Source organism: Protobothrops mucrosquamatus, unplaced genomic scaffold (assembly GCF_001527695.2).
Source record: "Protobothrops mucrosquamatus isolate PMUCROS unplaced genomic scaffold, P.Mucros_1.0 scaffold_123, whole genome shotgun sequence".
In the NCBI taxonomy this organism is placed as follows: Eukaryota; Metazoa; Chordata; class Lepidosauria; order Squamata; family Viperidae; genus Protobothrops; species Protobothrops mucrosquamatus.
In genome coordinates this window covers 38,699-110,787 of record NW_015386199.1, presented here as the reverse complement: position 1 = coordinate 110,787, position 72,089 = coordinate 38,699, and the positions used below count along the sequence as shown (strand labels likewise).

Below are 72,089 nucleotides of genomic sequence, written 5' to 3'. Positions count from 1 at the left end.
TGTTCAGTCTCTTCTTAAAAACCTCCAGTGTTGGAGCATTCACCGCTTCTGGAGGCAGGTTGTTCCACTGGTTAATTGTTCTCACTGTCAGGAAGTTTCTCCTTAGTTCTAGGTTGCTTCTCTCTTTGGTTATTTTCCACCCATTGCTTCTTGTCCTATCTTCAGGCACTTTGGAGAATAGCCTGACTCCCTCTTCTTTGTGGCAGCCCCTGAGATATTGGAACACTGCTATCATGTCCCCCCTCGTCGCATCTCACACAAATAGAGTGAGCGCAAATGTGCCTGCCTCCCACCTGGTTTGTAGAAAATGGGTCAACCGTTCCATCAAGCCACGCTGGTTGGCTAATTTGTGGCTTCCTCTTGGTTGTGAGATTGGATTTTTCCTTTTTTTTTATCATTAGTGTGAATACTTTTATTCAAAATTCCTGGTTCCACAGGAACACTTTGTAGTTATTGTTTTTTTAAACTGATTGCAGGGTTTCAATCCCAACTATAACCTCTATCAACCCTGTAAGAAATAAAATAAAGAAGGGTGGAAGGTTTTACCCTCTTGCTAGCGTTCCTCGGCAGGCAAGATTCTTTTGAAACAAGATAACACAGGCCAATCATTATTTTTAGCTCCTTGTTTAAAAAAAAACCCAGGCCTTGTTCCTCCCTGCCCAACTGTCCGTCCTCCAATTTAGTGAGGACGGGCAAGGCATTTTCGCCTCCTTTATCAAGGAATAGGAAGCATTCAACAGGGCTACGGAGCCCTTAATATAATCTCTGAGGAAAACCAGCCAAGAAACATAACAGGAAGGGATATGGAAATTTGTGGGGCAAAAGAGCATGGTGAAAGGCTGGGGGGAGGTGGGGCGATGGAGACATTTCAAAAGATAAAAGAGAATAAAACACAACTCTTATCAAGTTCAACCCAGTAACATAAGTGTGTTGGCTTACAAGGCCAGCTTCAAAACCAATATTTTCTCTCTCTCTCCTCTTCTAACTGTGCTCTGTTTCACAATCTTTTCTTCCCACTCTCTCTGTTATAAGTGATGGTGGGGGAGGGGAGGGGATGAACATGGATATTTTAAAAAGTGTTTTCTTAAATACAGGCAGATTTTAAAATGGTGGCGGTGGTTTATCAACGATTTCTCTTAGAGGCGAAAGGAGACATTGGTGACAAGACAAAGATGCTAGCCCAAAGTTCATGAAAGCTGGATATAAACATAGGGCGAACCCTTATGCTCATTTCCGAGGGTGTAACCCCATGGCATTTACATGTATTTGTTTCTAGATAAACAATGGCTCAATGGTTAAAGACGCTGAGCTTGTCAGCTGGAGAGCTAACAGCCCGGGTGCAAGACCTGAGCTCCGCACAACAGGGTGAGCTCTGGTTACTTGCCCCAGCTCCTGCACATCTAGTAGTTCAAAAGCATGCAAATGCAAGTAGATTAATAGGTACCACTTCAGTGGGAAGGTAACAGCATTTCATGCACCTCGGCATATAGTCATGCCAGCCTCATGATTGTGGAAACGCTTTTCTGGCAATGCTGATTCCCTCAGCCAAGAAATGGAGTTGAGCACTATGCCCTAGAGCAGGGGTAGTCAACCTTGGCTCTTTTATGACTCGTGGACTTCAACTCCCAGAATTCCTGAGCCAGCCATGCTGGCTCAGGAATTCTGGGAGTTGAAGTCCACGAGTCATAAAAGAGCCAAGGTTGACTACCCCTGCCCTAGAGTGAGACACAACGGACACGGAAACCTTTACCTTAAAACATATGTAAGAAAGCATAAATCCTATTGAAATCATGACAGACTTAACTAACGTGTTCCACTAGAAGATCAAAGACTCATATGGACCTGGCCCAAGGTCCTAGATTCTGTGTTATATAGTGGCAAGTTAGGAGCATTCAAAAAGCTTATAAACAGAAACAGGAAAGAACAATCTCCTACTGCTCCTTAGCAGCTAATGTTTATGACATGTCATCTTGCGTTCTGGAATTGGTGTGTACTCGTCATGATGCTCAACCATGAGTAGCTTGGTCCTCCATGAACTGTTTTCAGACTTCTAACTGATAGCTGTTACTACCTATGAGAACAGCAGCTTTCATCCTTTGCTTACTGTATTCATTCAGTTAATGGCTCATTTTTCCTTCAAGAGGTGAAGACTAGCCTAAAATTATTCCATGTCCCCTGGTCAGTAGCCCGATCTTTGACCAGTAGCAAAAACAAACAAACAAAAAAAACCTTTTCTCCATAGCTGGTGCTGTGCAATGACTGCTTTTCCATTCCTAAGTGACAACAAGACGGATAAAGAAATATATCTGCAGTGGGTAGCTTGGACCTTGGGAATGTGAAGGTAAACTACCCAACTGGCAGAAACCCTCAGCAAAGCAAGTGACAATAGAGGATTTGGGCATCCAGATGCCAGACAAAGACTTTCATTCTTATGCAGAAATTTTAGCAGTTCTAGTTTGCATGCCTAAAATTCCTCCCACTGTGCAGCTATTTAAAATGCAGGAGCCTTGTCCTCTTTTGCATCTGGCTGCTCTCCAGAAGATAAGGCAAAGAGTGGCCTAGTCCAATCTGCTCCCTCTCCCTTCCCTGAGATGCCCACCTTTCCAGCTACAGCTGCAGATGAGCTACCCAGACACACCTGCCTCTAGGAAATTTCCAGCAGATCATGGAGCCATGCTCTTCCAGGTCCAGCATCAGTTCTCTCAAGGCAGACCTTCCACCTATCCAGGAAATGTTGAAACACACACCTCTCGTGCATTTGACCAACCTGGCATGATGCCTGCAGGTTCCTTATGCCAACAAAGACAAAACCAGTCAACATTTTCCTGGCTAAGTGGAAGCTCCGTCTTGAGAGGACTGATGCTGGGCTTTTGTGCATGAAATGGCTGCAGCGATAAGGGATCTCAGTTCCATCCTGACCTAAGAAGGATAAGGAAGCACAAAGAGGGAATTGGTATCTCTATCTTCAGGATCCCTTTTGATACTAGATCAGCGCCCCCACCCCCACCCCAACCTTTTGGGCCCCAGGGACCTGTTCGTGGAGAGAGATTTTTCCGTGGACTGGAGGGGGTGTGGTTTTGTGTGCTGCCTGCTTCCTGTGGATGGTGCTTCGCTTGTTTGCGCGGCCTGGTTTTGGCATGCCACGGTCTGATGTCAGTCAACGAACCAGGGGTTAGGGACCCTTGTACTAGATATTTGTGCATTTTAAAAACAAAACAAAACTGGATGTTTTCATAACAGTAATTCATATTTTTGTATATTGTGACCTTGTAAATTGCTTTTTCTGGTCTGTTGACAGACACGACAGTCTAGATCAGGCATGTCAAACTCGCGACGTCACGTGACATCACGCAATGTATCGGCCCGATTTTGCCATTGCTGGCAATGGGGTGGGCATGGCTTCCATGTGACGCATCCGGCCCGTGGGCCGGCAGTTTGACACCCCTGGTCTAGATTTAATTGACAGTTTACTTTCTTTACTTTCTTTCCGAATTCCAGCAATTGGTTCAATCCAGTCCCTCAACGTAGTCCTTAGATCGCATGACTCATCCCCATCCTCATCCAGTTCTACGGTGAAATTTGGAAAGTGCAGCATTGTTGATTCCATATTATCACCGGTATAAGCTCCTGAAAATAAAGATTTGTTGGAAAAAACATTGCAATTGAAAAACAAAGTTTTTGGATGCTGGAAAAAGCAATTTCATATACACGTAGGCCTAAGGCCAGTTCCTCAAAGTGAACAATATCAACCTCAAGGGTCGATGGGACTATCTATTATTGTTATTATTATTCATAGTACTATTAGTTAAAGTATTACTTATTAAATTATTAAATTATTTTCATATAATAAATATTTGGCAAATCGATGAACAATCTGAACGAAGGGGCAATGAACTGAAGAGATTGGAGATCCCTGGGCAGGGTATTTGTTTTCCCCCCTTGTAATTTGTCACAGATGCCAAGAAAATGAAAGAGTGTGTCATCCTTCCCCTGCCATTTGTCCTCCATTCCAGTCATCTGTATCCTTCTTTGCCTGTTGTGATATCTGGTAGCCTCATGTGGGCTTTTTCCAAGGCAATATTGGATTGCTCTAAAAAAAGATCGTATTTCCAGAAAGTTTCTTCTTTTTCTTTCTTAGCTTTAGTAATTACTGTACTGTAGGGTTATCAGCCGGGGATGATGGTTTCCTTTTCTGCCTCCTTGTCTCCCCTTCCTTTCCCTCCTCCTCTTCCTCTTCTTCTTCCTTCTTTGAAAGCAAAGGAATTTCTAAGCTTTGAAGCCTGTGTGATCAGATAAGATTGCCGAGTGACCAGCAGACTGTCTGGGCCTTGCTTGGTATCAATATTGGTAGCCAGATCTGCTGAAATTAGCAGCTGAAGCTTTTTAAGGAATGCAGAATAACCATAATCAAATATTAACAATGAGGTGAGACAGTAAGCGAATTTTGCCCCATTTTATAACCTTTCTTTCCATAGTTGTTAAGAGGATCACTGCAGCTGTAAAGTAGTAGCATAGTTGTTAAGTGAATCTGGCTTCCCCATTGACTTTGCTTGTCAGAAGGGGTCACAAAAGGGGATCACATGATCCCAGGACAGTACAACTGTCATTTGCCAAGCATCCAAATTCTGATCATATGACCATGGGGATACCGAACAGTCACAAGTGTGGACAAACGGTTATAAGTCCCTTTTTTCAGTGTTGTTGTAACTTCAAACGGTCACTAAATGAACAGTTGTAAGTGGAGGACTACCTGCATTGAAAAGCACGCTGTTTAAGGTTTAAGGGTGGCATATAAGTGTTTCTCTGAATAACCTCTCTGCAGCTCAAGTTGCAAGGGAATGCACACAAACTGACATCTATAAATTGCTGCAGCCCTCTTAAAGGAGCTGGTTTAATCTGGTAATCATTCCCATAAATTCAGCAGCACTAGTTATCTAGATAGAAAATTCACAGTCCTCTCCAAGGAAAGGAAGGGAGCTGTTGTCAAAGGGGGGGGGGGAAACTGTAGCTGGAGGAGAGGGATGGATAGGGGGAAGATGAGTGGAGACCCAAGATATTATATATACTCTGTGCAGACTGGGGTTGAGTCCTAGCCCTCTTTCCCCAACATCTGGGAGGAAGGTGCCAAGTTGGGGAAGCTGGCTAGGACCACACCTGCGCAAAGGAACATTCTTTTCATCTTCTTTCTTTTGACTTCCTTTCTGAGATCAGAAGCTGCTGACCTGCCTGGGAGCAGTAATTCGTTTTGCTTTTTTTGGCTGGGGAAAAAGACTTGTCATGTATTTTTTGACTTATTATACAATCCACTTATACAGATGAACAGTGCTGAGAGCAGCTTAATGCACCTATGAAGTAATTTACAATTAAAAAAAGAGTAACTTCAAAGGTATTAACCAACATGTGGGCTCCAAGCTACTCATATGCTCTATATACAGGCCCTTTCTTTTCATTTTGATCAAACCTGTTCCATCACTTCAGCTGAAGTAGTTGCGAGCCTTTGATCTTGTTATCATCCTGACCACTGGTGAGAATGCTACACCATCGCCTTGCATGTGTCTGTGATGTCAGTGGCAATGCCTGAATAGCAGGTTTGGGGATTTGAGGTGAAATCTTGACTTCTGCTGGAGCCAAAGAAGTTTCTACTGCCAGGGGGGACTTTCAGACAGCCTGTTTTCTCTAAGACAAAGGACGAGCTGGCGTACTGTTTCAAGGATGGCATGCACTGATTTGTGGCAAAATGATCTCTTTCTTCTTTTCACTGCACGCCTTTGTTCAAAGCGGTAATGCTACTGCCTTGTGTTAGTTGACTGCTGAAGATGTTAGCTGCCAAATGTGGGTTTCCTGATAATATTCCAGATCAAGGCTGCTGTTAAATGGGTAGCTTCTCCCCTCCCGCCCCTTTCCCCACTGAATCTTTCCTAAGTAGGGTGAACTTGATGGGGCTGTCAGCTGCCGAACTTCAGGGAAACAAAGAAAAGAAGAATCAAAAGAGGTTTATTGGAGCCTGCTTCTACACCTGGGACATGTTCCTAGGATTCAGCCTTGAGGTCTGCCCGGGTTTAGTGAGAGGGGCGACTGTGAAACCCTCTCGAGTTCTAAACGGTGAAAACAGATGCAACATTTTAGATAGCAAGGCCACTTTGGAAGTGTCCAGACTGCACTCTGTCCAAAGACACTTCTTTCTCATCAGGCAAGGATCTGACACAAGGTGTCGGTGCTGCAACTTCAAAGCAGAAAGCAGTTGCATATGTTGCCTCCTTCCTGCCTGCCCTCTTTCATCCTCCTTACTGTTAAAGAGTCCCTCTCTTAATCTGCAATGGATTAAAAAGAAGATAGGTGTGTACGAGTGTCCATATGGTGCCCCGAAATTAAAAAAGATAGACCACCCAAGCCGCACATCAATCTTAACAACAGGAGGAAAACTCCAACTCACTGGTTGCCTGGCTGACTGTGTTCCTGGCAAAAGAGAAGAGTTATGTGTATGGGCACGGAAAAGAAATTATTTTTAAATGGCTACTCCTCCAAGTCAGAAGGAAGGCGAGAGTGGGAGGGTAGCCTTGAAGGACGGGGGCTGAAAGTTTTCCAAGGTTAGGAATTTTGATCTTTGATAGCATCTCTCTTGGGGATGGGGCTGGCAAGGAAGAATAGACCTTGAAGTTGTCTCCAATTTGTCTTCAACCTCAAAGGAGATCCTAACACTGAAACCAAAGTGTTACAGCTTAAACTATGGAAAGGGAAGATGAGAAAAATTTCACACTCAATTTCCAGATGTCAGTAGAAGATATTGGTAGCCAAACAGGAAGGTAGCCCCATCTCAACACATGGTTGCTGGATGTGATATGTGCTGTCTTTTGGTAAAGTTTATCTTCACCCCAAAGTCCTGTTTTTTCCCCTGGTTATCTCTCCCCCCCCCTCAATATTTATTTTAGAAGTAGCTTTGGGAGAGTATTTCCTTTCTGATTCTATCTAGTTTACTTTATGGACAGCATACTAACACCAGAAACAGCCTTCCTGCTGGTCAACAAACTCATGAAAGCAGTAGACAACCTCATTAGCTCTGCTACAGTGATCAACTTTTTTACAATGAAAAGGAGGATACAAATAAATTCAAGAAAAAAATATCGTAAATAAAAGAAACATTTTATTAATTGCATCAATAATACAGACAACTTGCATGTGCAAAGTTTGCCAGCCGGGTGTTTTGGCGCGCTCAGCAGCAATTCCTATTGGCTTTCGAAAGCCAATAGGGGGAGTAGCACAGCTCATGCAAAAGTTGGAAAAAAAACCATCAAAAAAAGGTGCCGGAACGCCATTCTGAGTGTTCTATGAGGAAAAAAAAAAGTCCTGCAGATTAGTCTTCAAATATGGAAAAGGAGGACATGTAGGAGGACACTTTTCGAGGGAGGACAGAACTTACAAAAGGAGGACTGTCCTCCCTAAAGGAGGACGGTTGGTCACCTTAGCTCTGCAAAAGTTTTCCTTGGAAAGGGTCTTAGTTGGATTGTGCCACTGATTCTTGAGGCCCTTGCGTTCTTTTTGCTACTGCAGCAGAAGAAAATGTGAAGTGTGGTAAGCTTGGAAATAAAATAAAATAGAAATGGTTAATTTTTGCCCTCTGCTGAGGCTAGAAATTGATTTTCAGTGGCAGATAGGAATCAGATGGAAATTCAAAATCATCCAGGCTCCTCAAGGCTTGTGGTAGATAGCAATGTGATAGAGTCCCTGCAGGCTGAAACATTAAAATTAGGACTTCACCATACAGTTACAAAGTCAGGTAATCCTGACTTTCCAGCATGAACACAAGGCTACTTGATTTTGTAGTACCTTATCTAGGTCTCTGGCCTCACAGTGTTCTATGCTTGTGCCCCAAGCATGAGGCTGTTCATGTTTGTGTTGCTCAGAAGTGGCAAAGGTAGGAGGCAAACAAGTGGAGACATCATGAGCAGGTTCCATAAAGAACCTCATATATCCTATGGGATATATCTCTGAATAATTCTTCCACTGGAACCATAAAAACACTGGCTGCAAGATTTGGATCAATTATTTAAATTATGATATCATTTTTTTCCTATAAAATACTAATATTGGATTCAGCTAGATGCCATGTGAGGCATTGCTTCCACTTCTGTTGGACAGAAACCTGCTAAATTGTTAAGAAATAGGAAAGAGGGGCTTTGCATCAGGAGCGGCTTCTGACTCCTATGATTTGTGGATTTCTGACTCCTATGATTTGAAGCACACATTTCCAAATGTGTTCTTGAATGAGAAACCTTGGATAAGAAACGTTCTGATTATAAAAAAAATAATAATAAAAATAAAATAATAAAATAAAATAAATAAAATAAAATAAAATAAAATAAAATAAAATAAAATAAAATAAAATAAAATAANAAAAAAAAAAAAAAAAAAAAAAAAAAAAAAAAAAAATAAAATAAAAAAAAATAAAATAAAATAAAATAATAAAATAAAATAAAATAAAATAAAATAAAATAAAATAAAATAAATAAAATAAAATAAAATAAAATAAAATAAAATAAAATAAAATAATAAAATAAAATAAAATAAAATAAAATAATAAAATGAAATGAAATGAAATGAAATGAAATAATGAAATAAAATAAAATAAAATAATAAAATAAAATAAAATAAAATAAAATAAATAAAATAATAAAATAAAATAAAATAAAATAAAATAAAATAAAATAAAATAAAATAAAATAAAATAATAAAATAAAATAAAATAAAATAAATAAAATAAAATAAAATAAAATAAAATAAAATAAAATAAAATAAAATAAAATAAAATAAAAATAAAATAAAATAAAATAAAATAAAATAAAATAAAATAATAAAATAAAATAAAATAAAATAAAATAATATAGATGTACGAGTTTTGAGCAAGGCACCATCAAAGTTGATTTTGGATAGGAGAGGAGGTAGTTTGCTTCTCCCATATGCTATTTGGTTGAAAGGGCCTATTTGATTGGTCCACCCAAGTGACTGATGGACTCAGGATTCCAGAGGAACTTGGGCCTGTTCCTCTGCAGAGCCTGACTGAGGCCTTAGTTTCAGCTTGGAAGGCCCAGGTATTGACAACCATGGCTCAGATCATGCGTGCACAGAATATCTGCATCTATGGATCCCATAGAGAGCCCTGTTTTTCAGAGGAACTCCATGAAATCAATCAGTGCAAGAGACATCTAGAACAGGGGTCTTCAAACTTGGCCCTTTTATGACTTGTGGACACCAACTCCCAGAATTCCTCAGCAGCATGCCTGGCTGAGGAATTCTGGGAGTTGAAGTCCACAAGTCATAAAAGGGCCATGTTTGAAGACCCCTGATCTAGAACATCTCTGAAGACAAAGATTGAATCTGATCATGCTAAGAACCTTTATTGGTGGCCAATGAAATTGACTTAAATCTCTGCTCTGATTGTGTCCACGCATTGTGGTCCAGCAGCCTTGTTGTGAGTTCCTCCTGGGTAAGATATCCCTTTTATCTGCTCAGTGTTGGACTCTGGCTAGGCAAAATCTATGGAACTGATTGAGGAACAGTCTTGCTCAAGTATCTGGGAAGAGTTCTAACCTATTGGTCCTGAGGAATTAGGCAGGATCCTTGAAGCTGTGAATGTGACTACTGTATATTAGCCTGGCTGGTTAAGACCTCTTTCCAGGTGATATGTGGTTGGATCCAAGCTGTGGATGCTTCTTTGCAAAAGGAAGCACTCTACCTGCTTTGAAAGCTTTCTGTCCCTTTCTCAAAAAACTATTCTTTTGTTCCAATAGTACTGGGCAATTTTCATCCAGTTTGCAAATCTTCCTCTCCTAGGGAAGGTTGTTGAGAGAATAGCCCTATGAAGCCAAAAAAGGCTTGGAGAAAATATATTATCTGGATGTTTTTTAGTCTGGTTTCAGGCCAGGTTATAGCACCAAAACAGCAATGGTTATGCTTGTGGATACTCTCTGAAAGGTTTGAGATGGGATGGCACATACATCCTGGCCCTTCTGGATATCTTGGTGGCCTTTGATACCACTGACGATGGCATCTTTTGAGTTAGATTAGTGGGTGGGAATGGGAGGCACAGTTCTGAGGTGGTTCTCCACCTTCCTCTTAGGCCAGTTTCAGTGAGCAGTAGTATTGATGGAGGGGAAGAGGTCTAACCCTGTTTCTGCCACGTGGAGTACCTTGGGGCTTTATTCTTTCCTTAATCCAATTTAATTTTTACATGAAGCTGCTGAACGTGTTCATCTGTCAGCATTGTACAAATTATGTTGCAGAAATGCTTAGCCAATGCTTGGAGTCTGTGAGGATTTGGATGGAGATCAACAGGCTGCAACTCAGTCTCAGCAACGCTGAGTGTCTCTATGTTTGAGGTCACCCTGTTCCTGGAGCTGTTCCATCAGTAACTCTGAATGGAGTTGCACTCCCCCAAAGAGAGTTAGGGCACAATCCGGGGATTCTCCTGGGCTCACAACTGCTGCTCAAGGAGTAAGTAGCAATTGTCACTAGGAGGGGCTTGCACAGATCCAGCTGGGCATCAGTTGCACCTTTTCCGTGATCAGGAGGTTCTGCTCATAGTCACTTATGCCTTATTCACTTCCTACCTGGATTACTGCAATGAGCTGCACATGGGACTGTCCTTGGAAAAACAGTTGAAAGCACCAGTTGATTCATAAGGCAGCAGCATATGCAGCGTTGGATGGATGAATCAAAGTTCATCCATGTAGTAGTAGTAACTCTGCTGTATGAACTGCCCAGTCTGCTTCTAGGTTCCGTTCAGGACACCGGTTATCACTTATAAAACCTGACATGGCATAAGCCCAAGTTCTTTGTGGGACCACCTTATCTGCATTTGTTTCTACTCTTCCTATCCCATCTAGTAGAGTGGACAAAATGTCTTTAAAAAGTGCCATCTTGCAGAACCCAGAAGAGGTGTCTTCTCTGCAGATCTCTGAGGAACAGCTTCCCCCCAGAGATCTGGAAATCCCCAACCTAGTTGGCCTTATGAAAGACTGTACAAACCTGGCCTTTCCCACAGATGTTAGAGCTGGGTTGTTAGCTACTGGGTCCCATCAATGGTAAATTTGTGACTGAAGGTAATATATATATATATATATATATATATATATAAAATACTTCAGCCTTGGTTTTGGTATGGGGTATTTTTATATTTATTTATATTGTGTGTGGTTTTTATTGTTTTGTATTGTGAATTGCCCAGAGATATTTGCTTAAGATGGGCGACCATAACAATTTCCTAAAAAATAAATGAAATCAGTGTGTTCTAGGAATTACTGCATGAGTGGTTGAACAGAAAAGCATCTGAGAAAGGACTGGGAGAATGAAACTTGAGTTGTAATCATGAAGAAAGGATCCCAAAGACTGTAGTTCAGCCTTGAGGTTGCTTTGGTAAGACATAAATATGAAGACAAGGAATGAACTTTGAACAGGGCTATGGCCACAGAGAAACCTTATTTTTCTATTTTTTTTGAAAGTTAGCAGTAAAAGAACTCCAAAAGTGATTGAGGTTGAAAGACAACTTTCAGAGTGTCGGCAAACTTTACTTTAATGGAAGACTGTGGTAAATGAAAAAAATGAGAGCATAAGACTCTTAAGCACTGAAGATGGTCATGTGCAAAGAAAATATTAGAATGGCACTATAAAGATCAGTTTAGTTCAGAGGTCCCAAACTCCTAGTCCGTGGACCGGGCCCAGCCCGTGGCATGCCAGAAACTGGTCTGCGCAAACAAGCAAAGCCTCGTCCACGGGATGTAGGCAGTACATGAAACCACGCCCCCTCCAGTCCACGGAAAAAACTTTCTCCATGCTCAAAAGGTTGGGGACTTCTGGTTTAGTTAGTCAATACACCTGTCTCCATTCTTTCATAAGTTGACAGAAAACTATACTACCATGAAGTTTGCTATCCTTATTGCTGATCCCAGTCCTGCCTCTACAGATAATCCTTGACTTATGGCCACAACTGAGCCCCAAATTTCCATTGCTAAGCAAGACAGTTGTTAAGTGAGTTTTGCCCCATTTTATGACCTTTTTGTCAAATTATTAAGTGAATCACTGCAGCTGTTAAGTGAATCATGCAGTCATTAAACAAATCTGGCTTCCCCAATGACTTTGCCTGTTGGAAGCTGACTAGGAAGTTACAAATGGTGTTCACATGGCCCAGGGACACTAAAAACCATCATAAATACATGTCAATTGCCCCAAATTTTGATCGCGTGGCATGCTGTAATGTTTGCAGGGGTGAAAAATGGTCATATGTCACTTTTTTCAGTGCCATTGTAACTTGTGTCACTAAACAAATGGTTGAAGGTCGAGGGCTATCTGTTCTGCCTATTTTGACCCACTGTGGTCATCTAGTTTCCCTCCAAAGTAATGGGTGACAAAGCCTAAATGACATACCTTAAGTCCCTCTTAAGACAGCCAGTTTGGGTTAAGGCCTCGGGCTAGAAACTGGAGATGGTGACTTTTAGTTCCGCTTAGACATGAAGCTAGCTGGGTGACATTGGAAGAGCCACTCTCAATCCTAGGAGAAAGAGAGTGTCTAAGTCACTTCCAAAATCTTGCCAAGAAATCTATGAGGACTTTTCCAGGCAGTTGCATGCACACGTGTGTGCGTGCATGCGCGCACACACCCTCCCTTTGGAGAATTTCAGAAATGGGGAAAAAAACCACCAGTTCAGGTAAAGATGGCTTAAGACTGTCTCACTCAAAGGCTGGGGATAGAATGAAAGCCACATCATGCCTATCCAGCAAAAAGAGAAGGTTGCCAGGATGTTTGTGTAAGTGGGAAAAGGTCCAGTGAAAGGCAACGTATGTGTGAGTTGCCTAATCCAAATTAAAACCTGACCTACAGAGGCAGAGCCAACATTCAATGAGGTGACACTTCAGCAAGGCAACTCCACATCCTGTCCCATCAATGCTGTAGCCAGGCAGCATGGGTAGAAACTTTGAATATTGTACCAGCATCCTTGTATAAAACTGCTGTTCAGACATTTTGTGTTTTGCTGGAGTTCAAAAGAGCATAGGGAATGCCACTAGGATTGTTGTTGTGCGGAAACCTGTGTTGGATATGTCTTTGAGTTATTTGTAAAAATAATAGTTCTGGATGGCTCCTACTTTGCAATTATTTAAAACAGCTATGCTGGCTGAGGAATTCTGGGAGTTGAAGTCCACAAGTCTTAAAGTTGCCAAGTTTGGAGACCCCTGCTTTAGAAACATGATGAAAATTTGGCTCTACCCACATCTTTCCTTCTTTTCCATCTGGTCTCTCATTCTTGCAATTTTTATCTTCCTTTTAATTGACTTTAGTGTAATTTCCTTGTTTTGATTATTGTGGGCTGCACAGACTTGTTACTGGGCAGCATACAAGTTTAATAAATAAATAAAAGCAGTTAAGGGTGGATTTCAGTGTTGAAATCTAAAGCACTGTAGCCATTGTAAGCCCTCATTTGTCCAACTAGACTTTTAGGGTAGCCAGGTTTGATATCAATACCCAGGCCAACAAGTTCACACTGGAATCCATTGTGGTTAAGGGTACTTGTAACATCCTCCCCCCCCTCCTTATTTTTAAAATATATTGTCAGAAGCAAGAAACTGAGCAGGTATATAGACTACTAGATGGCTATGGAACAGTAATAATGATGTTGCAATACCAGGGGGTAGTAGAATAAAAAACAAAGAATTGGAGAAGATCAATTGGAGAAGTATTATCAAAGTTGAAAGATTAGGCATAAACTGGCTGTGGTGATCCCAATGGTTATCAACAGACTGGGGACCATACCAAAAAATCTTGGGTGGCACTTAGAAAATCTGCACATTGACAAAATTTTCATATGCCAATTACAAAAGGTCACACTGCTTGGATCCCCACTTATACTATGCAGATACATTATGTCTTCCTAGGTTCTTGGGAAGAAACTCAATGTGCATGAAAGGCGAACATCAGGCAGTGTTTCTCAACCTTGACAATTTTAAGGCATGTGGACTTCAACTCCCAGAATTCCACAGCCAGCAATGCTGGCTGTGGAATTCTAGGAGTTGAAGTCCACATGCCTTAAAATTGTCAAGGTTGAGAAACACTGAGCTAAAGAATTGGCAGCTGTAATGACACATTGTTGTGTGCATAAAATAACCCTATTTTCTTTATAATAATATCCCAGTTCAGACACAGGCCATCCGAGGATATTTAATAATATTCCAATTCAGAGATAAACAGAAGATCCCAGATCCCAAATGACCGAGCCGCCTTCACTCCTGTTAATCTAAACTGCATTCATTGATTAAGGGGACCCGGCATAAGTAAACGGGAGAATTCGGATGTTCTAAGTCGGACTTCCTGGTTCAAACCGAAGCAACTGTCAAATCGGGATCAGGCCAAGCCAGAGTCTCCCAAACCGCCTCCTCCCGCCTTTCTCCGGTCACCACGGCCAACTGCTTGTCCCGGCCGGCCGGCCAGCGGAGTGAAAAGTTCATTAAGAAAAAGCGAGCGGGTCGGCGGCCCCTCCCGCAGCGGCCTCTGCCAGTGTATCAATCGCAGACGTGTGTTCTCCCCCCCCCTCCCGATTGTCCAATCGGAGAAGCCGAGAGGGGGAGTAAAAGTTGGCGGACAGGCCAATGGGAAAGGCCGCGATGACGCCCGCCAGCGCGGTTTAGGGCGCGAGCACGGCGAGTGAAAACTACCAAGGGTCTCTCCTAGGCTAGGCCGGCGGTGGCTGGAGGCCGGGGACCTCGCCTGGGGGGGGGGGGCTCCGTGTGCCATTCATTCATTCATTCATTCCCCGATGCCAGGGGACTCTAGTTGCCCCCCCCCCCGAAAGGCGCTTAGCTGAGTTCAAGCGTGCTTGGCAACCCCTCCCCTTCCCGGCCAAGGAGTGGGCTTGGCTAGGGAGGAGAGTTTAGCTTTCGGCATCCCTGCTCTCCTTTAATAGGAGACTGGCCTTTCTCCAAATCATGGCCAATCATCGAGCATCCAGGGGAGGTTGGAGATGCTTCCTTGGAGCCCTTCCTCTGGCTCGGATGGATTCCGGAAAGAGCAGACACCCCCCCCCCCCAACCTCCAGCGCAGTTTTCTCCAGGCCGGAGTCGCGAACCTTCGCCCCTCTGCGCTTCCACGTGGGGACCATCCTTATCCGTGACGTCAATGGGGAGACGGCCTTCAAAGGAACTTTACACACCTTTTGATGCTTTGTAATTACAGAGTCCTCTTTCTTCTCCCCCCCCCTCCCTCCCTCCCTCGCTCCCTTTGCTGGCTTCTGGTTCTCCTACCTAGGCCTTCGGTGATTTCCCCCCCCACACACACACACCAGGCCCGGAGCTTTGATAGGCGAGGGGATTGACGGCCCACGGCTTGGATGGGCTTTCTAAATTAGGCGTTTGTTTTCTTGCAATTTCCCGGCTCCGTGAATAGCTCGCAATAGATCAGGTCGCAGGTGAACTCAATGCATATGTGTTGTTGCAAAAGTTCGTCTGGAAGGCTAATTATAGGTTGTAGGGAGGCTTTGTATTTCAAAGAGGCTTAATATAAATTGCTTTGATGGAAAAAGGTGGCTGAAGCTGGTATTTTGGAAAGGGTGGTGTGGGGCTACGTGGAACTTTTTTTGGGGGGGGGGAGGAGTTGTTATTCCTTAGTCCTGGAGCAGCACAACATTCTTCCTTGACAGACTGATTTCCTATGGTACTGCAGGTACTTTTGGACTACAGCTGCCATCATCCCTTACTTTTTATCATGGTGACTGGGACTGACAAATGAGAGTCCCAGCGTTAGTGAGAGAGCCTCAAAGTCCCCAACCCTGCCCTAAACAACATTGTTTTGGGGGCAGAAGAGAGGGATTGACAAGCTGCTTTTCCATTCATTCGAGAGAGGAGCTAAAAGAAAGAACAATTTAGCTACGATAAATACCAAAATATGTATTTTCATGAAGGCTGTGCATTTCACCATGGAAAAATTTGCCTAGAACTGTGGTTTCCTCACCCTTCCCATCCATAGCTATGTATAAACCCCATTAACTGCATTGAGTCTACTTCTAAGAAAATGACCCCAACTTTTGAAGGAGAATATTTGTAGCTCAGGGTTTGAAATTGGTGCTCTCTGAGCTTGCTTGTTTTCTTGCAGACATTTCATTACCATAACTAGGTAACATCTAGACTGCACTTTTTTCATACTTGGGTGTGTGCGTGATATTTCAAGACATATACCTAAATCTTAGGTGGCTGGCTGGCCCTTGCCCTCAGATATATTCCTGTAACTTCCAGAAGTTCCATAGACATTTTTCCTTCATGGAAGCCTGAATGAGCCAAGTCCATTTTGCCTCCCAGCCTTGGCAGTGCTACCTTCTCTGTCCAATCCCTCAGGGGATTTGGGAAGACATTAGCAGTGCTTATGGAAATCTTTTATACCTATCAGCTGTTAATAGGGAGGCTAATGTGAGATAATGGTACACACGCTCCTTGGACTGAAGTTGTGCTATACACATATACTGATCAAAGGAACATTTTAAGGAAATGGTCTATTCTGAAGGTAAGAGGTTCTTCACTGGGCCTAATTTTAGGTCACATTTCAGCCTATTTAAGCTTGGTTTATAGATTATGACAAATAATGGCATTAATCATACTTGCAGAGACTGGCCTCATGCAGCATAACAAGCCAAGATTTCTCTCATCAGTATAATTTGCAAGTTTGGGGCCATTGAATAAAACACTTTTGGGGTTCTACAGTAGTCTCAGCTATAAATCATAATCTGAAAACCTTTAAACAGACTGGCTGAATTGGTTGGATAAGCCAGAGCTGGCTGGGATGCCTTAATTTACATAAATCATAGCTTATAAATCACTGGCTAGTTTTCCCACATGCTGAAGCAAGACCAAGCCAACCATATTATAAATTAACATGTGTGCAATGAATCAGTGTGTCTGAAGTGGTAGGAAGTGTAGAGATAGTGACCACAACCATGGGATTGAAGACTCACCCTTTTTTTTATCTGCATTCTGTGGGAGTTTGTGCATTGTTTGACACACACACCTACTGATCTCCTGTTCTGAATAAACTAATAGATTTGAGGTTCCCCCCCCCCTTCCCTTCAGTTGCATATGATTCTCCGAGATACTCAGTATCTAATTAAAGTTTGCATTCCACTTATTTCTCCTTCAAGCTGTTTGTTGAGTTATCAGGAAATTAAATCTGGATCTTAGTTTGAGAGAACAATTTCTGCAAAGTAAATAGCAAGGAAGGATGCTTTGGGATGAAAAAGTTGGGGAAAGCATAAAGAGGACCAGGCAAGGAACTCATAAAGATGCTTGCAATTTCAATGTTGATCAACAACACTTGAACAAAAAAGAAATGACTGCACTGCTCCTTTAGTGCTCTAAAAGGGTCATCTTTGCACCCATGGTATAATTCAGTTTGCGCTTGTGAGAATAAACAAGGCTTAAGCTGCATTCTTCTAAATATGCACATTAAAAAAGGAAAAGAAAAATGTAGTGTCATCTGTATATGTCCAGCTTTTAGCACAATGAGCAGGGGTCTCTGTGCTGGGTGATAAAAGTTAATTATAATGTGATTAAAGACAGTCTTCCTTACTGAGAAAAATACATTTATTGCCAAATCTTATTCATGCTGATTATTCTTATTTCTTAAATGCAGTTAAAAAGTGAAATTCCATAAATTTACACATAGATTAAAACTCTCTCTCTCTCTCTCTCTCTCTCTCTCTCTCTCTCTCTCTCTCTCTCTCTCTCTCTCTCTCTCTCTGTGTGTGTGTGTGTGTGTGTGTGTGTGTGTGTGTATCATAAAGGTATGAATACTTTTAGAATGGAATAGATTGGAATCATGACTTGATACACATTGTGGAACTGGAACTTCACATGAAGTTCAGAAGCTTTGGGTTTCTGTTTTCTGGGACGGCCCACAAAACAGTTAAAAACCCCTAAAAGACAACAGATCTAGACTATGTAAGGAGGTGGATTGGCTTAAAAAGTGCAGATCCAGTCCCTAATTAGAACCTTTTGTCTAAAGCCCTTTCTAAAGCATTCAGTGTCTGTTTAATATTTAACATATGGGGGGGGTGGGTTAAACAGAGTTTTGTTGGTGTGCCAGTTCTATTACAATCAGATATTGTTTAGTTGGGATGCAGAATAAAAGGAAATAAAAGGAAAGGACTTTTTAAGATGAACCCAAGAAGAGGAGGAGGAAGAGGAGAAGGAGGCAGCACTGGGGTTTAGTTGTGATGCAGAATAAAAAGAAATAAAAGGAAAAAGATTATTTTCTTTCTAAGATGAAGCCAGGAGGAGGAGGAAGAGGAGAAGGAGGGGCTGTGGGGGGCTATATTGCAAAAAATGATTGCAGCCTCCCTCTTTGAGAATTGGCCATCTCCCCCCCCCCCACCTCCCTCCTCTGCAAACGAGCAATACAGCCATTGCTGGGCATTGTAGGTGAAAGAAAAGGAAGAGAGTTCAAACAGCAATTGATCTTTATCTCATGGGGGAAGGGGGGGGGAGGAAGGAGAGTTTGGATAGAAAGGGTTGAGTTGATTGGGCAATAAAAGGGTTAAAGGCAGGGAGTGGAGCTGGCAGAAGCGGGAGGAGGGAATGCTTGCCTGTCCCTTTAAGGTTCCTGCAGCATGAAGAGAATTGCAGGCATAATACGATTGGGGCGGCAGGATCACTTACTTCTGACGTTCCAAAGCCTGGGGGAGTTGGCTAGAGATTGCTTCCCTTTGATAAGGTCCTGGCAACTTAGTAACAACTCGAGAGGCAATAATAATAATAATAATCGGAGTCTCAAAGCTTCGGCTACGAACGTACCCACCAAAAACCCCACGTCTCCACGGGGAGGGGGAAAAAAAACCCCCTCACGATTAGCTCTTTAGTCCGGGTTTAACGCCCGATTCTTAGGCCGGCGTCTTTGCCAATGCTGCCATCTGAAGAACTGTGGCCCTTTATTTCGGCTTGTTTCCCCCCCCACCCCGTTTTTCTTTCAAAAAAAAAAAAAAAAAGGGGGGGGGGAAGGTGTTGCCGAAAAGACGCTTATGTCCCTTGCAGGACCGTCCTCTCGGTTGTTCACTTTGATGTGCACAGTTAAACCCACAGCTCAGTGTTTGTTGAAATAGCCCGGAGGACATTTGGTGCAAGGAATGACTGCTTGAAACAGGACCTGGGTTGAAAGAAGGGGGGGGTGGCGGGTGGCGGGGGGGGTGTCAGGAGAAGTGGGGGAGGGGGTCAGGTCTTTTGATTTTCGCCCCCCCCCTCCCCGCTGTTTTAGGTTAAAAAAAAAGAAGGAAGGAGAGAATCCCCTCAACTCTATAGCTCTCTTTCCGCGGATATATTTTGGGCAACCTCCTAGTCCCCACGAGCCCTCCCCGCTCCCCCCCCCCTTTTTTTTTTTTTTTTTTTACTCTCAGATGCTGTTGCGAAGCTTGTGAGGAGGTGGGTGGTAGAGAGGAATCAGCGCAGCGTTGCGGATTACTTTTCTCCTATTCCCTATGAGAAGGGCTCAGGGAGGNGGGGGGGGGGAGAGGAGAGGAGAGGAGAGGAGGGGGGGGTTGTTTGGAAGGAAGTGCCGGGCGCCCGATTTAACGGAGGGGGCGGGAGAAAGAGCCCCCCCCCACCAACTCCGGGATCAATGGTAAGTTGCGAAAGAATGTGTGTAATTCCTTCGCCCCTCCCCCTCCCTCCCTCCGTTGCTTTGATGTTTTCTTGGCTGGAGCTTTGAAGTTGTTCAGAGGAGCTGTTTGCGCGTTCGTTATGAGTAAGCAGACCTAGGGGGGGAAAAAAAGAGAGAGCTGGGTTTGTACGAACCACAACAGCCACTGGGCTCTGTGTGTGTGTGTGTGTGTGTGTGTGAGTGAGTGAAAGAGAGAGAGAGAGAGAGAGAGAGAGAGTGTTTAAGGGGGAGACATCTGCTGGGGAAGGAAAGGGTCTTTTCACAGACCTCCCCCCCCCCATAAACATCCCGGTAAAGTAGGGAGGAGTTTTGCCTTTGTTTTCCAGCAAGGTTTTGTGACTTTGGAAAGGAGGTAGAGACCCAGGATGGCTTCGGTCGGTCGGTAGGTAGGCGAAGGATGCCTTGGCTGCCAGTCCCTCCTCCCGCACCTCTTCGCGTACACCCCTCCCACTTCTGTCAGCACCCTCGGTGAACTCCAAAGAGGCGCAGCGTGCTGACTTTGGGGTCAGTTGTTACACAGGACTTGGAGAAGGCGGTCGGGGAAGGTTTTCCTGTTCTCTCATTCCTTTCTCTCTCTCTCTTTCCCCTTCTCTCCCCCCCCCCCCCAGTTCCTGAGATATCTCAGCAGATCTGCTTATCCCCCCTCCCTCCCCACCTTCCCATCAGTCGCCATTTCTGGATATTTTTCCTCTTCTTTCTTTAATGTTTCCCTCCCTCTGCGGGATGATTCTCTGGGGGTATGGGCTGCAGTGTCGTCTCCTCCTCCTCCTCCCCCTCCCCCTCCTCCCCCTCCTCCAAATCTATTTAATTTGTGTTTTAAACAATCGCCTTCATGCCCACCGCCTCTTTGATGGAGGGCTTGTCTAAGTGGGGAAATGCTTGAGGATTCGAACCGCCTGGTCTGGAATGTCTACTCTTCTTCAGGTATCTTCCAGGACATCCTCCTCCTCCTCCTCCTCCTCCCCCCTCCCCCGCCTTCCCTTTGAAGCAGCTTTTGAACTTTCTTAAGAAAAGTTGAGGCGAGCAGGAAAACCCATACAGGGAACTTTTATGTGTTTATGTGCTCTAGGCTATGGGTGGAAGAGGGTTGGTGGAAAGGCTGGCATTCATTCGGTTGCTCATTTACTGGCGTGGAGTTTTTGCAGCTCTTTGCATGTTTGACGGAACAGCAGCGCTTCTCTCTCTCTCTCTCTCTCTCTCTCTCTCTCTCTCTCTCTCTCTCTCTCTCTCTCTCTCTCTCTCTCTCTCTCTCTCTCTCTCTCTCTCTCTCTCTCTCTCTCTCCTCTCTTCTCTCTTCTCTCTTCTCTCCTGGATTGGATGGGGGAGTTATGGTGAGCTGGGAAAGAACTTTGGATGCCCATTCTTTGCTGAAGAAATAGAGCGCAGCCTTCTCGCCCCGCAGAGTTGAATTGTGTTAAAAAAAATATGGTGCTTTGTCGCATGAAAAGGGGACAGATGCACGATAAAGGTAGCAATGGGGGTGGGGGGGGGAAGGAATTGCATGTCAACAATATACTTGAACCAAGCTGCGGCTCTTTTCAAAGGCCGTCAGCAATTCGGTAAGAAAGTCTTCGTTGTCAACTCGAGGCTAGTCAAGTCTGTCTTTTGTCTTTCCAGCTTCTTTTCGACCTTTTCTCGGGGACTAGGTACAGTTCAGAGGAGCATCCAGCATTGTGCTTGCTTAGGAGGGTTTCTGGCGATCCTAATCTAAACGTTTCAGGAGTTGAAAGGTTTGGGGGGGGGAGAGAGAGAGAGAGAGAGAGAGAGTGAAATGGAAACCAGATGCTGAGGAAAAGCACGTTTTGTTCTTTTGCCGTGAGTTATCTAGCAAAGGAGAGGGAGGGAAAAGCAAAAGCTGAAGGAATGTTTTTTTTTTTTTTTTTTTTGCTGCAAAATGGGTTGAACGGCACGGGGATCCAAGATTATTCCTGGGACTCCTCAGATGTTATCATAAGTAGGAGGGGAATAATAATAATAATAATAATAATAATAAAAACCCCTCATGATGTTTTTCTTTGTGCGTGTTGAGGCTTTATAGGCAGTGCAATAAGGAAAAGTTCTTTTCTTGTTTTTGTTTCCAACCCCTCACCCCACCCGGGCTTCTCTGCATAGGAGAGTTAAAAGTGTGCCCAGAGTTCAGTCTTTCTCTTTGAAAAAGCGTATTTGATACTTTTGATTAGTGCTGTAGATAGCTGTGGTTGCCTTTTTATTTTAATGTGAAGAGTTGAAAAGCCTGTTTACTTTTTGTCTTTGATGTTGGTTGGATCTGGTTTTGATTAGATCAATACTTCTCCCCCCCCCTTTTTTTTTCTTTAAGAGAGAAGACTCTGAGGATCCCCTGCTGACTTGAGAAAGAAAAGAGAGAGAGAGGCACACAGATTGCTGAGGAACTTAAAAAGGGGAAGGAAGAAAAGAAAAAAAAAGCTCTATCAGAAGGAACTCCCAGGAACCATGAGCAGCGCTGCATTGCTGACTCACCTCCCAGACCCCAGCAGCAGCTTCAGGGAAGATGCCCCACGCCCCCCTGTACCAGGGGAAGAAGGAGAGACACCATGCCATCTGGCTGCCAGTTTCTTTGCCCTAAAAAACCAAAGCTTCAAGGCCATGTCTGTTTCTTCCACACCCAGGAGGAATGAAGATGGTCTTGGGGAGCCAGAAGGCAGTGCATCTCCAGACTCTCCTCTCGCCCGATGGACCAAATCCTTGCATTCTTTACTAGGAGATCAAGATGGTGCTTATCTCTTTCGGACCTTCCTGGAAAGGGAGAAATGTGTGGATACTTTAGACTTTTGGTTTGCCTGCAATGGCTTCAGGCAGATGGACCTTAAGGATGCCAAAACTTTAAGAGTCGCCAAAGCTATCTACAAAAGGTACATTGAGAATAATAGCATTGTTTCCAAGCAACTCAAGCCTGCCACAAAGACCTACATACGGGATAATATCAAGAAGCAGCAGATCGATTCTGTAATGTTTGATCAGGCACAGACTGAGATTCAGACTGTGATGGAGGAAAATGCTTACCAGATGTTTTTGACTTCTGATATATACCTCGAATATGTAAGGACTGGGGGAGAAAATCCTGCTTACATTAACAGCAATGGACTGGGCAGCTTGAAAGTGGATTGTGGCTATCTCCCTACCTTGAATGAAGAAGAGGAATGGAGCTGCGCTGACCTTAAAAACAAACTTTTGCCCTCCATACTGGGACTGTCCAGTAAGACCTTGAGGGCCACAGCCAGTGTCCGAGCTACAGAAACTGTGGAAAATGGGTTTAGGTAAGAGCAACAGATTCAATTTATTATGGGAAGGTGTGAGGTATTATGGTGTATTGCAAAATGAGTGTGTAGATGAATGTTGTGTTCCTGGTTTAAGTCAAATTTGGCAAAGAGACTCTTTATTTTTGAAGCTTCCCAATTTTGGCATTTAGTTCTGGCTGGAGGGGAGGGCTGCCTTTCCCCCTAATACAAAAAAGGAGTACGTTGTGGTTCTTAAGACCCACCAGTTCTAAACCTCTTTGAGACATCAAAAAAGAACTTCAAAGGACTCTTGCTCTTTGAGACATGCATTAATTGTTACCACTTTAAACCACATTAAGAGGAACTGGGAAGAGCACCATCTAGGCATGTGAATGAGTAATGAAATACTAGTTTGCCAACTTCATCCCTAGCTGGTGTTGAAATATGTGGATTACATGTAGAAAATGGGAGAGCAATTATGTGATGATGGAATGAGAAAATCCATATTATTGAGGTAACCTGTAAAACTGAACCAAGTGACTTCAAGAAGATGATGACTGCACACAGGTACTTTCATAAGGAATATCAGGTAGTAGCTTGATCAATGAATATTAGCTGAATAAATTGGATTTCTTAAGCGAAGCAAAACAAGGTTAGCTAAAGGGATGGCTTCAGGTACAGGATATTAGTAACGGCAAGAGTCTTCTTGTCAAGAGATGAGCTGTGTGCTCCAGGTTCAAAGGAAGCTGCTTGATACCAACTTAAAATGTTGGTCCTTTGAGTTTGCTACTTGTCTATTCACCTAATAGCAGCTCTTCTTCCAGAATTCATGTACAGTTTTCTACTTGGAAAGGGAGAAGTCAGGATTTCAACCTAGGATTTTTTTTTTAAGGATTGTGCTTGTATTCTGGAGCTTTCCCCACATGAATGGCATGCAGTCTTCATTTGAATGTTGCTTTTTTTTTGCCCATTTCAACATTGTCTTTGGTAATCCCAAGAGAATGTGCTTTCCTTTAGTTGTATTGGCTGCTGAAAGTGGGGCAAGAATAGTTTGTTCATCACCAAGTGGCAACATCATCATATTCTCTCTCCATCATGCAGAGTTGCATGTTCTTCTATGATCTTATTCTTATTCCCCCCCCTTTTGCCTTCATAAATCAGAATTGGTTGCATATGAAACTGTAGAGCAGAAGCTCTCTCTCTCTCTCTCTCTCTCTCTCTCTCTCTCTCTCTCTCTCTCTCTCTCTCTCTCTCTCTCTCTCTCTCTCTCTCTCTCTCTCCCATCTCTCTCTCCCCCATCTCTCTCTCATGCGCGTACACATTCTCTCTCTCTTTCTGTATGCTGTCTTGCTTTGGGAGTTTCTAAATCTGGTAAGTATTTGACATCTGGTTTACAGGAATTTTGTGAGTGTTTCTGTGATTCATGGACATCAAAGGATTTCAGGCATCTCCTCTTTTTTCAGCTTGTACCGACCGTGGCCTGCCTCTAAGAGGAAAGATCCTGAACTGCATCCGTTTTTTTGCTTGACTTTTTAGCGAAGGGACTATGTGGTCTTTCCTAGGGATAGGGATTGGCAAGGCAGCTGATTCCAATCCAGCTTTCACTTACAGCGGTATAAATCTGGAACAGCTCCAGATGTATAAGGAGCGGCTTACAGTTGTTGGCTGTGTACATGACATCCATGTATGACATATTTGTTTCATCTGTTTGATGGGAATGTGCGCTATAATCTCTATCTGTAAAAGGGATTCTTCTGTCGGAAGACTCAAGTTTTTTCTTACGGAGTCAGCTTTGCAGCAGTTCACATTTGTTGTGACAGTGAACTTGAACGTAGAGATAATGATTACTTATGCAAGATATATTTGTTTTTCTTGGGTTAAGGTAAAGACTATAAAGGACATTTTCTGCCACGGGAACTCCAGAAATAATAGATTTCAATATTCTATTGCTTTGATGAGTCTAGAATAGGATTGTTTTTTTCATGGTTGACCAAATTTTATTTGAACCCACATCTTATCGTGAATATGTTGATGGTATTTTATAGGGAATCATGGTTTGCATGATCCTCTTCAAAGAGGCGTGGAACAGGGTTTGGGGTCTGTCTTCCCTGCATGACTAAACAGTTGGATTTGAACTTGAGTTCTAGTCTTGTCACTACCCCAGGCTTAGTGTGTGATCTTAGGGCATTCCAGCCCATCCATTCTCAAACTAATTTTTTTCTGCTATGAAATTGAAATAGGATTTACTTGTGACTGTGTACCTAGACCTTGGTAAGAATTTTTGAGTACATTGACTGTTGGAAGTGTTAGCTCCGGTAGCAGTTTCTAGACTGGGCTCTTACAGTTACATATTGCCTTAGGAAGCAAGTTCAAACTTCTTTTAATCTACAGGTCATCAAATTTTATTATTATTCTACTTTAACCAGTGCTAAAAATCCTGGTTCCCCCCCCCCCCACACACCTGGTAAAAGAATTGCTACTATAGTGTATATATGTAATCTACCTTCTGCTAATGCATCAGTTTAACAGATAATTATGGAGATTTGGTGTATAGCCTTTTTTTTCTGCAACTAGCCTACAACTGTAATGCATAATTCACACAGAACACTCATCCTTATCTGATTTGTTAAACATATAAACATGCACGTACACACACACATATGGTTAATGACTTTTGAGGCAAGAAAGCTATTTCAGGGCTGGTCCAGATAACTCTTCACACATGCATGATGCTGCTCTCTGGTGTGTGAACTTGCCACTTGTGAGATTTGTTACTTCAAGCTCCATACAATGGAACTGAAAAAAATTGTCTATGTTGGCAGATAGGTCTTCATTGATCAAAAGAGCTGCTGATTGGTACTTATTGTATGTGAAATAAGTATTAACTGAAGCTAACTGGTATCCACAGTTAAATGACACCATGACAAGGCCTTGCATGTGGATCTATGCCTTCTTCTCATTATTTTTTGGAGAAGAGGAGGCAAGTTATATACCAGTTTCCTATAAAGTTATAAATACTACCAGCATTAAATGATCATACATGCCTCTACCTAGAAGGACACACCAATTTTCACAGTCTGATTTAGCAGTTTCTTGACAAAGCATGCCATAAGTTTGGGTTTTCAAGTTTATCACATGAAAACTCATGTGTCATCAATTAGACACCATTTTGCTTTCCCATTCCCCAATCTATATATCACTGTGAATTGAAAATTGGCTACTTTACACTTGGGCTGAAAATGAAAGTTTGAAGCTTTGTATAAAACAGGAAGTTAAAATTGAAAGGGAAAAAAATGGACAAGAAAAGGAGTTTTTATTGTCACCATAAACACTGAAGGGATTCATCCCTTGAGTTTCCTCTGCAGTTCACATCCCTTTGTAGCTTAGTACATGGAAGTACATGTACTATGGACATGGAAGGTGTCTTGGTCAAGGCAAGAAATAGTTTATGTTCCATGTTCTCTGTTCTATCTCTTTTATGCACTCTAGAAAGAGTGCAAAAAAGAGTAACAAAGATGATTAGGGGGGCTGGAGGATAAAACATATGAAGAATGGTTGCAGGAATTGGATATGTTTAGTCTAGTGAAAAGGATTAGGGGTGACATGATAGCAGTGTTCCAAATTTGAGGGGCTGCCACGAAGAAAAGGGGGGCAACCTATTTTCCAAAGCACCAAAAGGCAAGAAAAGAAACAATGGATGGGAACTAATCAAGGAGAGAAGCAACTTAGAACTAAGGAGAAATTTCCTAATAGTGGGAACAATTAACCAATGGAGCAGCGTGCCTTCAGAAGTTATGAGTGCTCCATCACTGGAGGCTTTTAAGAAGAGACTGGACAACCACTCGTCTAGAATGGTACAGGGTTTCCTGCTTGAACAGGAAGTTGGACTAGAAGACCTCCAAGGTTCCTCCCAATTTTGTTATTCAATTAATGTCCTCCTTGATGATGGAGAGAAGCTACTACCTGTTCCTTGAAAATATTTCCCACCATTCAGCCTTAAAGTGATGCAACTTTTGGTGGCCTTGAAGAAAGATAGGATGGAGATCCCTACACAGAGGAGTTGCAAGATAGCTTAATGACATTTGGTTGCAGTTAAGGTTTTAGTGTGGTCAGGATCTTTTCCCCCTGTTTTTCAAAGTGACTATGAAACCATCTTTAATTGGTTTATTCATTGTATGTTAGGTTTGTAAGAACAAATCTTGGATTTTTTCCCCCCCACCTGTTTTAATTTTATAATTCTGTGTGAAGACCTCTCCATCCATTTTGTTGAAGTGCTGAAAAAAAGTTGTAAGCTAAATGTCCCAGGAATGTATAAATCTCTTTGATGGTGCTTACCATTCCTGTTGAACTTCAAAGCAATGGTTTTGAAGCTCTTGTCGAAAATGATGAACTTTCCATAGTGACTGCTTACACTACTGAAGAGGCTCTTCTTAACCCTCCTATAGGGATGTGTTGTAAACATAACTTCCAGCGGTTGCTGTGCTGGCATGTTTCACATTGCAAGTGCTTGAAAAGAAAGGCCTATATAGGCTCCTTTGAAAGAGCCTGGTTGGTTCTATACAGATGGTGAGCATCTTGAAACCAGATACTTTACAACAACAGGCTCTGATGGGCCTGCGTTGTGTTAAAACAAGACATGAAACAGTTCCAAAGAGAGTAATAAAAGGTAAAAAGGCTTCAATTGCCCCCTTTCCTAAAAAATAAAAAAAATAAAGCCATTAACAGTGTACTGAAAGTTGAAATTTCAGAAGCACAGATGCCTTATCAGGAGAATTGGCTTTGGTTTTTAGGGGCAGAATTGCCATTCCTTCCCATCTACCCAGTAAAAAAAAATTCTGTTAGAAACAAAAAAAAAATCAGACTCTTCTCCGGAGATTTGTCATGCTTAGTATATTCCTTCCTTCCTTCCTTCCTTCCTTCCTTCCTTCCTTCCTTCCTTCCTTCCTTCCTTCCTTCCTTCCTTCCTTCCTTCCTTCCTTCCTTCCTTCCTTCCTCATCTTTTGGCGATCTTGAGTTTCCCACTAAAAAAAAAAAATCTTGGTGCATTTGGGGAATGAATTCAGTCTCAGATGTGCAGAAATAGCTCCCTCCTCCTTTGGCAGTGCTGTCTCCTGCAAAGGTCAGCTTGAGATAGAGACCCCAAAGTTCACCCCTACTCTTGGCCATTACTTCTTGAAGAGGAGGCGGTTTGGCCCTCTGCCTGTTTCTCCCCATCCCCTTCTTTACAAAGGTTGGTGTCCCCCTGCCCTTACCCCTCCCCCGATGAAATGGAGGAATGCAACACACAGGAGAGAGGACATGTGCAGTTTGTGACAGAAGTGAGCAAAGACTAGCTAAAGAGGGTGAAAGTGGACAATCGGGGACCCATGGAAATAAAGGAAGTAGAATATTAGAGGGTGAAATGATGTTTTTCGTTAAAGATGCCAGGCTGTTTACTTAAACCAAGTTTTGCCACTCTCTGCAAGTGGCTTGAGGGGATGTTTTTATAAGTGATCAAAAATAGGGACACCCTTCTTATGTCTTGCTTGGCCTTGAAGAAGTGAATTTCTTCTCCACCCACCCTGCCTTCTGAGCGAGCAAAGCGACTCTGAACATTGAACAACGTGTGCAATGAGCTCTCTCCAATGAAAAAGAGTTACCAAGCTGAGTTTCTTCCAGATGAGGGATGTGGTCTGGCCCCTCTGAGATCTGTGCTGCAGAATGTTCTGGAAGTGGTGTACATTTGACAGCCGGGATGGGTGGGGGATACCCTTTCATTCATTTTTCAGTATTTTATGGAACAGGCATCTGGAACTAAGGGGTGACTGCTTAAAAATAAGGAACATCTGGTAAACCTCAGTGTGGATTCCAGGCTTTTAAGAACTGAGGAGTTAAAGGTGGTACCGTCAGTGAGTAAGATCTTCCGAGACCTTCATCTCTAAGCAGTTCTCCCAATTCTGCAATTTTTTGTACGCAGTGCACCATCTTGCTCTCAGCTCTGTGTGAAGGGTGTTCATCCAATGCTGGTCACCCCGTATGTAAACATCTCCCCTCTTGTAGTCTTCTTTTATTCATCCTTATTGTTTTAATGGGATTGCAAATGTTTTGTGACATTTATCTATGTATTAGTTTTATTGTATCTCAGCCAGAATCACTTTGGGTGAGATGGGCGGCCATATAAATTTGACAAATAAATAAATCACTCAAACTACTAGTGTGACAGAGCCGGTAATTCTTGATTTGCAACCGTTCGTTTAGTGACCATTCAAAGTTACAATAACACTGGAAAAAAGTGACTTATGACCATTTTTCACACTTACGATCATCGCTGCATCCTTCATGGTCATGTGATCAAAATTTGTTCGGTTGGATGGTTGCAGTGTCCCGGGGTCATGTGATCACCTTTTGCAGTCTTCTGACAAGCCAAGTCAATGATAAAGCTAGGTTCATTTAACAACCTTGTTACCAACTTAACAACTACAGTGATTCCCTTAACTGTGTCAAGAAAAGTCAATGGGGCAAAACTCAATTATCTTGATTAGCAATGGAAATTTTGGGCTCAGTTGTGGTCATAAGGCGAGGACAATCTGTATCCTGTTACTGTCCGAAATAGAGATGGCAGGATGACCCAGAATAAAAAAATGAAGCAAGAAAAATCTTTTGGGGTGCTTATCACACATAAAAAAACCTATTTTTTGTGCATTTCTCCTCAAGACTAGGTCAATGAGGAAAGATTGATTTGCTTTTCAAAACAGACACTTGCTTTCCCATTAGACCTCCCTTTAATTAGACGCCCTCTGCTCTCTCCTCGGAAATCAGATGCTCATTGGCTGATTTTGAAGTTATAGCCTTTCTATCAAGGTGACAGGGCTTGATCCCAAGTACATTGCATTAGTCTGTCTAGAATTCCTTCAATGTAGGTTTACAATAAATCCTATTATAAATTGGAGGCAGAAGGGAGTCCTGTGTCTTTAAGGTCACTCTATGAGTTTATGGCCTAGATAAAATTTTTGGGAAAGTCAATTCATCTCCTTTATGGTGATGCTCATTTGCCCAGTATCAACCCTTTCTGCTCCCTTTGAGTATTTGGTGGAAAACACCTGGGAGCCTGACCAAAATGGAAATGTTGTACAGAAGTAGTCCTTGACTTACAAAGGTTTGTTCAGTGACTGCTCAAAGTTATAACGGCACTGAAAAAAAGTGACTTGCGACCATTTTCCAACTTACCCATGGTCATGTGATCAGAATGAAGCAACTGCTTCATATTAATGACAGTTGCAGTGTCTTGGGGTCATGTGATCACATTTTGCAAACCTCTAACAAAGTCAATGGGGGAAGCTAGATTACTTAACACAACTGTGTTATTAACAACTGTAGTGACTCACTTAACATCTATGGCAAGAAAAGTTGTAAAATGGGGCAAAATTCACTTAACAACTGTTTTGCTTAACAACAGAAAGTTTGGGCTCAATTGCTATCGTAAGTTGAGGACTATCTGTAGTTAAGGGATAGGCTGAGGGTAGATGGCTTGATAACCTTTTGGACAATTTCAAACACTGGCTGGTCAGAGAATCAGTGCCATAGATGTCATGGAGAGGTTTGTTAGTCTATTATGAAAGTGTCAGTTTTTGCAAAGTGCAATAGAGTTATAGCATTTTTTACCCCTAAAGCAAAATTGCAGAGCAGTTTATCACATGGTATGGCAAATGTGAGAAATAAACTGAGATCTTCTTGTGCGCAGTTGGGCTTTGTCCTAGTTAAGCAGGCTTAGCATTCATGAATGCAGCCTCTGCCTGCTTAACTAGGACAAAGTCCAACTGCTCACAAGAAGATCTTATTTCAGGGTAGATAGAGATGGGGTTATGCTTTAAAAAAAGGTGAAGGTGTTGACAGCTAGAGTGACTTTTATTGATGGCTGCTTTTCCACTCTATCTAGACCTGGGATGTCCAATCTTTGCACCTTTAAGTTTTGTGGACTTCAACTCCCGCAATTCCTCAGCCACTTGAAGTCCACAGGTCTTAAAGTTGCCAAGGTTGGACACCCCTGATCTAGACTTCTATCATCTTTGAAATAGCAAGGCCTAGAAGCAGGGCAAGTGTGTAAATTGGTACAACATGGTTTCTAAAACCAGGAACACAAAGGGTTAACCAAGCTCAGTAATATGACTAACCTACCTCAGAGCTTTTATTGCGAGGATAAGTTAAGAGTGGAGATGCTTGAAGATAGCCCCTTGGAATAAAGGCTGGGGGGATAAAAGGAATGAAGTTTGATGAGTTTTATTTTCAAGCAGTTCAATAGTTGGTGCCTTGAAGTCATGGATAAGCAACCTGGTGCCCTTCAGAGGTCTGGGACTGAAACTCCCACAATCCCATAATTAGTGGCTGGAGTTAAGGAGAGATGAAATCCGAAAACATTGTGAGAGCTCCAGATTCTCTATCCCTAATTTAAAATATCTTGTGAAGTCATTGAGACAGGCGACCTATGAAATTATGTGGGAAAGCTTAAAACAGTGGGAAGAAAGCTTAAACTGTGGTCCGTCTTAGACACTTCTCATTTTCAAGAATTCCATGGAATCAGTGGAGGTTTTTTTTTTCCTCTCCAAGTTTTGGGAATGTTAGGTCTGTAGTTTGCCTTGTGTAACTGCTACCTTATTCTTTTGTCTCCTAAAGTTTGCAATTCCTGAGTTCAAAGACTAACTGGGCTCTCTGTTTTTGTTCATTTCTAGATCCTTCAAGAGGAATGATCCAGTTCACCCTTATCATGTGAATTCTGGCTACGTCTTTGCTCCTGCTACTAGTGCAAATGACAGCGAAATTTCTAGTGATGCTCTGACTGATGATTCTATGTCAATGACCGACAGCAGTGTGTAAGTATTTCCATCATCAGTATTGGAAAGAAATTTCTAATGTTAAAATTTTCTGGGCTGTCCTTTCTACTAAAAACTGAGCACATGACTGGAACAGAACGGTATTTGCTGCAAAAGTAAGATTTAGCTCCACCATTTTCATTGCTTGAGAGGGATTATTATCCAAACTCTCAGACAAATAACCTTGTTCTCCTGGAAAACCTACACAGTTTGTTTCTGGCCCATGGAACATGTCTGTAAGTTGTCCCTTATTTGCTGTCTTGTTTCAGGTGTTTTTAGGGCTGTGTGTGCTATCATTAAATAATGACCGTGTTCAAAAATAAATTGCTTCCTTTAGGAAGTGCTCTGAGGCTACTGCTGCGCTTCCAAGTATAATTGATCTGAAAGGCTAGTGACCTCTTGTGCCAATATTAGAACTAGAATTAGAGGTTTGGCCTGTTTTCTTTTAGTTTCTCTCTAGAAGGGGAATGGTGTTCTGTGCAAAATCTTGACTGGTGGAGAAAGAGAAAGAGAAAGAGAAAGAAAGAAAGAAAGAAAGAAAGAAAGAAAGAAAGAAATGAAGAGAGAGAAAGAAAGAAAATAAAGAAAGGAAGGAAAAAGAAAAGAAAAGAATAGAATAGAATAGAATAATAACTTTATTGTCACTTTGAATGTACACTAATCAGCATACATTAAAATGAAATTTCATTGCATACAGCTCTCAAAGGGTCACCATCTCCGATATACACTACATAAATATGACAAAATAAATAAAGGGAAAGGAAAGGCTGACTCTCTTGGTCAGCCTCTACATAATCCCTGGTGGTTAAATTGCATTATTACCAGTAGTTCTTTTCTCTCTGCCCTACCCTTTTCTCAAGGTTTATTCTCTATCCTGTTTCTGAATGAAGGCAGTGCTTTATTATTGAAATATTCCAGGATATCAGAAGGTCATGGTACATTTTGCTGCTGAAAGCAGAAAGGAAGTTTTAAAAAAGTTGATTGTTTTTGCTGTAATTAAGGGTTTCTCTACTTCCTTTCGTGAGTCAGCTGATGCCCTGGGACTAAATCTAGAACCCCCCTGAGATGGACTGCAGAGTAAACATGCCTTGGGTGGCACTTGTAGGCAGACAGTTTTGATGTTGTGCCTGCTTCTTCATGGAAGCCAACCATTTACAAGCAGCCCTCAGCTTACGACCACAACTGAGTCCAAAATTGTTGTCGCTAAGTGAAACTTTGTTAAGTGAGTGTTGCCCCATTTACAGCCTTTCCTGCACAGTTGTTAAGTGAATCACTGCAGTTGTGAAGTTAGTAACCCAGTTGTTAAGTGAAACTGGCCTCCCCATTGACTTTGCTTGGCAGAAGGTCACAAAAGGCGATCGCATGACCCCGCAGGACACTGCAACCCTCATAAATATGGTTGCCAAGCATCTGAATATTGATCACGTGACCATGGGGATACCGCAGCGGTTGTAAGTCTGAAAGATGGTCATACATCACTTTTTTTTCAGTGCTGTTGTCACTTTGAATGGTCACTAAATGAACTGTTGTAAGTTGAGGACTACCTGTATATGACCCCTGGGGACTTTCCCTGGGCTTAAATGGTACAGATTGGCTCCATTTTTGTGGCGGAATCTCCTGGAAACAATCGTGAAAACTGCTTCTCTCTTATGGAGCTATAGTGGCCTTGCCTAATCCTAAAGAGGATCACCAAGCTGTCTTGGGCCCATCCTTGTGCATCCATGGAGTTAGTCATTTTTGGACTAGCAATGGCTCCTTACGGCTGGGATTCTTATAACCCGCTCTTCAGAGCCAGGCCAATTGTAGGGCCTTCTGCAGATGAGAGGCCTGAGTGAGAAAGGGGGGGGGTAGGTGGGGGGGTGGGTGAATGAAAGGCTTAACTGAATCCCTTTCAGCCTATTGTTCATCTAGGGGAGCTTAGGGAGGATAAGAGGTTAGCAGGCAGCTTTGAAATTGACTTGAACAAGTGAATAGGAGCTCCCACTAAAGCAAGGCATAAAAGAAAACTGGCCTGTTTGCTCCTGCCATAACAAGAGCTCCTTCAGGTCATGAGGAGCCAGGGAAGCTGGCTTGATTATACGGCTGGGGAGGCGTTGAACAGACAAAACATGGATTTCAGTAGTATCCAGGATGGTTACCTAGCACGCAGGAGCGACTTTTCTTCACCTGCTCCTGCTGCAAAATCCAGCCCAGGTTTTTCTGCATTTGACTTTTCCTTGCACTGGGTGTACAAAAGAGAAACTTGAGCAAAAGCTAGAAGGGGAAAAGGTATTTTCTGTCCGGGCTGAGGTGGGCTAGGGGAATGGATTGGAAAAGGAAAGAAATCCATTGCTTCTGTGGTAGATTGATTTCCTTTGATGCTGCGGCATGACATCAGTGCCTTCTCCTATGGGGTTTTTGTGCATTTGGGTTGTCTCTTGGGTGGGAGGCAAATGGAGGGAGAGAACGTAGAGATAGATGAAGCCAGGGTGAGCTGGACTGGGGTTTGGTGGCTTTCCTAGAAGGGAAGACAAATGCACTAAGTGTCTGAATTTGCAGTTAATCTCAAGTATCCTGGCGACGTTTTGGTTGCCCATGTGCTCTTTTGGTGCCGACCACAAAGCACCTCCAATTTCCATGTCTTGATTGGAGGGAAGGAAATGGAGAGAAGAAAGAGAGCTGAAAGGGAGCGTCTTATTATTTGGTTATATCTTATTTATGGATTTACTTTGGACCCGGGAGAATACTGCTGAGTGAACTTCAAATATTACCTTATCTTACAAACCAGGCTTTTGATGTTGGCAAGATCAGAGGCTGTGCTCCACAGCCATTGCCAAATGAAGATGGGAGTGAATGCATATGCGCCAAAGCCTGAGATTTCAAAAGAAGCAGTAAAACTACATTCAAGTTAGGTCAGGCACATCTAAGTCAAAAGGCTAAGATAATTGGCTCAGCTTAAATGGCAGCTGACTGGAAAGGAGACTTCAAAACTAGTGTTTCCCCAGAAACAGATTGGCTTAGTCCCAGAGTGGTTAGCTAAAATGTTTATAATTAAATTGTGCTCCTCATTGCCTAAAATTATGCAGTTCTTTATCCTAGACTTGGATTTAAACACACACACACACACACACACACAGACACACAGGGACAAGGAGGAGAAAGCTAGTGGACTGACATGGTTGTCATCTTGTCGTCTTCCATTGCCCCACTATTGAGGCCATCAAGCTCTTGTATTTAAAAAGCTATTAAATATCGCAGCATTGGGCAGACACATTTGGTGTCCCCTCTTCTCAGATCTCCCTTTACTATCAAGGGGCCAAGTGTGGCCTCGATAGGGATTCTTCTAGCTGAGGATTTTTACAGCCTTATAATAGATTTTATGACAGATTTGCAATCAACCCCCAACGTATTTACCAAACAGGCTTGTTATCTAAAGGTTCGCCTTTTCTATCTTCCTTGCCTTCATGGCTACCTTATGGAGTCTTCCTTGCTCCTACTTTTCAGATGAGAAACTTGTGAGTCTGGTAGAAGTCCACCACCAGTGCTGTTTGGTGCATGTGTGGCTGAAAGTAAGCTTGAAACCAAAATAAATATCCAGGGGCAAAATGAGTCCTCTCTCCTTTGTGCCTTAATTGGCCTCTTTGGCTACCCTAATTTTAAATTTGAGAAGCAGCTGTCTGTCTCGTTCGCATGAACGCATTATCAAGTCTTGCCTTGTTCCAATGCTCTTTTATTTTAAATATTCAAGAACTAAAATTGCTCAGATCCTCATTAGGATACCCAGTTCTGTTTCTCAGGCTATTAAGGAATGCCCCCTCCTAACATGACACTCACTGAGCCTTTTATTTAAGTTAAATTAACAGCTTGTTCCAAGGTAGAGGCTGTTCTTAAGTGAGCCAGTTCAGAGGATCCCTCTCATTTCTCCAAATTGCTGTGTTGGGGAGTCTTCCAAACACTGGGGAGAATCTGGAGGGGCTACCTGGATGGACGAGGAGCATTGAATTAGGACAAAGTGATACAGAGCTGGCAATAGCTTCATATCACTAAGGTTTCATTAGGGAGAAGGCCACCTTTTCAACCACCAAGAAATTCCCAAATGAAATACAATGAAGCCAAGTTTTTTTTATAAAAAAAAATCCAAGTGTTATGGATGAGGATTTCAGTTAGTTAAAAATGTATAATAAAAGTCAGAACAATCTATCGGTGCAAGATGAATCATTAAGCCCCCCCCCTCTCCCCCGACCTCTATGGCTGCATATCCTGCTGGGCTATCCAATAGCAGGCGAAAAGAAGCGGTCTTATATTGAATAATCAGAGACCCTGTGGCTTCCCTATGCGGCGGTTTCTTTCTAAACTGGAAGAGGTTTTTCATATTTTCAATCAGAGGTTCTTCCAGGCCCTGTTGTGTGAAAGCATACAGATTGCCTCACACACACAGCAACTCATATACACTGTATTGTGCGCTACACACTCTTGACTCCCATGTGTTTCCCCCGTATGGGATTTTTTTGTACTTACTCATGTTATTTTCCCTCTCGCCCCATTACTAAAACACATCCAATTCTCTGTCCCTAAATGTTCTCATTTGTATTATTTTATCTTAGGTTCTTTGCTCTGCTCCATGTCGTTGAAATATGTCTATCTTGTTTTGGGCTGAGATGCATCTACCTTATTTTATATATGTTGTAAAGGTCTGGTGGTCCATGGGATAGTTTTGACAAGCAGCCTGGGGGATTCTTAACCGAGGTGCTGTTTTAAGTTGTATGACTTGAAATTGTAAAATTTCATATCTGGGATTTGGTTAAAAAAATAGTTTCTTCTCTCTCTGCCTCAATATTTTTACCAGATTTAATAGGTTTGAGCTGTCTTCTCTTTCTCTTGGTTGAAGAGACATTTCAGGCTGAAATCCCTGTAAAATCTTGCTTCGAAAAAGGCAAATGTTATGTATTCTTCCAGAGGATATCTGGAGTGGCATCTGGTCTGCCACAGACAGATGATGGCTTTTTAATGTCTTGATGTCTTGGAGCATGAAGGTTAAAAAGTGTTTGTGATGGTTCACAGTTGTGCAATAGCTTTTGTAGCAGCACAAATACAAATATGGGAAAGGCCTTCCTTGGCTTGATGGTGCTGCCTTTTACTTCCACATCCAATGTAAATTGATTTGTGATGGGCTGGTTAATTTAACCCAAACTTCCACTGTTGTCTGGATCTTAATTCTGGTTTATTTGGAGGTCAATTCTGTCATAGTGCAGTCTTAAAAATGCTTTCATGGAAGTAAGCCCTACAAAATTCACAAGGTGTGTAACGGGACGTTCCACATTTTCTTAGTGGGAATTCTTGATTTCCTTGAGTTTGTTTCAAGAATTACGTCCATATTAAGTATGCGCTTTATTAAGTGGAATATAGTTGTTAAGGTGTTACACTAGGAGTAGGGGGAGCACAGTTTTGGTCCACTCTCTACCGAAAGAGCTTCTCTGGAGACTTGGATCTAGTTGTCCGTACTCAGCCCAATGTACCTCACAAGGTTGTGATGAGGGGAGCAGCACCGTCATGAGCTCCTCAATGAAAAGTGGGGTATAAATCAAATGAATAAATGTCACAAAAATGTGCAACTTTCAGGTTCCCTAGGACAGGGCTTTTCAACCTTTTCACCCATTGTACCACTTTTAGGATATGGCAATATCCGAGTACCACCAGTCGCCTAGCAAGGTGTCAAAAACTTGATGACCCAAAAAAAAGGAAAAAAGTGATAAAGTAAAGGTAGTCCTTGACTTACAACAGTTTGCTTAGTGACTGTTCGAAGTTACAATAGCCCTGAAAAAAGTCCCCCCCCCCAAGGCACAGCCGAGCAAGACACCTGCCTGTAGCGCTCTTCCTCCTGTCCGAGGTTTTCATTGTTGTGAGGCATTTCTGTTGAGGATTGGCAGCGGGGGTGGGGTGTGTTTGATTTTTATTCCCCCCATCTGCTGGGTGGTTGCAGCAGGTTTTGGTCACTTCACATGACCCTGGGACACTGTGACCGTCATAAATATGAATCAGTTGCCAAACATCTGAATGTAAATCACAAGACCCTGGAGATGCTGCAACATTCCAGCTGATTGGAGCTTCTTGGCTCAGCAGAAGCGCCAGGATCAGCGCCGAGCTCCAGCTGGAGCCTGGCGCTGATCCTGGTGCTTCCACTGAGCCCTGACAACCCTGCAGCTTCAGCCATCTCTCGCTCAGGCTTGTGCGGTACTGCCACTGGTTCAGCTCATTCCCCTCCCCCGCTATCACATTTCTAGGATGGTCGCGTACCACCTGCCAGGTGCCAATGTACCACAGGTGGTACCCGTACCACTAGTTGAAAAGCCCTGCCCTAGGACTTTCCGTCAAATAATTTACAAAAAATAGGGGTCAAGGAAGAAATAAATAGGTCCCCAACTTAGGGCAGGTATTCCAGCCATGCATTCTATTGCTCAAAGCAATTCTTGAAACAGAGAATTTCATTTAATCGTTTGATTGATACCCACCTGTTCTTTAGAAGCTTAAAGTGGTTTACAGGTATTCCTCAACTTATGACCATTTGTTTAATGACTGTTTGAACTTACAACAGCATTGAAAAAAGTGACTTATGACCGTTGCAGCATCCCCAAGGCCACCGGATGAAAATTGACATGTATTTAAGATATCCTGGGGTCGGGTGAATATCATTTGCGGCCTTCCCAGCCAACAACTCAATGGGGGAGGAGCTGTATGTACTTAATGACCACATGACTCATTTAATAACAGCAATGATTTGCTTAGTAAAAAAAAAAGTTGTAAAATTGGGCATGACTCACATAACAACCAGCTTGCTTAGCAATGAAATTCAATTGTGGTTATAAGCTGAGGACTACCTGTACGTAATATTCTGTCCTTCAGTTTCTTCTCACAACCTTGCAAAGTAGGTTGGGCTAAGCGAAGGTGGACTGGCCTAAAGTTGATGTTGAGACTCTAGAAAGAGTACAGAGAAGAACAACAGAGATGATTAGGGGACTGGAGGCTAAAACATATAAGGAACGGTTGCTGGAATTGAGTATGTCTAGTTCAATGAAGAGAAGGACGAGGGGGGACATGATAGCAGTGTTCCAGTATCTCAGGGGCTGCCAGAAAGAAGAGGGAGGCAGGCTATTCTCCAAAGTGCCTGAAGGCAGGACAAGAAGCAACGGATGGAAACTAATCAAGGAGAGAAGCAACCTAGAACTAAGGAGAAACTTCCTGACAGTTTGAACAATTAACCAGTGGAACAACCTGCCTCCAGAAGCGGTGAATGCTCCAACACTGGAAGTTTTTAAGAAGAGACTGGACAGCCATTTGTCTGAAATGGTATAGAGTTTCCTGCCTGAGCAGAGGGTTGGACTAGATGACCTCCAAGATCCCTTCCAACATGATGATGATGATGATGATGATGATGATGATGATGATGTCACCCAGCGAGCTTCCATGGATGAGGGCAGTGGTGGGATTCAGCCGGTTCGCACCACTATGGCAGAACCTGTAGCTAATGTTTTGTTGCCCAGGCACAGAATGGACTTCCGGAAGCGGCATCCACACAGAGAACCAGTTGTTCACATATTTGAATCCCACCACTGGATGAGAGTGAACGTCATATTGGGTCTCCTGGGTCTTAGAGCAGCACTTTAACCATTATACCATGTTTGCTCTGAGATTATAGCCTGAACATGTAGTAATAGATGGCGATATCAAACTATAACTAACATTTAGGAACAAATATGGTAGTGCCACCACCTCTGAAAACAACACATACCAGCCCTCAGTGTATCTTCTCAGTGGAGACATACAGAAGCACCTTCAAGTGGCTGAGAATAGAAACGGAGAAATAAAAATGAAAAGTTTTGATAGATGCGTGTTTGAAGTGTAACATCAAGCACAATTGAGACAGGTAGTTCTCGACTTGGAACCATTTGTTTAGTGACCATTTGAAGTTACAGTGGCACTGAAAAAAGTGACCTATGACCATTTTTACGCTTTCACACTTATGACCGTTGCAGCGTCCCCCATGGTCACGTGACTGAAATTCAGGCGTTTGGCAACTGGCATGTATTTATGACGGTCGCAGTGTCCTGGGGGCACGTGATCACCTTTTGTGACCTTCTGACAAGCAACATCAAAGAGGGAGCCAGATTCACTGAACAACCGTATTTCTAACTTAACAGCTGCAGTGATTCACTGAACAACCAGGGCAAGAAAGGTCGTAAAATGGGGCAAAACCTGCTTAATACCAAGTACACCGAGCGCATCAAGCGTGGTGCACGCTAGGAATTATGGAAATTAAATCTAGTTGTGCTCAAGGAGCCCAGAGGGCTCCTACCCTACCCCAAGGAGGTCACAGGGGCGACAGATGGCATTTTGGAAGAGGAGCACAGAAGCAGCCAACTCGATTGGTAATTGACTGTTACCTTAATGTTTCCCTTCCCCAGGCGAAGAAAATTGGATGGCAGACTTTTCCTGTCCTTTGCCACTTAAGGGTAGGCTGGCCTGGGGAAAGGGAGCTGGCTTTTCCACAAGAGAAGGACAGAGGACATCACTGTTGTAACATCACAACAGAAAAAGGCTGTATTCCAGCATTACCCTGAGCGGTTGGAGGAATGTGATGCTGTGGTTGGTGTCAGGTTTCCTCTCTGCAGCCAACTTGGCTAGAAGCATCTCGGCTCTTGAAACATAAATGGGATAATCTCCCACAGAGAAAGCATGGGAGAGGGGGCACTAAAGCCTCGTGCCAAACTCCATTTTCAGGACAAAATCTGGACCCGTGTTAACAGCTGTATATTATCATGCCATGCCTGAGTTTCCCCCCCCCCCAAACCTCCTTTTTTTCTCCTGCACAGAGTTTTTTGGGTTTATTAACAGGCATTGCTTATTACCCGTGGATAAATCATATTGTACATCACAGTTAACAAACCACAATATGCTTGTCTAAGCCAAAGCAAACCATAAATGGCTTTGAGTAATGGCCTGGTTCACAGACCATGCTAAAACACAGCATTGTATGATGTTGGTTTAGCAATTACAGATTATCGTTCACAGATGGTGATTTAGTATGTTGTACCAATACACCTGTTATTTATTTATTTATTTATTTATTTATTTATTTATTTATTTATTTATTTATTTATTTATTAACATATTTCTACTGTAGCAGAATTTTAAAAAAAATGTTGGTGGCTCTCATAGAATAAATAATACAGGTAAAATATTGACGGTACCAGCTAAAAGCCAGAAATAAATAGGGAATAATAATAATAGGCACCTTAACTTTTACATTTATGTTAACAAAGTGAAATAATAGGACAGGGTCAGTTCCTGTTGCACTCATACTGTACTCACCTAACAAACTGAGCTGAAGCCCATCAAGTTAGTGTTATGTGCTGTATCAACTCTGCCATTATGGTTAGTTTTCAGTGCTGTGCAACCCAGTACAAACATAAAGCTAATCCATGAATATGCGTTTTCAAAAAAGTACATTCTTTCTGAAGTGCTTGAAAACAGTAACAGCAGCATGATGTGGTAGAAGGTGAATAACTTAATGATTACAAATAAAAACAAATATATGCAGCTTGAGGTTGAACTCTGGAATCCCTGATGCTCTCTGAGCATGGTAGCTTTCTTGCAGATGTTTCATTACCCAGCTAGGTAATGTCTTCACTGTAATGGTTGCAATTTATTTTAAAAGCATGGAAAGTTTTATGAATGTGAACAATATAGATAACTCACTTCGTTCACTAACAGTGTCAGCTAGCATTCTCTTCCATTTACATTAAGAGTCTTAGCGAGTAAGTCTCTTTTCTATATCACATAGGAAGAGAAAGGGAAAAATAAGCAAAAAACCTAAACAAATCACGGACTGGATTAGCATGATGAGTGAATTCAGTAAACTGTAGTTTGCTGCTATGACTGAATTTGCAATCTACTCCCAGGAATTTTATGCTATGGAGAAATGGAGTTGCCAAGCTAAAGGCTAGGCAAAGAGAGAAGTGGTTCAAAAGCATGATTGGCCACCCAAAATAGGAAGTTGTCCTCTGCTGGGGGTTTTCAAACAAAGGTTGGATGGTCATCTTTCAGGGATGCTGCTGGGGATCCTGTGCTGGGCCAAGGGTTGGACCAAACAGTCTCTTAAGGTCCCTTCCAAGTGTGTGATTTGCATGTTGTACATTTTAGAGGCTCTCGTTGTATTGCATGTTCTTCAGAGGACTTACTGCCTTCTACTGTATTTGAGATGATGCCACCTGCCTTTGGCTTGGTTTTACCTGTTTCTTGGAGGCAAATGGAACTGCAAATGTGTTAAAAATATTGCCCTGTCCACAACCAACTGTACCCAACATATCATATTTGAAACAGAGGTATTCTGAGGAAGAGAGATCCCCAAGTTTGAGGAAAGATTTTGCCTTTCTATATCCTCTGTGCTACCCAAATTAAGTTTACAGTTTGGACAATATTTGCATGAGATCAATATCAAATTGCAATAGGCCTCTTCCCCTATTCGGCCTGGTGATCCTGTGATTTCCTGTTGGTGATGACACCAACCAGGGTGGCTTTCTTCAGAATCATGGTGTATAAACATTAAATCACTTCGGTCACATTTCTGGGAAGGAAGTTATAGGAAGACTGCAGGCCCGTTCAATAAGTATTTCCATATAACGATTTTACTCTGGTGGTTTTCAGTTTTCTCTTTTAGAAGACTGAAAAGAAGGAACATTTTGTCTTTATCTCAGACAGAATGTTGAGAGTTCTGAAGTCATTAACACAGGCCACAAACCCCTCCATGAACTTTTATTGTGAAGCAGGAGAACAAGTTGGATTGGGGACTGTTTTTTCTTTTTGCGTGATCACTGAGCAAACTCCCAATTTTCCTATAACCTCCTAGCACATTATTACTTTATACCTCTCAGAATGGTAAAATGCAGTCCATTTTCCCTTAAGCCCTTTCCCTTAAAGCTGAAAGATACAGAAGTTATATAGACTCCAGTCCTGGTTCATAGATTTGCTCAAAATCTATGAATCTCTGAGAATCAGATGCTCTGCATAGGCAAAAAGGTCATGGATCTCTTTGGGGGGAGGGGGCAGGATTTGAATACTGTATATATACAGGTTTGGATGATGGACCATTATTAAGACAGGAATTGCTTCAGAATGAGATACTGGGATTCAGTGCTTTTTCAGGAGTGGTTTGGGAACTGCTGGAGATCCATAAGGGAAATATAGGTGGTCCCTGGTGCGGCACAAAATAATTTTAAAAAATGGACCAGGTTTTGGCCATTGGTTTTGCTCAAAATCTCACAAGGTTACACAATAAACCTTTAGTAATAATTTTAAAGTTGGGCTCCTACGGAGTCAACTGAGAAAGAGACTCACATTTGCTAAGTTCTGATCCCTTATTCATGTGGTGATCCTCAGATGCCTTTGGGCATGATCATGGTCTGTATAAAGGAAAAGACTGAGAATGCCTGACCTTATTCAAATTTGCTAAACTAGAATCCTCAGCCATTTTGCTCTCCAGTCATGTTGAGATTTACATCTCTTAGAAACTCAACCAGGATGAGATCTACAGTCTCAACCAGAGGCAAAGATACCATTGAATGGTTGGCCAAATCAGTGTAAAGTTTGTGGCAGTACCTGGCCTGGAAAAGTTGCCAGTGGCTCAAGGTCAATATGTACTTCCCCACCAATTCTGCAGATCGGGGCTCAAAACATACTTTCCCAAACACAAGCCATTCCCCCGCATCTGACTTGTTTTACCAACAGGTCCTTGCAATCAATTAGTTTCCAAACGTTCTCAGAATGGGTGGCTATGGCAGTGCAGACATGCTCATTTATACTGAAACAAATGCAGTTGGATTTAATTGGATTTACACATGTTGCCTTTAAAAACCATCTGCTTATATTATCTGTGTTAAGGAATAAAAGGGTAGTAGGAGGTTTCATAAGAAAGATTTTAGCTTTTTCCAGTCTTCATATTGAAATAATCAACAGTGGAATATTCATAATAGCACCCTTGAACGACAGCATAATTTTTGACCTCCATGACTGGGGACTTACAAATCTAAATGGAGCCTTCAACACACATACACCCCTTCCAGGTGTGTGTGTGTGTGTGTGTGTGTGTGTGTGTGTAATCACTTCTTTCTTCTTTCAAAGGTTTTTAAAGTTGCATAAAATATTTATTGATTTATCCTACCATTTATTCATTATGCTTACATACAGTATGTATATAATATAGAGCCAAGGTGATGAAATAGTTAATACAGGTAGTCCTCAATTTACAACTATTTGTTCAGTGACCATTCAAAGTTACAACAGCACTGAAAAAGTGCTTTGTGATCATTTTTCACACGTACAACCAATGCAGCATCTCCATGGTCATGTGATCAAAATTCGGGTGCTTGGCAACTGGCATGTATTTATGACGGGTTGCAGTGTCCCAGGGTTATATGATCTCCTTTTGCAACCTTCTGATAGGCAAAGTCAATGGGGAAGCCAGATTCACTTAACAACCACGTTACTAGCATAACAATCGCATTGATTCACTTAACAACTATGGTAAAAAAGTCATAAAATGGGGCAAAGGTCACTTAACAAATGTCTTACTTAGCAATGGAAATTTTGGGGCTCCATTGTGGTCGTAAGTTGAGGATCACCTGTGTGTTGGACTAGAGCAGGGGTAGGCAACCTTGGCTCTTTTATAACTCATGGACTTCAACTCTCAGAATTCCTTAGCCAGCCATGCTGGCTCAGGAATTCTGGGGCTGACGTCCACGAGTCATAAAAGAGCCAAGGTTGCCTACTACCCCTGGACTAGGGCTAGAGAAACTCAAATTCAAGTCTTCTGTCAATTATGGAAGCCGGTGGGTGACCTTGAACTGGTTATTGTCTCTCAACTCAATCACAACCTCCATAGGGTGATTATTAAAGAGGAAAAATGGAGAACTGCATCTATTGCCCTGAGCTTCTAGAGAAAGTTTATTTATATCTTACAAATAAATATTCTCTGTGTACATAAAGTTTCTAGATATTTGTGTGTGTATGCATGTGTATGCTTCCATGCTCATATCTGTCTCTCAATCCATCAGTGCTCCAGCATTCAAGCACTAAGTGTGAAAACTACTTCATAGGTTTAGGGAACTGTTTTCCTTCTCTCTGAAAATAATGAAAGTGAAGAGGTGAAGGGGAGAGTAACTTGACTATTCTAAAAACATTCCATGTCTTCATTTGAAGATTCCTATTTTTAGAGTTCTGGATGCCTTTCTAAAAGGCTATAGATTACACTGGCTTTTCCTACAGGGACAATTTACGTTAAAGTACTTGGCATTTCAGACTGCACCACTGGAAAAACCTGTAATATTGCATGTAAGAAGGGACAGAAGTCCCATCAATCAATCCCTGCTGCTGCTTTTTCTATTTTAACCGTGCCATTTAGCGTCAGACTGGGACTCAAGCAAAAACAGGGATTTTCACCTTGAATTGTGACTTTAAGAAACCACTCACATTTAAAGCCAAGGGAAAAAAAATAATAGAGAAGGGGGAGAAAGCCTTAGCAACCAGGTTCCAGGGTCTAACAAAGAGAGATGTTCTTCTTTTACCTGCAGAATGCTTTTTTCCCCCTCGTAGAAAAACATTTATAGCTCAGTTGAATTTAAATAGGGAAGAAGAAAAAACAGAGAGGCTGGCTTGGAAGTCTGAAGGCTTGGCTTCTGCTTATAAATCTAGTTCTGGTCTGTGTGGGGCCTTCTCTAAAAGGAAAAAAAACACCTTTCTCCCTCTCTAAGCATCTATGTAATGGAAGGCTGTTAGTCTCTCATTAAAAGAAAAACTCCAAAACACTGGCTCTTGATGCAGCTGAATACTTACAAACTAAACCTAATATTATAATTGTTTCTTTTCTCATGTCTAGTGATGGGATTCCTCCTTACAGAATCGGGAGCAAGAAGCAGCTCCAGAGGGAAATGCATCGTAGCGTCAAGGCCAATGGGCAAGTTTCTCTACCTCACTTTCCAGTAAGTATTTTTGGGGTTGACGAAGAATTTTAAAAGCAGGCTTGTATTTGGTCCATAGATGAATTAATTCAAAGGCTGCTTAGGATGTTGATGGATAGTTTTTAATGCCTCGACTTACAACCATTTGTTTAGCGGACCATTTGAAGTTACATCGGTAATGAAAAAAGTGATTTAAGATCCTCATGCTTACGACTATCACCGTCACGTGGTCAAAATTTGGGACACTTGGCAACTGCCCATGTATTTACAACAGTGTTGCAGCGTGCCAGGGTCACGCGAATGCTTATTTGCGACCTTCCCAGTCAGCTTCCAACAAGAGAAATCAATGGGGGATTCACTTAACAGCCATGTGATTCACTTAACAACGGCAGCTAAGCAACCACGGCAACAAAGGTCATGAAATCAGGCACAACTCACTTAAAAGCTGCAATGTTTGGCAATGGAAATTCTGGTCCCAACTGCGGTCGTAAGCCGAGGACTACCCGTAATACCATTTTTAAATCTGTTTGTATTAGGTTTTATCTGACCCATAGTCCTCCAAAAGGGAGGTAGGCTATAAATATTGTAGAATAAAGAATGACAGAGATTGTGATTCACTGTTTGTAAGGAAAACAGGAAAGACAATTTCCTAAAGTGATAAAATAGTTAGCATTCTTTTCCTCTTCCCACCGGTTTTATTAATGTTGCTGAGATAATTTGGATTTGTTTGATTTGCCACAGAGAAGTTTTGCTCTTGAGGATGTTGGCCCAAGTGCTACTTAAAGTATACCAAATCTAGGAATTTGCTCTGTGCTAGGCCAGCCTTTTGGGCACCGAGCCCCGATGGGGGGGGTTTGACAATTCCGTCCTGTACCCCTTTCTGAGGACTGCTTTTCTTCTCTGCGGTTTGAGAAGGTGGGATAAAGAGAAATTAGGGCAACTCTTAGAGAGAAAGAACTAACAGATCTGTAATACGGGCAGTGGGGGGATTCAAAGTGGATGTCGCTTCCGGAAGTCCATTCTGGGCCTGGGCAACAAAAAATTAGCTACCAGATCTGCTGAACTGGTGCGAACTGGCTAAATCCCACCACTGAATACGGATAGTCCTCAACTTAATGACCACAACTGAGCCCAAAATTTCCATTGCTAAGCAAGACAATTAAGTGAGTTTTTTGCCCTATTTTGTGACTTTTCTTGCCACAGTTGCTAAATGAGTCGGTGCAGTTGTTATGTTAGTAACATGGTTGTTGATTGAATCTGGCTCCCCCATTGACTTTGCTTGTCAGAAGGTCGCAAAAGTTGATCACGTGACCCTGCAGGACACTGCAATTGTCATAAATACATGCCTGTTGTCAAGCATCTGAATTTTGATCATGTGACCACAGGAATGCCACAACAGTTGTGTGAAAAACAGGCGTAAGTTACATTTTTCACTGCCGTTGTGACTTTGAACGGTCACTAAACAAATGGTTCTAAGTCAAGGACTACCTGTACTCTGTGTAAGTGGACTTCCATGGAATTCATATAACATAAGAATTCTTTAAAAAAAGAGAGAGAGAGAGAGAGTTATACTGTATACTTTCCAAAGAGATTCCCAGTTGGTTTAGAAATTCTTCCTGGTATTTGGAGCTGAAAATTTTCCTTTCCACTTTTCCCCTTCCCTCTTTTTAGAGATATGGAGAGCAACTGCAGGGGAGGTTTAGAATCTGCCCGAAGATGAGATCAATGAAAACATGACTTGGATTCCTGACCCAGCTTGGGAGTTTCTGGAAGCATCTGGCTAGCAGCTATTAGCAGAGAAATGTTGGTCTGATTGTTGGCTGAATCCGCCAGATGGCTTAGAGTAGACGATATGTTCCAAGATTCCTAGCTAAAGGCTGGCCTGGATGATCCCTTTCCTGAAGGCTCTGTGTCTGACATGAGACTAGCTTGTGTGTGTGTGTCAGTCATGGATAGATGATTGGTAGAACTGGGCTTGTTTTATCCTGCTAATTTGCTGCTGCAGGACTGTTCTAAAATGCCTGCTTCCTCCCTCTGTTAAACAATGTGATAGATCGGCTTGAGGGTGGTAAGAGAAAGAGGGGGGAAAAAAATCCTCTTGAATCTCACTGTGAACTTCCACAGCTGCTTTATTTTATTTTAGGGGTTTTTTTTAATGCTTTTCATTTGTTGTTCTGCTTCGGGATGTCAAAGAGTGAGAAACGCACCAGGAGGAATTATGTTCTCATTGAAGTCACTGAGCGTTCTGCTATTTGTTTAAGCAGAGCCAGGATTTCTCCCCCCTATTAGCAACTGTTAGGCAGGAAATAGATTTTCCAGGTCCTTCAAAGGAAAAACGATATTTGTACCAAAAAGTCTCCCCTCACCTCCCATTCTGCCCCCATCCTAGATCTTCTTGCTTGTTGGCTTCCATGCAAGCAGTTAATCTAATAGTACTTGTTTGGAAATTTGAGCTCTTTTCTCATCTAAAGTATAGAGGATTTTAGGGTGATATGCTGTAATTCTTGTGGTGCAGCTTTCTTTAGCATAGTGTCTTCTAAATATGTTGGCCTAGAACGCCATCATCAATCATCTCCAGCCAATATGGCAAATTGGCTGCAGCTCCCATTATCCCCAGTCAATGCATGAAATTGAGAGATGTGGGCTAGGGGAGCCCACGTAATTGGAGGACACCAAGTTGAAGGTGTCAATTGGAGTGAATAATGTTCAGCTTGGTGTAGGTTGTTACATAGACAAGTACAAACTGGAGGCTTTTAAGAAGAGACTGGACAGCCATTTGTCTGAAACAGTATAGGGTCACCTGCTAGAGCAGGGGGATGGACTAGAAGATTTCCAAGGTCCCTTCCAACTCTTGATGAAGTTCTATGTTCTAAACTTATCTTGTGATTAACGTAAGCAAATTCAACTTCCTGTTCTCTTAAGGGATGAGTGAAATATGTCTCTGAGATGGATGGCTCCAAAGATGGATGGATCTTTGGTGCTCTCTGAGCTTGGTTTTTTTTTTTTTTTTGCAGATGTTTCATTAGCCAAACTAGGTAATATCATCAGTGCTAGTCTATGGCACTAACACTGATGCTGTTAGCTAGTGGGGTAATGAAACGTCTGCAAGAAAACAACCAAGCTCAGAGAGCACCAAGGACCTCCACTTCAACCCTGAGCTACAAATATTTTCCTTTATTGGTATCTAGGGTCTGCATGTCCCCATGTATTTATTTATTGGTATGTTTATTGTATTTTCTTCTGCTTCTACCATTAAAAAAAGTTCTCTATAGCTTCTGCTTGCAAATTAGATTATTTTGTCCTGGGGCGTGCAAATCGACTTTCTCTGTAAGGCAGTGCTTTGATCAGGGAGCTGAATAGAGCCAGCTTGTGTAAGAGTGACAATTTCCTGCAGAGTTGCCTTTTTCTTCCCTCGCATCATTTCTGAAGCTAAGTGGTTACCAGAGAGAGAGGCCCTACCTCACCTCATGGGCAGCCTGTGAAAGCCTTGGCAGTTCAGCTCCCCCCCCTTTTTAAAAAATAACTAAAAAAAAACACACAAAAATGCCCCAAACAAAAAAAGTATTGTGTGTATGTTTGTGTATCCAGAACTGGAGGGCGAAGAAGGCAAGAAATGGGGGAGATGGTGGGGAGATGAGAGGAGAATAGGGATGGGGTGGGAGGGGGCCTTTCCCCCTCCCTTCCTTGCTTCTTTCGGCAGAGATTTTTGCTTGCCTTTTCATATTCCAGCCTTGATTTGGAGGTGCTGCGTTTTCCCTTGATAGATCTGCTGGAGGCAGCCAGGCGCAGCAGTGTAGCGCCGTTTGCCCGTAGCAGCTTCCTTCATTTTCTGTACAAAGAGATGGAGGGCAGGGAGGGGGGAGAAGAACAGAGGGAGAGAGAGGGAGAAAGATCCAGGACACTGTTGAGACAACACTACCTCAAAGGTGCCCAGTGTGTAGCCAGGAAATAAATTACCAGCCCTTCTCTGATCTGCCACCATTTGACTCCTTTTCTTTCCCTCCCTCCCTCCCTCCCTCCTCCGCTCCCTTCCCTTTTTCTCCCCGTCTTATTTTTATTTTAATTTCCAACTCCTTTCTGTTTATACTCCACTTTTATTCCTTGAGTTAAAGTCTCTCTCCCCCTCCTGCCTCTGAGTTTTCCATTTGATGTTTGACAACAGTCTTTGAAGATTTTCTACTTCAGAGTAGCTACTGATGGGCTGGTTGTACTACAGAGAGAACAAGCAGGGTTCCTCGGAGTGCGACCAACTGCTCCTGCCGAAGGCAAGCGCTATTGGGGAAGATGTCACTCCATGAGGCCACAGCACTTGCTCATAAAAATCCAAAGCAGACCATGCCTAGTTGCGGTCGTCTTTTCATCCAAACATGGAGACACAACAAGCTGAACGGAGCCAGCCAGCCTGCTCCTCGAGCTGAGCTGCTTTTGCTCGCGCTGCCTGTTAAACTTGGCTTATTGTCTCTGTCCCGGCTCTGTGCAGAGAACCCACCGGCTCCCCAAGGAAATGACCCCTGTGGAACCCGCCACCTTCGCTGCCGAGCTCATCTCTCGGTTGGAAAAGCTCAAGCGAGAACAAGAGACCATGGATTGCTTGGAAGAGAGGCTGCAGCAAATCACAGAGGTAGGGATCTGACACCCCACCCCCCCTTTGCATGGGTTCCTGCTTGGTGGCTCCCCCTTTGCTGAAGGGGTGGGCGAGAGGACGGGCGGGAAGAAGAAGGCATGAGAGAGGGAGAGGGGGAGAGAGACAGAGAGAATGAATCTTGGCTCAGGTCATCCTTCCGTGAAGAAGGAGGGCCAGGTGTGGAGACGCATTACAGTCACACAAGCTGGTGAAACCAGAGCAAAACCGCTGTGTCTGTTTGCTGCCAGCTGAAGTCTCTTGGGGGCATGCATGCTGGTGCCTGAAATTGTGTTAGCATCTATATGTCTAGGCACTGACCCCAGATGCCTGCCGCGGGGCAGGAATGCATAATGTCTGAAGAGCTTACGGGTACTTCTCATTGAGCTCTGCTGATTGAGTCATTGTCCTTCACGTTTTGTCCTGAAGGATGACGAAAAGGAGATCACTGACACGCCAGTCGCTGCCCAGGGCAACCGAGAGCTTGTAGCCCTGCAACATCAGCAGCAACCCCTCACGCTCCTTCCCACCGGCAGCTACGAAGACGATCCTCAGGCCATTCTGGACGACCACCTGTCCCGCGTGCTTAAGACCCCCGGGTGTCAGTCTCCCGGCATGGGGCGGCACAGTCCTCGTGCTCGTTCCCCCGACCGACTCCCGGGGGGCAAGTTCCTGTTAGCCACCCCAGGCAAGACTGCCGTGCCCACGGCTTCTTGTGCTCTTCTCAGCAAAGGATTTGTCACCAAGCAGACCACCAAGCATGTTCACCATCACTACATCCACCACCACACCATCCCCAAAACGAAAGAGCAGATAGAAGCTGAGGCAGCCCAGCGGGTCCAATGCTTGTGTCCCGGGGGCAGTGATTATTATTGCTATCCAAAATGTAGAGGACACACGAAGGGGGCGGATCTTCCTGTCGCTCAGCTGGAGCCATTTGGGTAAGTTTCCTCTTGGGGAAGAGTTCTAATGGCTTGGGGTGGCTGGGATTGGCCCACACCTTGGGAATTGTCCCTGTTTGTCTAACAGCTAAGGGACTGCAGTGGTGCAATAAGGGGAGAGTGGAAATGGGAAAAAGGAAGGAGAAGCTTGTTCAACTGTGGCATGAGGTTTTAGCAGAACTGTTGCTGTGTAATGACTAGCCACAAGAGTCTAAGTGTTGTTCTTCTCTCTCTGATGGAAGCCTCAGCAGAACTGGGACCCTTCCCAAAAGGAACTGTAAGCTCCAGGATGGCCTCGTCCTGCCAGGGGGAGAAGGAGGTGGTCTTCCTGCCCCACCAGGCATACCGCTACCCAGTGGGGAAGCCGATCGCTCCCAGAACGTCTGGCAGTGGATGTTGGAGAGTGAAAGACAATCTAAGCACAAGCCCCATAGGTAAATATCAGCTGTCTGCAACACTCTTGCTCCTGGTAAATATTTATCTATTACACAGCTGTCTATTTTTACAATCACTAAAAACAAATGAAGCTCTTTTGCTCCTCCGGTTTAATATGAAAGCTGTTCCGCGGAACCAGAAAAACCACAAAAATGTCATGTTTTTGGCAAAAAAAAAAATCCCTTTTCATGTTATGACAGACTTTTTTTTCCTCTCTTTTTTTTCTTCTCATCAAGAACGCACTGAACAGAAGCTGCTATGAAAGGCTCATATTTTAGATTTTATAACCTTGCCCCTTTGGTGTCCCTTGTCTTTTTCAGCACGCAAAACACAAAGAAGGCCTACAATTCTGATTCCACCAGAGGTGCATCTGGGGAGCGGCCAGCCCGTCATCACCAGTGGGGCAACAGCAGCCACCCACGGGCTGTGCAGCCTGCCCACCCCTTTGTCCAGGATCCTGCCATGCCTCCACTTACTCCACCCAACACACTGGCCCAGCTGGAGGAAGCTTGCCGCAGGCTAGCTGAGGTGTCCAAGCCACAGAAACAACGGTAACTTCCCACAGATTGGGGTGTCAAAGCAGAAGGGTCCCCCACTGGGCTGCTGCATTGATGTCTGCTAAAAGCAATCCAGTCCCTGTTGAAGAGAGACTAGATTGAATATTCTGGAACAGACCTGTAAAAGCCACAGATTGCCTAACAAAAGCATCTGCAAACAGAATCTTTTCAAATTCTCTATTGTGTTGCTCAGGGCAAAAGTGTAGAGTCAGATTAAATGTTTAACAGTGATCAGCTAGAAAACTGGGAAGTAGGAGATCAGATTCATAAAGCCTCTTTATCCTCAGGAGAGATTTTAATTTGTTTACGGGTGTTTGTGTATTGGTTTGATACTTACAGGGCTTCTAAGCCGCTCCTTTCAAACTGACTCTGAGCAACATACAATTCCCCAAATCTGTATTTTGGTTAAAATAGACAAGTAGGCTAATAAAATTTGGATTGAAAGATAAGGATCCATATTTGGCCCAACCAACCTAAAGCCTTTTCACTTTTACGATATTTTTGAAAGATGAAACAAAAGAGCTGAAACTGGCTTCATTTTATGAGTTTTGGCTTGCTCAAGTTGGCTTTTGGCTTGCTCAAGTTGGTGCCTTGGCTTATTTATTTATTAAATTGATATGTTGCCTATCTCACTATCAAGCGATTCTTAGGGTTTTGGAATAGCCGTCATCTCAGCCTTATCGTTACCTATGAATTGTAATCTCTCTAGTCAAAGCAATTCGAATCTTCCAATTTAACCTTGTTTGTTTGGCTTCCTTAATGAATGCTTCTGAAACAGGAACCGGTTAAGTGGTTGTATTAAAGCTTTGGCCTGTCTTTGGATGATGCTGAGATACTTTAGGCTTTAGTATATGTGATATGTCCGTGCTCACTTCAGCACATGGGCCTTGAGTGCATACATGGGATTTGGAAAAGATTAATGGCCTTCCTGTATCTCTTTCCCCTTCCTCTCTCATTTCCCATCCTTCAGGTGTTCAACTTCAAATCAGTTGAGAGATCGAAACCACTTGGCTTCTGTACCAGGAGGGAATGGCCCTTTCTGCACGGCGAACACAGCATCAGAAGAGTGAGTGCAATATAAACCGTAGAGATCTGCTGGTTCCTTTTTTTTTTCCAAACCCAATTTTATCAGTGAACCATTGCTTTGGAAGTGGAGAAGGAAATTTAGATTCTTTTTTTAAAGGCCTATTTTCACATCTTGGTTCTCTAATTCTCCCCTTCTTTTTGTTTGCATTCCAGTTAAATGGACAAAGATTGGTGGATTAGTCTAATTACAGGATAGTTCTTTTGACAGGGAATCTGCTAGAGTCTAAATAATTAAAGTTTTCTTTCTTAGATGCTGCATCTTAAGCAATGAGTAATGTTTGAAGTCCAAGCTTAGCCACATGACTATCCCTTTTCATTTTTAATTGGCTGACCTTAAGCCAGCTGTCTATGCTAGTGGCTTTTTTTTTTTGCTTCCTGAAACCACTCTACAAAGACTTGGAACAAATTAGGAAGAGAAAATTATGGCAGAGTAGCCTTTGGTGACCTTTAGACGTGCCAAGTCTGGCTTGTCTCAGAGACTGCCTTGTCTCCATGCCACGGAAGACTTATTTCTGCAACAGATTCTGTCTTCTTGAGGTGTGCCCAAGGTGGAACCAGGGCTTGGCTTTCTCCTCCCTTTGACAGTGGTGTCAAAGTATCAAAACAGATGTGGCATGTCTCCGTTTTTGGTTGTGTTTTTTTGCCCAGGTCTGAGATACAAAAACAGTGGCAGCTTTTGATGTGCTGTTCCACACAAGCTAGGGTTTTCTAAATTTAGTTCAGTGTAAAGGAATGCATATATAGAATGTATATGACAAGTCCTTGGCATTGTACTGTAGGTGAATTGGAAGATCTGAAAGGCCAGATTAGGGATAGAATGTTACAGAGAGACTCTATCTTTGCTGTCACTTGGAGCTGAGAATGGCTTGATGGCACATAAATATGTGCAAGTTAGTGTACCTTCAATGTTTAGGACTTTAGGCTTCCCCTGCCCTGTAAAATAGACATTGTGAATTATTGTGGAGGCTCAGATATAAATCCTACGGTGTGAAATGTCCATATGGGCCATCCATTAAACAAAGATCTGCTTTCCTGTTCCATCCTGGAACTTTAGACAATGTTGGTCCTTTCACTTCTTCCCTTTACTGCTATCTTTGTACACACAGACACACACACACACAAACCTGTGGAGAACAGGAGATAAGCAAATCAATGGGGTAAATCTGGGGAATCTATGGGCATCTCTACTTAGTTCCAGGCACTTTGGCGAATGGTCAGAGATGATGAGAATGAAGTACTCTAAACAATCTGAAGATGAATCAATCACATTTTTATAGGCAGTCTGCATGCCATGAGCCCCCAAAAGCTCTAGAAAACAGCTGAACTATATGTAGTTTTCCAAAGGGTATAAGGCTGGGGTATGTTCTATACACAGGGAAGTGAGATATTTAGACCATGGGAATCACCACTAAGGAAGCACATTGTTGAGCCCCCACTTCATGTGGAGGTAGGGACCATTGGCAAGTCAAGTCCTTGCTACAGGAATGCACAGGGGAGATGTCCCTGTAAGTCCCTTGGAATAAAAAACAATCAGCAACCAGTGTGACAATTGCAGCATTGAAGTTATCATGACCATATCGATGGTTAGCAGATAGGCTGCTGGACTTTGGGACAACTGTAGCATCCAAGCCTGAGGTATCTTCAGAGGCAGACCCACACAGAATGTTCTTAGTCAGAGTATCCCAATCCAGATAGGCAAAAGCTTTCTTAGCCATACCTTGCACCTGCAACTTTCCTGGAGGTCCCCCAAATTGTAGATCTCCTCTATTAGGAGAATATAACTCCTTCTGGAGCTGAACTTGTCACTTGGATATAAGGCCAGACCTATCACAGACATAGAGCAATACTGACTTGCAGGGATTTAATTTAAGCTTGTTTTGACTCATCCAGGCCCTCACAATCTATAAGCCCTGGGTCATGATTTCTGCAGGATTTCTGGCTCAGCCTGGGATGGAGATGCTGTATATAATGGTGATATTTCACTCCAGGTGACAGATGATCTCACTAATGGTTACACGTAGCTACTGAATAATTTGGCCACTATAGCAAAGGAAGAAGCAGCACTGCAAAGTATGTTTCCAATCCCTGACTCTTGCATAAAGTCCAAAAGTATACAATGGGCTATCATATTGAAGCTCAATGAGAAATATAATAGGACTCATCTTGGTTTTGAAAAAAATAACTCACTTTTGCAAAGGAGTCATGATTTGTTTGTAATCTATAGTTTGAAATCATGATTTATTATTGTAGAGATTGTTGCTGTGACTAAATATGTGGAGAAAAAAAATTGGTTTGTTTATGGGTTCCTGGCTTATTACTGGATTGTTTTGGGGGTCCACCCATTTATCTAGTCAGTTTGCAGAATTGTAAAACAAGACCAGCTAAAAAAAGGAAAGAAGACAAATCAGAGATTGGTCAAATAAATCATAATTATTTTGTATGTCTAAAGGATTTACTCTGGTTTGTTTGCGGTTATTCAAGCCATGGCTTAAGGAAATCATGATTTAGGATCATGTAAAAATTCACCCAATATTTTCATAAAATTAATATGGAATGCAAAAGTTGTACATGACTGCAGGATCATTGATAAAGTAGAATTTGAAGCCTACAGCCAGCCATATATAACTTAATATATAAAGACAGTTAGAAATAATGAAAAACACAGTAGTTTTATGGGATCTGGCTGCTTGACCAGTCCCAGAAAATCTTCATGAATATCTATTGAGGATTTTTAATAGCAAATTAACACAAGAAAAAAAATAAAATTTTTGAAACTTTCTAGACTGTACTTAGCCAAGACATTTATATGTAACATGATGGGTTTATTTTTTTCTCCGAAGTCTCACTGGAATACTTCCTTTAGGAATATTTATTCTCTGAATCCACATGTAAAAGTTTTGGTGACTGAGAACTGTTGTGCTAGTTGGTTTCAGATATTGTACAATGTTGTTATTTGTTTGGTATTTAATTAGTTCAACTCCAGTCATTGTGGTTTATAATCCTTCTTTCATGGCCTAGCCTGGAGTGGGAACCCAGATCTGTATAAATTAATCGAAAAACTAGATGAAACAAGCCATGGCTTAGTGTGATGTACGAATTCTGTCTCAGAATTTGTCGCTGCTCTTTTAAAGAACCAACTACAACTTTTTTTTCTATCAAGGACCACTTGGTCTTGAGGTAGATCTTAAGCAAACAGTGAATGGTTCTACCAATTCCGTTTCATTGAACGTTTATTGGCTCTTTCTTCAGAACCCTTGTTCCTTTCTCTTTTTGACATCTCTTATTTAACATCCCCATCCTGGCATCCCCAGTGCCAAGGACTGAATTGTTACTTGCAAAGGACTTTTAGGCTATGGATTGTTTGCAACATGAAATTGGTGATCCAAGGATGGGGAAACCAAGTGGAGCATCCAACCAGAAGACTGAACAAATCCATTTGTAAAACAGGGCCATACTTGAAGCCATGCTGGTGTCATTGTATTATTGCAGGGGTAGGCAACCTCGGCTCTTTTATGACTCGTGGATTTCAACTCCCAGAATTCCTGAGCCAGCACACCAGTCCACGAGTCATAAAAGAGCCGAGGTTGCCTACCCCTGTATTATTGTATATCACTTGAACTGCCCCAGAGTTCAGTCCACATAGGGTTTGTCTCATATCTCTCCCTGATGTGGCTGAAAGTTCTTTCTCAGAAAAGTTGCCATAGGGTCTGAGCAATCTGCCCAAATTCATCCAGTAATTGAGGGTTGGGATAATCCTACAGCTGCAGACTTATGTCCCCTTTATCTGGACATGAAGACAATGTAGGATTGCAGACATCATTGCCCTGTTAAGCAAATCCCTTTCCAAAATATTTAGACTTCAAATATGTACAATAACTAAGTTGGCCAGCCTTACTAAGCTGATAATTAAAGAGTGTATATCTCCATTGAAAACTTTGCGCAATGCATGCCTTTGTCTTTGTTTTTTAACCCTTTGCCCACAGTCAAAACTCCCATTTTTTTTTTTTTAATGATCCAGCGGCAATGCTTGTCAATTTAGTGGGCCATGAGTTGGAATCCCCTTCCAAATTGAGGGGCTAGTTAGCAACAAGGGTGGTTGAAATCCACAAGGTCAGACAGCAGGTATGGGGAAAGCTACCTCACATTCTTCAGTATTTAATACACAAATAAGTCTCCAACTTTGCTTTCCTAGATTTTCCAATTACCTGATGTGGTTAGTTGACTCTCTACGAATTTGTGTAATTGTGCCTCTGAGTGTGACTTAAATGTTTTGTAAATGTTGTGAAGCCATACTTATTTCTCTCCTCCCTCCTTTTATGTTTCAGTCACAAAGAACCAAAGAAACTCCCTGTTGTTCACTCCTCCCAGCCTAGTGAGTTGGTTGTCACTTATTTTTTCTGTGGAGAAGAAATTCCCTACAGGAGGCTGTTAAAGGCCCCGAGCCTGACACTTGGCCACTTTAAAGAGCAGCTGAGCAAAAAGGGAAATTATAGGTAAGCATCTTTGTGGTTTCTTTCTTCTTTTTCTTGTGTTTGCACAGACTGACTGCCAAAATAACCACGATGTATTTGTAAGCAGCCTCCCACAAGGAAAGGTTTATTGTTCTCTTTTGAAGGTTGGCTGCAACTCGTTCAGTAGATGAAGTTTTTTCTGACTTCTTTATGTTTACCCACCCAGCAATAGTACTCAGCAGGTGGGTCGGTTGCTCCAGCAACCGAACTGAGATCTCATCTGGTGAGTAGATGTGAGATTGTCGGCTGGCTTGCCTTTTACAAGTTGACGAGTCCACAGACTTGCATAATGGGTATCTCTTCAAAGTTCTTATTTCCTTTCTGGGATAGTACACTGCTGCTTTAGAAGTTTTTTTTTCTTTCTTTCATCAGTTTGGTTACACTTTACCTGATTTTTCTGATTTTGCAATTGGGGCCCTGAAAGAAAAAAAAATAAAAGGAACAGAACAGTAATCAACTATGGAGATACTAATGCAAGTAAAACTGTTGGGACCCGATGGCTATACGTGGGGATATATTCCTATACCCTGTAGGTAGGGGAAGGGTCTCTAAAATGTGGGTTTTTTCCCCTTTGGTGTTTACTTAGTTTTGCACAAAACAATTAAGTGTTACCAAAGTGCCAGTTGGTCATGGAAAATGTTGTAACCTAATTTGTGAACGTCAATGGCTAACTGATGTTGTATACTGTACTTAGTGAAGTATTTGTTGAAATGTCAACTGTTAGGAAAGAGTTGGGGCTTCTTTTGAAGATAGATATTCCAATATGTTCTGCAAAATTAGAGTCTTATCTAGTGAAGTCCTGAGGGCAGATTGACACAGCAGATAACATCACCAGGACCTTTTGATCTGTCTACCTTCTTACCCATCTATCAGTCTAGTTCCTTATTTTAGATTGCCCTTTAAAGTCCTCCTAAGGCTTATGACCTATCTTAGGACTTCCTATGTAATTATTTAGAGAATCAGCTTGCTCCATCTTCCTGTTACTGAGGCATAATATTAAGCAGGAGTTATTATCTCTTGTGATGGTAGAGAACATCTTGAGGAATGCCTTATTGCTTCATTGGAACCGGTGGGGCTTCATTTCACAATATGACCATCTAACCCATTAATTAACAATATGGTGGCTGCAGCTACTATCTTTCATTACCACCCTGAAAGAACAATCTACAATCTTCCAACTTTTTGCGTCGTTCCTGTCAAAGCTTCTACGTTTTATGAAAAAGAACCAGTTAGAAGCATTGGAATAAAAGTTTGAACTTATTTAGTCTATGATTGATTGAGGTCATAAACTACCCCGAGATTACTGCTAGACTCATGCTGACATTGGAAACAAAGCTTCTAAATAGTCACAGGAATCTTTGGAAGATCTACTCCTTAAACATTTTTTTTAAAAAAATTTCTAAATAAGAAAATTTATTTATTTTCTAAAGGCAGGGCCTGGATAGGCATCAAAGTCCTCTAACTGAAGGAGACTTCACTCCCTCTGTCCTTGTAGGAGAGATGATGGGGATTTGAGAAAGAACCTCTGTATTTTTGGAACTTGCTCTCCAAAGAGACTTGGCTGTCCTTGCCTGTTTTGGCACCAGCTTTTCATTTGCCTACATTTTTGGACAGCTTTTCTGTGATGGGTTGGCTGACATTTACAGAGGTTTCCTCTGTAGCTGGTTGTTATTTGATGACTCTGTGTCTTTTTAAGGATGCACCTTAAGGTACTTTTGACTAGTTGCCTAGGCCTGACCAAAAACTAGAATATAAATGTTTGAAATACCTAAGGGCCATCTTTACAGATCAAAGGTATCTTCATTTGTTACCAGAATTGTACGATGGCTGATAGGAATTTCTCCTTATGGTTTGTACTTTGTAGGAAGCAACACCAATCTGGAAACTCCGCCAGGGAGTTTCCCCTTCCTTTCCTGATCCTAGCCTCAAATGAAGGGTTCCCTGATTTAATTAACTAGAACCAAACTGTGTGGATGGTATGGAGTGAATGGAGGTTAAAGGCATGGAAAAGGACTTGTGTGGTTAAAACTCTTATTGTCTAACCTCCCATTGGAATAATATGGAGTCTCAGAATCTTATTTTAGATTGGTGATGACAGCTTACTCCAGAGCCTTAGATGGAATTTCTAGAGATATAAAGTACTTTAATCCCTGTTGAGATTAAATATATATAGATTATATATATATATATATTTCTGAATTTTGCATTCACAATGAAGAGCCCTGCCTCATAAGCTAAAGATGTAGCTTAATCCATGTTCGGTCTGTTGGCAATGGAGGCACTGCTTGGCTTATGAGCACAATTGAACTCAAAATTTCCATTGCTAAACAAGACAGTTGCTAAGTGAGTTTTGCGCCATTTTACAACCTTTCTTGCCACAGTTGCTAAGTGAATCCCTGCAGTTGTGAAGTTAGTAACATGGTGATTAAGTGAATCTGGCTTCCCCATTTGACTTTGCTTGCCACAAGGCCGCAAAAGGTGATCACATGACCCCGGGACACCGTCATAAATAGAAGCCAGTTACCAAGCATCTGAATTTTGATCATGTGACCATGGGGATGCTGCAATGGTCATAAGTGTGAAAAAAGGTAATAAGTCACATTTTTCAGTGCTGTTGTAACTTCAAACAGTCACTCATTGAAAAGTTGTAAGTGGAGAACTACCTGTAATAAGGGTGATGGGCTAGTCTGGTGGATAGAGATTTGCTTATCTTTGTGATAAGCCCCACTTTAGTGTAGATATGAAGATTGAAAATCCTTCCAGGATGGGAATCTGGGGCCCTCTAGATGTTATAATTAGACCAACTCCCAACTTCCTTAAAATTGACCAATTCTGGCTGAATCTGGGGTGAGTCCCATTTAAACCCTATATGGATGGCCACGGTTCAAAACCCTACTGCATACATATTCTAGGTATTTGTGTGGTTTATGTTAAGTATAGCATCAATAAAAGCTCAGAGGTAAGCTATTTCATAAATTATACATGGAAAATGTTTATTTAGTAGCCCCCAACTTCTAACCTAGCTTTCATTAGAAAACACCATTGTTACAGCTTTACAGGAGCTAAACTGTAAGGACTGTAGACTTGAATCGTTTTTGTTTTTTGTCCCAGCTGGCACATTACGAGTAATGGAATTCCCACATGTTCATTATATCTGTGTGAATGATGCAAAGATGGAAGCGATAAATGTTCAGTAGCCATAGGGCTAAAAATCTTGGCCTACTCTGGATGGGATTTTTTTTTCTAACTATCTTTTCTCTACAGAGGCAGGCCCTGATTTGCTCTCAGCAGGCTCTGAAGTTACAGTCCTAACCATGGTGCTGCGTTGTGGCAGACTGGGAAGTCCCTGTTTTTAGATAACTTCAGAAAAAAGAAAAAAAAAGGATGTCATGAAAAGTGCTCCATCTAAACCAGGGGTCTTCAAACTTGGTCCTTTTATGACTTGTGGACTTCAACTCCCAGAATTCCTCAGCCAGTGTGCTTGGCTGAGGAATTCTGGGAGTTGAAGTCCACAAGTCATAAAAGGGCCAAGTTTGAAGACCCCTGATCTAAACTCAACAGCTCCCTGAGCATTGCAATTTGAACCTTGGCATTCTGTAATGATTACAGGTAGTCCTCAACTTTCAACCATTCGTTTAGTGATCAAAGTTGCAACGGCACTGAAAAAAGGGACTTATGACTGTTTTTTACCCATATGACTGTTGCAGCATCCCCGTGGCCATGTGATCAAAATTAGGGCACTTGGGAACGGGCATGTATTTATGACGGTTGCAGTGTCCCCGGGGTCACGTAATCAGCTTTTGCGACCTTCTGACTAACAAAGTCAAGGAGGAAGCCAGATTCACTTCACAACCGTGTTGCTAACTTAACAACTGCAGTGATTCATTTACGAATTGTGGCAAGAAAGGTCATAAAATGGAGGCAAAACTCACTTGTCTTGCTTAATAACGGAAATTTTGTGCTCAATTATGGTCCTAAGTTGAGGACTATATTAACAGGACTGTAATGAAGGGTTTTTTAAAAAAAATATTTTTTTTTTGTTATATCTGTGTACAAAAGAAACATAGGCCCAAATCTGATGTGTGTATGTGTGTTTTTATCTTGTACAGACACAAGGTGAAACTAATTATCTAAATGTGTTGTACCCCCAGGGAATCATTTTGATCTAAGCTTTGATTTCCCCCCCCTCCTCCTTCTGGCTGGACTTGGAGTGAAACTGCAGGTGACCTTCAGGGAAAAGGGCCATACTGCCTGGAATAGCAGTGATTGCTTAGGGAAGGACTAGCTAGTCAGTCTGGTCACATCTGGCATTGATTTTGTTCTAAGGCCCTCTTAATAAGCATGTCTTTGAAGCCTGTGCCTTTCATTTTAAGACACAAAGACATGCATCAATGGCTGACACTCCACATTCTTGATTGAATGAGTCAGTTTGCAACCTAGGTGCCTCGGGTTTTTTTTTTTTTGTTGTTGTTGTTGTTGTTGTTGGGTGCTTTCAGTCAGCAGAGTGCTCTGCAGGGTGGATTTAGGGCAGCCATGTGGCTTAAAGAGAAAAAGTAGACTTCAGGTTTGTCCCTTTCTTTGACACATTCGCACACAGCCACAGCCACAGACACAGACACACACATGCATACAGTCTGAGCAGGGTAGGGTATCACAAAGAGAGGAAGGCAAGCCTTGCAGCCCTGTACGGTTGCCAGATACAGGAGAAAGGAGGGATGGGTGAGGGATAGGTAGGAGGTAGGGCAGGGGAAAAGAAGCAGAAGTTGCTAAAAAAAAAAAAAAGTGGCCTTTCAATGGGAGGTTCACTTCAGGGAGCAAACCGGGACCTTCTGAAATGAGAGATTGCGAGGAAAAGATATTCCAGGGAAAGATATATTCTTGTTTGTGGTCCCCTCCCTCCCTTGTGCTCTCCTTCCTTGCCCTTCTCTGTGAGAAATTAACTTGCAGTTATGGAAAACATCACACTGTGTCTTGTTCCCCCTTCTGCCCCCAAGAAAATAAAATGTGGTGTTCAAACAAAGAATTTTGTCAACGCTGCCAGGGCCTGAGATCAAGGGGGAAGTTATTGCTACAGCTGTTTATCCTCTTGGAAGGGAGGAGATAAAACTGAGCAAAAGTCCTTTTTTGTGCCTCATTCAAAGGCTTTCCTCCCGCCCTCCCCTCCCCCACCCGCTGGCTTGCGGGGGTTTCTAGAAGGAAGTCTCATTGTACTTTAGTTTGGGGGTCAGGAAAGGGGGCTCTGCAGAGGGACAGTCCTGGCTTAACTGAAATGAATGGATTTGGTTACATTCCTGGGATCATCTGGAAGTAGCGAAAGGGGAGGGGGGAAAAAAAGGACTAAACAGCTTCCTCATTGAGTCAAAGAGATCTTACTACAGATAGTCCTCGGCTTACCACCATCTGTTTCTGTGACTGTTCAAAGTTACAACAGCGATGGGGGGAAAAAAAGTGATTTATGACCGTTTTTCACACTTTTGAGCAAGGCAGCACCCCCCCTGGTCATGTGATCAAAATTTGGGCACTTGGCAACTGGCTTGTATTTATGAAGTTTGCCGTGTCCCCACGGTCCCTTTCATGACCGTCTGACAAGCAAAGTCCAGGAGGAAGCCAGATTCACTTAACAACGGTGTTATTTCAGGGATTCGGTTAACGACTCTGGCAAGAAAAGTCGCAAAATGGGGGCATAACTCACTTTACAACTGCCTTGCTTAGCAACAGAAATGTTGTGCCCCGTTGTGGCCGTAAAATATCTTTGCAATCCAAACCTGATCAAGAAACCTCTGGATGGTGCAGCCAATGGCCTTCCCTCCCAGTCCGAAGTTCCGTGAATTCCATTCCAAAAGAAGGGAACTTCTTGACAAAGGAGGCATTCAAAATGTCCTCCCCATCCTCTAGGATGGGACATTAAAAAAAAAAATAATCATCTCATAAAACTTCCCAACCCATAGTAAGGTTGATCGGTCAATCGATCGATCCATCTGTCCATTCTTGGGAGATCTGTTTTGGGTCCGCCTGTGTTTGCTGTCTCCCTTTGGGGTCCATACCTGATGAGAAAGCTTCCTTGCTGACAATGGGAGGATGGCAGCTCAGAGCAGACGACAGCCCAGCCTGGGAGCACCGAGAGCCATGTGTCTGTGTCTGTGGTAGTAGACAAGCAGGCTCCCGAAATGCTAACTCTCTGAATGGAAGGCCTTCATTTGGTGCATATGCAATTAAGCAGCCTGAGAAGGCAGAAAGTTGGACGGGAGGATAAAAGGAACCTTTAATCAAGAAGCTGAACGGTCTAATTCAGGATAATAGAGGGGTCCTTACTGTTTGACACAAGAGGGGAAGGGGTTCTTTTTTTTTGTCTGGGTGAGCCCTGGCTTCATGATCTATGCTCCCAAGCCAAAGAAAGGGAGAGCGGGACACTGCTGCGTGACCTTTCGGTGTCAAATATTGCCCGCCAAGCCAAGATTGCTCATTATGTAAGAGCTGCTAAGAAATATCTGAGCATGAATGCGGTAACTGCTCCGTGGCTTTGAAAGTGGTGGTTCTGCATTGGTCTCTTGTTTCAGAAAGAGGCAGAGGCTTGAACTATTTCCCAATAGCAACAAAAAGGGAAATGAAAAGTATTTGCACTATAATGAAAGATTCTAAACGGCAGGAGTGATGCTCTAAGGAACAGATTAATAATTGGTTTTGTTTTAGATTTTTGTTTCCTTAAATCAAACGCTTGGCGAAGAAAAACTCTGCTCCTCTTGCCAATACCTATGAATGACTTCAAAGGATGTCCCCCCTTTCTTTTTTGATTTACTGATCCATTCAGAATGCTGCTCTCTCTCTCTCTCTCTCTCTCTCTCTCTCTCTCTCTCTCTCTCTCTCTCTCTCTCTCTCCCTCTCCCTCTCTCCCTCTCCCTCTCTCCGTCCCTCCCTCCTTTTTCTTAGCTGCTGTTCAATTGGCTGACCTTGCACTTGTCTATCCAGGAGCTGGTTTGTTGCTGTAGGGAATTATTCTTGTGAGGGCTGCCTATTAAACAGAGATGGACAAATGAAATTAGTGGTACTTGATTCACAGATGATAAATGGCAAGTCTGCAATTTATATCAATCAGAAAATTGAAGCATTTCCTGATGAAAGGGTTGATTGATTCTTTGAGAATCAAGGTCCTGTTGCAGTCACCTTGGAGTACTCTTGTACGTTAACTCTCCCCATAAGCAGGGAAAGGGATAATTCGGTTATTGCTGCACTATAACTCCTAGCAACCCTTTCTCATGATTGCATGGGCTGCTAGCATTTGTTGTTTCAGCAACATCTGGGAAGGTTCCAGTTTCTTCATACTGCAGGGCTTCATAATATGTGCCCTTCTGTTTATATTTCAATATAGATATATCCTAAATTAGCCATCTCCAACCTCCTGATGTATGAAGTTAAAATACCAGATTGGATATGGTTGAAAAAGCTGTATTGAATCATTGGTTCTAGACTTTGAACCAGAGAAGAGACAATAGACACAATGGTTTTGTTTTCATAGATCAGGGTATTTTAAAACCTGCAAAATAATAACTCTGCTTCAAGCTTTGCCAGCAGCTTCTGGGAGGGCTTAAGTCACTAGGTTGTGTCCTCACCGACAATTATGTGATCCAGCACTCTGCCATCATCCTTGTCAATGTCTCCAACACACGGGGGTGACCAACCATGCTCTGGTTCACAAGCTTTATTCTGATTTGCATATTAAACCACACTTCAAAGATAATTTTACTAGGCGCAGGACAAAGTACACCATAAATCAAGTACCACAATTATTTTAGTGGATGAATTTGGGGTAATATGAACAGCTATTTATTGGGTAGTTATCCACCACTGGTTCCAGAAGCTTTCAGCAGCATTAACGGTCCATGGACATTTGCAACGTAGTGAAGAAAATCTATATGGCTTTGCATTATTGTTAGCACAAGACTCACTGAACGAATACCTGAGAAAGACCTCCTGATCACTATAATGCAGGGGTGGGCAATTAATTTTCCAAATGGGCCACATGAGAAACTGGGATTCCGGGGGGGGGGGGGGCAAACCAATAGGGCTGTGAAGGTGTGTAGGCACAAAAACACGCACCTAGTAATTTTTTTAAAAAAAAAATTCACCTTCAAAATAAAAAGCAATGTGGTTGTAGTGCATGCATGGTGTAACTTACTTGCCTTATTTGATTTCCTATTGACCTCACGCAGGCTGGACAGGGACAGTCAAAGAGCCGGATGTGGCCCAAGGGCTATAAAATGCCCAGGCCTGCTATAATGTACTGTATGCTTTTAAACATTTGCCTTAGCAGTAAACTCTATGCATAGTTAAAGTGGTAACTAAGACATTAACCATCAGCAATAATATTTATTTTAAATTTTGGGGTATGCTGACTCACAAGCAATTACTAAGATACGGTATCATCACCTCTCTTGGTTCAAAAATCCTTTGAATGAAGAAGACAAAAAGTAACAATTGATGATGGGTAACAGCTATTTATTTGGTTATTCATTTATTTGATTCAGTTTGGACACTGCATGGCTCAGCTGACTCAAAACATATTACCATAAAAATCCAATACAAACCAGAACAAGCTGAGATCCAGTCACCATACAAATGGACTATATTCGAATGCCATTAAATACCACCTGCTTGGAGGAATTTGTTTAATTGTTTTGATTTATCTGCCTGGTCTAACCACAAATATGCAGGACAGCAAACTAAATCATGGTTTTGTTTTTGTTTGTTGGTTTGCTCTATCTGTCAATATATGGATTTGGAGGTTGGGAAGGAAACTGAAGGCCTTTTGGAACCCAGATATGGGATGTTGGGTGTTTTCACTGCAATGAAAAACTATATTGATTCCAAGGTACACTCCACTTATTTTTGCATATGTTGGTCTTACTTATTTCAGGTATTACTTCAAAAAAGCAAGTGATGAGTTTGACTGTGGGGCAGTCTTCGAAGAAATCTGGGACGATGATGCCATTCTGCCAATGTATGACGGCAGAATTCTCGGAAAAGTTGAGAGGATTGATTGACTGGTTCTGATTGACTGGTTCTGACTGGCATAGTCTATGTGAGTGTATTTAAGAAGATATAAGCTACGGATACTGGCCTTTGGACATAAAACCACCAAGCAAAGTTTTGAAGGAAGGTTTGAACCCATGAAGAAGCAACAAAAAACACAATGAGGTCTATGAAAACTTTGCCAAATCAGCCTTAGCAAAAAAGGAAGAAAAAAAAGATGTGTCTATTGAGCTGGATGCCAAGATGTTAACAACTCTGAACTATTTATTAAAAATATGGTTGCTCTAGGTGATTTGAAGATGCAGATGATGTTCTGAGAGACTTGCATATAGAGTATATGGCTTTCTAATGATCCTGTACTTAATAATTTAGAAACTGTGTATAGCTTACCTTATAATAATCTTTATTGATATTTATTGAACAGGTTTTTCCCATTAAATCCATTTGATGGATATGCTGCTTTAAAAGATGGAGAAAGGGGGATGTGATGTAAAGAAAAAGGGGTGTTTATATTTTATTTTTTACATTGTTTCCACTGTCTAAATAAATGTGTCCTTTACAGAAATGTGCATTTGTTTCTGCCACTGTAGAAAAACAGCTGGAATTGTACGATCCTTCAGTTGTTTTATTTCTTTGGAAAGGGGATGAGAAAGGAAAAGATAAATCCATTCTACAGAGAAAGCCGTTGTGATCAATGATGCTCTAGTTTTTGTGCAGGGAAAACATTCCCAATTGCCTAAAACAAAGTCTAGGACAGTGGTTCTCAATATGTGGTCCACGGACCCTCGAAGGGCGCAATGTCGTCACAGGGAGGTCTGTGAAGGCTTGAAGAAATGTTATGATTTAAAACTTGAGTTAAGTTTTGGTGGTCCGTGGCCACATAAGGGGTCCGTGGTGAAGAAAAGATTGAGAACCACTGCTCTAGGCGATCAGGAGCACCTCATAAATCTTCACGCTCTTTCCCTCACGCTCTTTTCCCCATTCCTATTTTTGGATTTAATTGTGCTGCAGAAGAGTAACCATTCCATCCTCTCAGACAACCAAAATTTCCAGAATTCCAGAAGCCAACATAGCAAAAGAGCTGGTGGTTTGGAAACTCTAGAAATTGGAATCCCCAATCAGGCGGTCACTTGATTGGACAGTAGAATTATGCCTGTACACGTGATGGCAGTAACTGTGGTTAATTCAAATACAGTTTGAAGCTCATCATGGTTCTAATGGGATTTCAGAAGCACTATAGGATAGGTCAGGGGTAGGCAACCTTGGCTCTTTTATGACTCGTGGACTTCAACTCCCAGAATTCCTGAGCCAGCCAGGCTGGCTCAGGAATTCCGGGAGTTGAGGTCCACGAGTCATAAAAGAGCCAAGGTTGCCTACCCCTGGGATAGGTACTACTGCTTTTGGGATGAGTCCCAAAAAAGGAAAATGGGAAAACCTGATTCTGAAGGGTGGCATTAAAAAAAATTAAAATAAATGTGTGCAGGAGAGGGGATAGACTGCATGTGTCCACAGTAAATCTGACTGCCTAATTATAAACTGTAGGCTGGAGAAATTGTATACACTCCAGTGCTGAGTGGAAGGAGAAGACAATATATGAAATCATCCATCTTGCACCTCTATAGCTAATAGTAAGATAGTCACCAAATTTGGACTGTGCTTTTTATAAAAACAGTAAAAGTTATTCTTTCAGGGCACTTTCAGCATTACAGCTATAATTAAAAGGCCAGACTATGCAATGGGGATGCCCCAACTTAACTGTAACTACCACTCAAGGGCATGACACTATGAATTGGTGTTTTGCAGCAACTCTGAACAGCTTGAAGTTCCTGCAGGGTTAAAATATAATTTTGGATGCACCATCATTATGATGTCAGTAGTTGTTCCCCAGAAATATTACAAAATCAATACATCTGTGGCTGGTAACCTTCCAGCTTTTTTACCCTTGGATATCTCAGCCTCTTTCAGTTGCTTTCTGGACCACGAATGGTGGATGAGCTAGCTGGCTTCTGAGACTAGGTCTGGAAGAGCTTTTTCATCTAAAGCTGTCACAATATGTCTGTGTTGTGTAAGTGTGTCTTGGATGTTGGCTGAAATATGCAGAACAATTCTCCTCTGTCTTGATTGTATGCACTGGAACAAAGAAACACCGTCTCCTAACTTAGAAATACATTTAACTTCAACTCTGTGTGTGTGTATGTGTGTGTTTAATATGTGCATTTTCTGACAAATGTTACATTTTGTTTGTACAATATGTATATAGTGTAAAAAAACGGGGTGGGGAAAATACTGTTAATAGATACTCTCTAGTCTGTGTGTGTTTTTTTAAGGAAAAGAACACACTTCAATCAGTACAGTAACTGTGCCTGCATGGTATTAATATGCCATGTTTTGCCCTGTGTTCAGGGTTCATGCTCTCCCTTCTTTGTTTAAGGGGTTTATGTATAATATATTTTATGCCTTTTTACTACAACTCTTGTACTTTATGACTTTTGCCATGATGTTTGTTCTACTTAAACTGTAAATTATGCATTATAAAGAGTTTCATTTAAAGAAAAAAATACTTGGTACAATAATTATTGTAATTAAGAGATGTAGCCTTTATTAAATTTTTTTATATTTTTCAAATTAACAAAACCTATTTGTTTTTGTTTCTAATCAGTGTGTGTGGGAAGTGAGGTAGCGTTAGACTCATTCCAGATTCTAAAGAGATTTTTCTAGAAAAATAAAAAAATGAAAAATGTCAACAAAAATGAAATTATGTGAAGGTATAAACTGCAAATGAATTTATTAACTTTATGGATAGCTAGAAGCAGTTATCTAGGTGAAAATAAATGTACAACTGCTTTAATGTGACTGAAATAATGGAGAAACAGATCATTTTGCCGGCTCATGCATTTAATCTTGAAACCAAGATGTTTAAAAATAGAGATTGATTTAAATATCTGAAAGTAAGTCTTTAAGATATTTAAATCAACCTCTATTCTTAAACATCTTGAATAGTTAGGAATTGAACTATTCCCAGGAAACATTAGGTAAAGCTTCATGTAACCTACTGTATATATTCTAGATCTGAAGAGGAAGATTAGATATTGATAGGTTTTGCTATTTCCTCAGCCCAAAATGATGATACTATTTTACCAATTAATTAGCTAACTCTGCACAAATTGGCTCTGATTCTGGAAGCAGGACTTTGGATAAATGTTAGGGTTAGCCTGTAAATGGTTATAGGCAGATCTGATAGTCATTTAGAAAAACATTGGTAAGCATATATTGATCATAATAGAATGTTTGGCACAACAAAGCAGGCTACTCTGCCTTGTGTCCCCATTCTGCCTTTAAAACAAGCCAACTGTCGCCAAAGCAAATTACCAAATATTCATCGGCCATTTTGTCCCTCCCTCCCAGGTCTATAATCTTGGTGGGGAACTGATGTGGCTTATGGGTCTATATATCATTTCCCCATCCCATCTGTGAAACACTGCAGGGCTGCTCTCTGACTTGATAAATGGAACATGCTTTGTTCCTAAGTTTCTAAAAATCTTGTTTTGTTCCTAACCTGAGAATGACGGACTGCTGCTAAAGGTGCTTTACTGTCTTCTCTCCCCCCCCAGCACACAATGCTGGGGAGAGGGTGTCATGGGGTGCCTACACCAATCACGTACTTGAAAAGTTGGACCTGAAGCGGGACTGTGAGGCTAGCCTCCCAGCAATTGTTAGCCCTTTCAACCTAAACCCTGCATTCAGTTCCCTCGCTGTTAATTTTATGGCTTGTCTGAGTCCACAAGCTGGCGTTCCAACATGGCTTTGGCCATGTACTTGCCATCTGTCATTTAAGGCCGCTATCCCTAGGTGGTCAGCCTTGACAGTGCCAATCTAGACCATTTGTTTGACTCAGATGTGTGTCTTGCTTTGTGTGAACCCCAAGGCGGCCTTGGGCGCTTCCTCCCTCATCCATCTCCTTGTTGCATTTATTATTTTCCACACGAGATGCGACTTCAGTCCTAACTTGAGAAAAAAACCCATCACATTGAGCACCTAAGATGGAGGCCCATGTTGTAACTTAAAATAAAGCTGCAAATGATTCCCTACATTTGAATAGATTGCTGTCTTTATTAAACACTGTCTCAACTTAGTGGGGTCACCCTAATTGATGAGCTGGACATAACAGATGGATACACAGACTTAAACCACATGGGTGAAGAAAGTGATTCCCCCCCTCTATTCCACCATCAAAGGTTAGGAACTTAGTCCTGCACAGTAGTATTTTTTCTTCTTCTTCTGCTATTAAAATGAAATCACACTGAGTTTAATTCTTCTTGGGAAGATGAATGTATCGGAGTTAGTTTGAAGTCATTCACTGGCATATAAGCTTTTGCATCTTTATATATCAGTGCTCCCAAATACTTGCCTTCCCCCTTTTTGTCTTTCCCTTTCCTTTCCTTTCCTTTCTTTCTTCCCCCCAGGGGTCTGTAGAAACAAAAAATAAAATGTCTTCAAATACATAGCAGGCTGTTTAGTGGAGATAAAAGGGTGTTTGAATAGTCCTTTAAAAATGAATAGGAAGTGAACACTCTTATGTTGGGAGTATAAGTAGGATGTGATGAGCATTCAGCATCACCTTAATCTGCCAGTTTCTGGGTATATTGCATTTAAGAACTCTGCTATTTAAGAAGCTTGGGACCTCATCCTGCACTCTGAAGGTAGTAATACAATGCGACTGAACTAAATAGTCTCATGCACTTTTCAACTATTGACATGTGGAATGGATGGGGAGTTTCCAGGCTAGTTTGTGGAGCTCTTGACTCAACCCAGAATATTCTTTTCCAAGGTTTTTAAAATGCTAAAGGATAAAACTTTGTTTTTAAAAATGATGGCCCTCATGCTCCAGTGGAAAAAAATAGGAAGCAAAATATTAATCAAAAGAACATGGCGGGTATTGAGGGAGATCTGAGTATTAGGTATTAAGGGAGTTTAACGAAGAGAAGGACTAGGAGTGACATGATAGCAGCGTTCCAATATCTAAGGGGTTGTCACAAAGAAGAGGGGGTCAACCTATTCTCTAAACCACCTGAAAGCAGGACAAGAAGCAATAAATGGAAACTTATCAAGGAAAGACGCAACCTAGAACTAAGGAGAAATTTCCTGACAGAACAATTAATCAGTGGA

At 42.2% G+C, this 72,089-nt stretch overlaps 1 protein-coding gene across 1 annotated transcript; it reads left to right on the top strand.

Annotated features, from left to right (window-relative positions):
* Window positions 1-22,107: 22,107 nt before the first annotated feature.
* AXIN2 (axin 2) lies at window positions 22,108-67,413 on the top strand. The gene is made up of 10 exons (XM_015816945.1): window positions 22,108-22,950; window positions 31,617-31,757; window positions 45,664-45,766; window positions 50,226-50,366; window positions 50,796-51,307; window positions 51,550-51,741; window positions 52,063-52,293; window positions 53,270-53,365; window positions 57,711-57,878; window positions 66,808-67,413. The coding sequence occupies exons 1-10, from the start codon at window positions 22,127-22,129 to the stop codon at window positions 66,932-66,934; spliced, it is 2,535 nt and encodes an 844-aa protein (XP_015672431.1). The 5' UTR covers window positions 22,108-22,126; the 3' UTR covers window positions 66,935-67,413.
* Window positions 67,414-72,089: the final 4,676 nt, after the last annotated feature.

Excerpts from the sequence above, each read along its gene's own strand:
- AXIN2 (XM_015816945.1), top strand. The coding sequence starts at position 22,127 with ATGAGCAGCGCTGCATTGCTGACTCACCTCCCAGACCCCAGCAGCAGC. Across the intron at positions 22,951-31,616 it reads ACTGTGGAAAATGGGTTTAG|ATCCTTCAAGAGGAATGATC; the intron begins GTAAGAGCAACA and ends GTTCATTTCTAG. Across the intron at positions 51,742-52,062 it reads TCTAAGCACAAGCCCCATAG|CACGCAAAACACAAAGAAGG; the intron begins GTAAATATCAGC and ends TGTCTTTTTCAG.